The 72,089-nt window shown below is 45.6% G+C and overlaps 1 protein-coding gene across 1 annotated transcript; it reads right to left on the bottom strand.

Moving 5' to 3' along the window:
• Positions 1 to 43,456: 43,456 nt before the first annotated feature.
• Positions 43,457 to 68,846, bottom strand: LOC124719754 (poly [ADP-ribose] polymerase tankyrase-1-like). Its single transcript, XM_047244954.1, has 3 exons — positions 66,407 to 68,846; positions 59,251 to 59,355; positions 43,457 to 43,952 (listed from the first exon to the last, which is right to left on the bottom strand). The coding sequence occupies exons 1-3, from the start codon at positions 66,970 to 66,972 to the stop codon at positions 43,457 to 43,459; spliced, it is 1,167 nt and encodes a 388-aa protein (XP_047100910.1). The 5' UTR covers positions 66,973 to 68,846.
• Between the last annotated feature and the right edge of the window lie 3,243 nt (positions 68,847 to 72,089).

The following is a 72,089-nucleotide window of genomic DNA, read 5'->3' as shown; positions in this document are numbered from 1 at the left end:
AATACGCGTGTCCTGTCTGGGGATACGCGGCGAAGCAGCACCTGGACACCCTCCAGAGGCTGCAGAACCGCGCCCTCAGGAGGGCACTGCGTTTACCCCTCGGATTCCCCATTGACGATTTACATGCCGCTGCGGAAATCCCACTCCTGAGAGAGCGTTTCCAAGACCTGGCAAGGGCCTTCTATGAGGGTACCTCCAGGTCGCGAAACGCCCTCATCCACTCCCTAGGTCGGTATGACATGTCCCGCGATAAACACAATCGCCCCATGACGATCTTCGACGACTAAGTCGAAGAGAAAAATTCCAATACCCATCCCCAAATCCTACTCCTACCCAAAATACTACAATTATCTCGCCAAACCTCAGGCAAGTACCAGACACACACAGAACAAACATCACATGTCACAGACATCAAAAACGTACAGAAATAATCACACACAAAAGTACACAGGGGAGTAAAAGCCGACAGGCTACAAACTCCCCCTCACACTTCCCCAAAGAGGGGAAAGTATTAGATGTGAGCAGCAGCAGTACCAGTCACTCGCTGAGTAGCAGTCGAGGGTTGAGCATCGCTACTCTCACTCGCGCACTGTCAGCCATAGGCCCCGCTTGCACGGGAGTAAAAACAGAAGTGTTCTCCGGCTCTGTTTTTATTAAAACATAGACGGGCACTTGCGTCTAGGTCTTAGCACGGACGGCACTGGGAAAAACATTTGCATGGCGTCGCTTGGCGTAGTTGTCGTGTCTTCTCGTCGTTGTGGTATGCCGAGCTTGGGTGGCGCCTTGGGGTCGCGGCGGTCTCTTTCAGCCGAGTCGCGCTTTCTTGTTGCCGCGGGCCGCGCGGCCGGCCGTCTCCAGCACCTCAGCTGCCGCAGAGTCAGTCTCTGCCCGCCCAAGAACAGGGAAAAAGTAGGCCAGGACCTGGAAGCGGGCCGCGGAACCACAGAAAGGTTTCCCGCCGCCCCCGTCCAGAATTCTGCGTGTGCCATCGTCATAGTAGGATCAAGTGCCGCCGGAAAACCCAACGATGACAACGAAAGTGGCAACTGACAATAACCTGGCAGCAAGCCCCCTTTCCGCTACCGACATGGCATAACTACACAAAACGCTGACAGACAAATCGTCAGGATTTGCGATCCCGCCCCTCCCTCCCCTCTCCTCAGCCCTCTCCTGCTTGCCCACGGCTGTAACCGCCTTGCCGACCACATCCGCCGCCTGAATGGCAAGCAGGAGTCCAGTCAACCGACTAAAATCCTTCCCAAACCCGCAACTGCCACCCAACCCCCTACCCGATCCCAGTTCCTTAAATCCCCCCCACTCAAGTCCACCACATCAAAGCAACGGCGTGTAAGGAAACACAGAAAGGAGAAGCTCTCCAAGGGGAAAAAGCACTTCACCACCCCCACCCCAACCACTTCCACACCCTCTGAGGAGCCAGCGCCCCCAACAGCACCTGTCGTCGCACTGGGAGGGGACCAGGAAACACCGGCACTGGAAGGGAACCGCGAAACCGGGCAGGATTCGGATGGTTTTGTGCTGGCGAGAAAAACGTTTCGCCAGCCGAAGCTTCCGCCAGCCCGGGGAGTGGAACCCACCCCGAACAAATTTCAGGCGGTTGCTGATGAGCCTGAGACAACAGAAAACACAACACAAACACAGAACCAAGTCGCCCACCACCTCCCCCCCGATTGTCGTAGAGTTTTCAGAAAGCTATGAAGAGGTCTTCAAACTGTTGAAAGCAGAAATCGGGGGAGGCAGTTTTCAGGCAAAACCTGCTGGTGGAGACAAGATTAAAATCACATTACACACACTTGAAAACTACTCCACAGTCAGAACACTTTTTAAAAACAAAAACATACCCCACTACACGTTCTCCAGAACTAAAACAAGGAACAGAAACACAGTGATAAGAGACCTCCCAAGACGAGTGTCCCCCAGGCGATCAAAACAGATTTGACTGCCCAGGGGTACGACGTCAAGGCGGTCCATCAGATGGGCAACATGAACAGCAAGTGGCCACTATACAAGGCCACACTCCCGGACATCCCCCAGAACAAAAGGGAGATAAAAATGGTTTTGGCTCTGCCTGTCACCACCGAACCGCTGCGCCATAAGAACAAAACGTTGCAGTGCTTCAGGTGTCAGGGCCTGAATCACATCGCCGCCTACTGCACCATGCCAGTAAGGTGCAGGAAGTGCGCCGAGGCCCACGACAGAAGAATATGTACACTAATACACACGGACCCACAAATAAGGTGCGCACTGTGTGGCAAAAACCACACGGCGGGTTACCAAGGTTGTGAGGTCCACGAACGACACACAACAGGCAAAGGGCGCAAAGGCCGCCCTCCCCCCCCCCCCACACAGAAACAAAACACCATAAACCCACCCAGACAGACAAGAAAACAAAACATGTCAACACATACGGACAAGGCCTGGGTAAAACCAAGGCCGGACACACCGAGGGCGACTTATGCGGAAGTGGTTTCTCCTCCGAGAAACCATGAAAACGTGGCCCAATCATCACAACACCAGACACTATCACGAGAACAACACCGGGAAACACACGGCAACAACGACCAGGTCCACCATGACAGAGGAAGCACTAGGGAACGCCACACACACTCCCCCCCCCCCCCATGGATCAGGTGATAGGCGTAGTGGTGCAGACCATGATCCTCGTCATGGAAATGAAGGAATTCAGGGAAGCCCAGAAGCAGAACACACAGATCCTTGTCGCCCTTCAGGCAACAGTCCAGCAGTCGCTCCCCTCTGCGACTTCCTCAGCAGTATCAAAACCCCATCATGTATAGACGACCGAATATTCAAGGCCTGACAATGTGCGTCTTTAACGCAGACGGCGTTGTTAATCAAGAGGTCGGGTTCAGAGAACTCATGAAGGAGTTCATCGACATATGCATGATGGGGGAAATCCACCTAAAACGGGGAATAAAAGCGACAGTCCCCAACTACGTTAGCTACCGTAAACACAGGCCAACCCAAGGCGGAGAAGTGGCTATATACATAAAAAGAGGGATCCCCACCACCAGGTATTCTTACCAGCTACCAACAAAATCGAAGCAGTGGCGGTGGAAGTAACCACTGCCACTGGACCCCTATCAATTGTTGCAGTCTGCCGACCCCCAAACGACCAGATAGATGAGGGAGATATAGCTGCTCTAGGGCAAATTGAAGGTAAACTCTTAATAGGGGGAGACTTCAATGCCAAACATCCTGATTCGAATTCTAGAGTAACCTCCAGAGCAGGCGCCAAAATGCAACAACTAGCGCGCACCCACCACTTCGAAACATGGGGTCCAGTCGAGCCCACACATTTTCCAAAAAATGGAGGCAGGCCCGACGTGTTAGACATAGCTCTCACTAGAAGGATCGCAGGGTTTGTGGCCGCAAGGACAATCAACAGAATGTCCTCCGACCACAACCCAGTGATTCTGGGGGTCGATGTGGGAGAATGGGTAGCACTCCCACGGTACCAGACGTCGTACAAACTTACAGACTGGGAGCGATACCAAAAAACTGCCGCCACCTACTGCCGAAACAGTTGAACAAGCGCTACAAGACGTAACAGGCACCATCTTGCAGGCAGCGGAAGAAGCCACCCCTCCACAAAGGGATGGCCCACCGCCGCAAATACAGCTCCCGGAACACTTGCTAGCTCAAATTCGACATAAAAACAGAGTGGCAAAAGAGTGGAAGATCACCAGAAATCAGGCCACCAGGAGGCTGCTCAATCGTCTACACAGAGAACTGAAGGTAGCACTCAATGAGCACAGAAACCAGCAATGGCAAAACCGCCTCACAGCTCTCAAAGTAGACGATCATACACTATGGCAAGCGACCAAACAATTTACAAAAAGACGCGCTAGGATGCCGCCACTGCACGGCGAGCAGGGATTGGTCTACAGCCATGCTGGAAAGGCCAACGGCCTCGCCGACTCCTTCGAGAAGCAGTTCCAAGCGGCAGAACCCCAGGATGAAGAGCATGAAAGAGTGGTCCGTCGTCAGCTGGCTGTCTTCCTCAATGCCGAGGAAGACCCATAGGACGAACCCATACATTTTGCCCCCGAGGACGTGGCAAAAGTAATCAGGTCCCTCCCTACAAAAAAGGCACCAGGGCACGATAGTGTCACTAATCAGTCAAAAAACTCCCACCCACAGCAATCACACACCTCGCGAACGTCCTCAATGAGATTACTCGATCCCGGGTTTTCCCAGCTTGCTGGAAACATGCGGAAGTGGCCGCGATACACAAACCGGGGAAAGACCCTCTATTTCCGCAGCACTACAGGCCGATTAGCCTCTTGCCAACTCTCAGCAAGATCTATGAGCGCCTCCTGGTAAGACCCATACGAGAACATATTACCAGAGAGCAAATTCTGCCAGATTTTCAATTTGGGTTCCGGCAGCACCACTCTGCCCCACAACAGGTCATGAGAATGGTTGAAGCAGCCACAGAGGGCTTCAACCAATGAGGCTACTGCGGGATAGTGCTACTAGATGTAGCCAAAGCCTTCGATTCGGTATGGAATACAGGGCTACTCTACTAGTTGTACACACAAGGGTTTCCCGGAAGCATAGTTCAGCTGATCAAGAGCTTTCTCACGAATAGGACTTTCTCCGTCAAAGTAGAAACTGCCACCTCCACCAGAAGGCGTATTCGTGCTGGGGTGCCACAGGGATCGGTCCTGGGGCCCGTATTGTACAGTTTGTACACTGTGGACACTCCAACAGCCCCCCTGGTGCACACTGCACAGTACGCTGGCGATACAGCCTTCTACACGAGAAACGCGAATAAGGACCTGGTCATCCGTAGGCTACAAAAGGTTTTAGATGACACAGAAACTTGAGCCCGTCGCTGGCGCATCACCATCAACTCTGAGAAGACGCAGGCAATGCTGATTACCCGCAGGCTCGGAAGGCGCGAACGTCCTCAACGCCCCCCGCCCCCCTCCACCTTTACCTAAACGGAAACCAACTCCCCTGGCGCAGAACCACCAAGTACCTTGGCGTAACCTTTGACTCTCCTCTTACGTGGAAACTCCAGAGGCTGCAGAACCGCGCCCTCAGAAGGGCACTACGTCTACCCCTTGGATTCCCCACAGACGACCTGCACGCCGCAGCCGAAATCCCACTCCTGAGAGAGCGTTTCCTGGATCTGGCAACGGCTTCTATGAGGGTTCTTCCAGATCCGGAAACGCACTCATCCACTCCCTAGGTCGGTATGACATGTCCCGCGATAAGCACTAGCGCCCTATGACGGTCTTCGACGATTAAGTCGAAGAGAAAATCCCAACACACAATCCCTAATCCTGTCCTTCCCCCATAACACCAATCTTCTCGCCTACCCCAGGCAAGTACCAGACACGCAACAATCATCACATTATCACAGACACCTTAAGAACTATAGAAAAATCACACACACGTCCACAGGGGAGTAAAAGCCGAAAGGCTACACACTCCCCCTCACACTTCACCAAAGAGGGGAAAGTAAAAGATGAGAGCAGCAGCAGTATCAGTCACTCGCTGAGTGGCAGTCAAGGGTTGAGCATCGCTCCTCTAACTAGCGCTCCGTCAGCCATAGGCCCGCACTTGTACAGGTGACACACCAGGAGTATCATCGGCTTTTCTTTTATAAAAAAGCATCGGCGGGAACTCAGTTGAGGTCTACAGTAAGGAATTACGGCGGGCAGGATATTGTTTGCGACGCCCCACACAAATCCACTTCCTCGAAACAGCGGCGTGCAAGGAAAGATCGGAAGGATAGGCACTCAAAGTCCAAGAGTAAGAAAACGTCCACCACCCCTACGCCAACCACTCCCACACCTTCTGAGGAGCCTGCGCCCCCGACAGCACCTGTTGTAGCCCTGGGAGGGGGAAACCATCGCCCTGGATGGGAACTGCGTAACCGGGCAGGACTCAGAGGGTTTCGTGCTGGCAAGGAAAACCTTTCGCCAGCGAAGACTTACAGCAGCCAGGGGAGCCAGGGGAGAACCCACCCCAAACAGATTTCAGGCGGTGGCTAATGAGACAGAAAATAGAAAGCAACACAACAGAATCACAATCACAAACAAGTCACCCACCACCTTCCCCCCCATCCCCCCCCCCCCCCCGATTGTCCCTGAGTTTTCTCAGAACTATGAAGAGCTCTTGGAGCTGCTGAAAGCAGAAATTGGGGGAGGCAGCTTCCAGGCAAAACCTGCCGGTGGAGACAAAATAATCACAGTACACACACTAGAAAACTACACCACAATCAAGACACTTTTCAATAACTAAAACATACCCCTCTATACTTTCCCCAAAACAAAAACACGCAACAAAAACATTGTAATAAGCGATCTCTCAAGACGAGTGTCCCTCTAGGCAATCAAAACAGACTTGACTGCCCAGGGGTACGTCGTCAAAGCGGTCCAGCAGATGGGCAACGTATACAGCAAGTGGCCACTGTATCAGGTCACACTCCCCGATATCTCCCAAAACAAAAGGGAGATAAAAACGTTCCTGGCTGTGCCTGTCACCACTGAACCACGGCACCGTAAAAACAGGATTGTGCAGTGCTTCAGGTGTCAGGGCCTAAATCACATCGCCGCCTACTGCACCATGCCAATCAGATGCAGAAAGTGCGCCGAAGCCCACGACACAAGGACATGCACACTACAATACACAGACCCAGAAGTGCGGTTGTGAGGTTGTGAGGTCCAACACACACACACACACACACACACACACACACACACACACACACGATCCCATCCAGTCACATAAGAAAACATGAAAAAAACACACAGACAAGGCCTGGGTAAAACCATGGCCAGACACCAAGGGCAACCTATGCGGAAGTGGTTTCTCCTCCGAGGAGCCATGAAAGCGTGGCCCAACCGCCACAACACCAGACACCATCACAGCAACATCGGGAAACACTCGCTGAGTAGCAGTCGAGGGTTGAGCATCGCTCCTCTCACTCGCTCCTCTCACTCGCCATAGGCCCCCACTTGCACGGGTGACAAAACAGGCGTTTATTCGGCTCTGCTTTTATTAAAGCATTGGCCGTAACTCGCGTACAGGTCTACACCAAGCAACGGCGGGTAGGATTCATTGCTTTGCGGCGCCCGACAGCAGAATTGTGTTTCTTTTCGTTCTGCGGGATGTCGAGTTCCACTGGTGCTTTGGGGTCGAAGCGGTCAACCGCTCTCGACAAAAAGCGCGTCTTCTTGTAGCCGCGGGCCGCGTCGCCGGCCGTCTCGAGCGCCCCCAGCTGCCGCAGAGCCAGGCTCTGCTCCCCCCGAGAGTAGGGAAATTGTAGGCCAGGACCTGAAAGCCGGCCGCGGAACCGCAGATATGGTTTCCGCCGCCGTCGTCCAGACCTCCGCGTCCACGAATACAGTAGGGCCAGCAATGCAGCCAGGAAACCTAACGGTATCAACGAAGGATGTAACTGGCACCCCCTGGCAGCGCCCCCCCTCACCACTCCGGACATGGCAAATAACACAGCAAATAATGCCATCCTACACTGAACATCAACAACCTCATACATCGTCAGTACTTGTAATCCCTCCCCTCCCTCCCCTCTCCTAAGTCCGCTCCTGCTTGATAACGCCACCAACAACCTTCCCACATACATTGCTTCCCTGAACAAAATCAAGCAGACGACCCTTCAGCCGATCGCAATCCTCCCCAAACCCACCACCTCGACCCAGCCCTCAACCAGATCCAAATACCTAAAATCCCCCCCACACAAGTCCACCTAATCGAAGCAGAGACGTTAAGGAGGGACCGCAAGGAGAGGCACACGAAGAGCAAGAAGCACTCCACCACCCCTGCTCCAACCACTCCCTCACCCTCTGAGGAACCTGCGCCCCCGACAGCACCTGTTGTCGCTCTGGGAAGGGACCAGGAACCAACTGACCTGGAAGGGAACCGCGTAACTGGACAGGACTGACTGTTTCGTGCTGGCGAAAAACACCTTTCGCCAGCCGAGGCTACCAGCGCCGAACAGATTTCAGGCGGTGGCTGATGAACCGGAGATAACACGCGACACAGACACACAAAAACACGCCATCCACCACCTCCCCCCGATTTTCGCAGAGTTTCCTCAAAACTACGAGGAGCTCTTCGAGTTGCTCAAGACAGAAATCGGGGGAGGCAGTCTCCAGGCAAAACCTGCCGGTGGAGACAAAATAAAAGTCACAGTACACACACTAACACTACAACACAGTCAAAACACTATTCAACACAAAAAACATACCTCACTACACATTCCCCACAACAAAGACACGAAACAGAAACATAGTTGTTAGAGACCTTTTAATATGACTGTCCCCCCAGGCAATCAAAACAGACTTGACTGCCCAGGGGTACGTCGTCAAGGTGTCCGTCGCTGGCGTATCACCATCAACTCTGAAAAGACGCAGGCTATGCTGATTACTTGCAGGCTCGGAAGGCGCAAACCTCAACACTCCGCTCTATCTACACCAAAATGGAACCCAACTCCCCTGGCGCAGAACCGTCAAGTAGCTTGGTGTAACCTTGGACTCTCGTCTTATGTGGAAACCCCACATAGACGAGGTCCACAGGAAGGTCTCCGTCAGAATATCCATCCTATACCCTATCCCGAACTCAACCAGCTCCCTTCCCTGCCCAGTAGCAGTAAATTTATACCACGCCCTGATACGGCCAGTAATGGAATATGCGTGCCCTGTCTGGGGGTACGCGGCAAAGCAGCACCTGGACGAACTTCAGAGGCTGCAGAACCGCGCCCTCAGGAGGGCATTGAATTTACCTCTCTGATTCCTGATAGATCTGCACGCCGCAGCTGAAATCCCACTCCTGAGGGAGCGTTCCCAAGACCTGGCAAAGGCCTTCTATGAGGGTTCTTCCAGATCAAGAAACGCCCTCATCCACTCCCTAGGTCAGTATGACATGTCCCACAACATGCACAAGTTCTCCTTGACGATCTTCGACGACTAAATCGAAGAGAAAATTCCAATACCCAATCCTAATCCTGCTCCTCCCCACGAAACATCAAACATCTCGCCGACCTTAGGCAAGTACCAGACACAAACAGAACAATCGTCACATTTCACAGACACCAAAAAAACTACAGAAATAATCACACACACAAGTACATAGGGGAGTAAAAGCTGAAAGGCTACAAGCTCCCCCTCACACTTCCCCAAAGAGGGGAAAGTAAAAGATGAGAGCAGCAGCAGTATCAGTCAGTCGCTGAGTGCCAGTCTTACTGTGCAATGATCGCGTGCAGAGCTGTGGGAGCACATACGATACTACACCCAGCCATAGGGACCTGGTTGCGGGTTGTGTCTCGAGGATGCGTTACGCTTTAAAACTTGCGCATACCAAGGACGCAGGAGCGACCAATACTCAGTACCATCTGAGGGCAAAGCAGCCTGAGAAAGCATTTAGAGTGGCATTGTCGTGTCTTTTCGCCGCTGCGGAATGTCTTGTGCAGGTGATGCCTTGGGGTCGAAGCGGTCTTCCGCTGTCGATAAAAGGCGCATCTTGTTGCCAGGGGCTGCATTTTCGGCCGTTTCGAGCGCTCCAGCTAAACAGAGCCAGGCTCAGCTCCCCCCCCCCCCCCAAGGTTAGGGAAAATGTGGGCCGGGACCTGGGAGCCGGCCTCGAAACGGTAGAGGAAGTTTCCGCCGCCGCCGTTCAGACCTCCGCATCTATCAGGAAAATAGAGCCAGCAATGTAACCAGGCCACCCAACGGTGTCAACGATGACTGTATAACTGGCACCCCCTTCGCAGCAGCCCCTCTTTCCACTCCCGACATGGCGAGAAACACACCGAATGTAGTAACACACAATACGCCTACAACAAAATACATCTTCAGTACTTGCGATCCCGCCCCTCCTACCCTCGTCCTAACTCCGCTCCTGCTTGCCGACGCCACCGACACACTTTCAGACTATATTGCATCTATATATGGCGGTAGTATCTGTTCCCGTAAGAACAGTTACCGTGGATGACCATACAGCTTTGCTAGAAATGAAATGATAATTAAATGGACACCCTAGCTGCAAACAGGCGTTGATGTACTTCATTGGGGACATGTTGAAAATGTGTGCCCCAACCGGGGCTCGAACCGGGGATCTCCTGCTTACATGGCATGTTCTTTCGGGACAGATACTACCGCCATATATAGTTAAAATATGGCTTCCCGGCCATTGACCTTGTGCGAACGCACACGCTATGTCCGAACTCGTACCGGACTTGGTAGATTAATCTGCCACGAGTAATGAGTATGATGGGCAAACATCTGCCCCCTGTGGCTGCTTAAACCACTCTCTTGATCGGTTGTGGGGCAGAGTGGTTCTGCTGGAATCCAAATTGGAAATCCGGCAGAAGTTCCTTACTGGTAATGTTTGTGTATGGGTATTAGGAGGTGCTCGTAGAAGTTACTGAGAGTTGGCAAGAGGCTCTTCGGCCTGTAGTGCTGTGGGAATAGAGGGTCTCTTTTTTTTAAATAAAATTCTTTATTCTTCAATATATATGATACATAACAACCCACCACCTTAAACAATTAGTGGGTCCTAATTGATACAATTAAAGTGTTAATACTATGGCTTACTCTGTTAGTTATTTTGCTATCACTATGGGCACTTGTTATGTTTCTACCTATGCTAATCTACTTCTACCTGCAGCGTTGCAGATGTGCCAGCATTGTATAACCTAATGTCAAAATTGGTGAGTGTCTGGATCGGTAATAAGGCGCACCCTCCCCCTAATCCCAGACGTGGCAGATTCCAGCCGTGAGGCGGCTGGCGAAGTCCACACCTCAGCGGAACGGGACAAGTGTATGGAGTAAAATCGGTTGCAATGAAGTCGTAATCGTTGTTCCTAAGAAAGTCCTTTATGTCTTTGTGATCTCGTTAGTTTTTTCAGGATTTAAAAATGGTCCTCATGCCTGAGAAGGTGGTACGTGTCGTGGTTGGGTAACTGGTGGCGTAATTGTGCCGCTACATCGTCGAAGAGGTGGCACTCATGCAGCAGGTGTTCTGGGGTGCCTGGTGTAGCCCCAAACTCACACGCTGGTGTAGCCCGTTTCCCGAACCGGCATTGTTGCCAGAGTTCTTCCCCCTCCCCCCCCCTCCGCGTTTGATTTCCATTTTGTTTCCCACGTGAATCCCATTAGATCAATTATCTTATCCCTGTTTCCCTTTTTAACCCAGTACCACGTCGCTTGTTCTCTGATCTTTATATCGAGCTGACAGAGCCCCATTAGTACTGTTAATGCTCCCCGTCGGCTTGTTCTGTATGCCCCTACTGATCTGAGAAGCATGTTTCGCTGCACTCTTCTCACAGCCATGGCAGGCATGACCCTCGTGAGACTCCTGATCCATATCCTACGATTGATGTCAGAATACTGTTATGATATAGTTTGATTAGTTATGGTGGCAGGTGGAATCGTTTATGTCCAATCGCTATTAGATTGTTGAGTGTTTCTAATGATCTCTGTAACAGTGTCAATGTGTGATGTATAAGTCCACCTTTCATAGACGACTACTCCCACGTATCGCGCCTCATGGCGTCGAAGAACTGGTGAGCCATCTATTCTTATGGTCGGATTCCTGACCAATTGTCCTTTCAGGAGTAAGTACGTAGACTTGGTTGGTGAGATCTTCATTTTGGCCGTGGGGCACCATGTATTCAGGATTGATATGGCCCTCTCAATTTTTGGCTCTGTCTTCCCAGCTACGGCCGCCAACCAGCAGGAGGTGGTCGTCCGCGTAGGCTATGCCCTCTAGCACATCATTGCTATTTTGTAGGTTGTCAAAGAGGGTTTCCATGTTAATATCCCAGAAGAGTGGCCCCAGGAAATATCCCTGTGGACACCCCTTGGTGATCTTTTTACTTATTCTCCCGCCAGGAGACGATAGCCAAACCTCCTTGTTCTCGCAATAGCTCCTGAGACAGCCTTATAGCGACCCTGGGCACTTCTCTCGCAAGTGGGAGAAGAGCGAGGGCCACCACAGGTTGTCAAAGGCGCCACTTATACCCACCATGATGCCGACAACGTATTTGTGCGGGGTTGAGGCACAGACCTCCGCAGCCAGGGCGGTAGCGTCAGACGCCGATCTCCCGGACCTGAAGCCGAACTGTCTGTCGCTCATCCCGCACAATACTCGGTGTGCTGCCAGTCTGTCTGCCAGCAACCTCTCAAAAAGTTTCCCCAGTGTGTCCAGTAAACAGATGGGCCTGTAAGACTTGGGTTCTTTGTCTGGGCCCTTCTTAATTATTACTAGTGTGGCCTTTTTCCATATTTGGGGAATTTCCCGAGCCGCAAGCACTCGTATAGCTTTGTGAGAGGTGCTACCAGCTGGGGGGCCAGAAATTGTACCACCTCTGCAGTGATGCCGTCTGGGCCAGGAGCCTTGCCCCTTTAAGGGCATTTATCTGCGTAGCTACTTCTTCGGAGATGCGATATACCATGTTGTTATTCCGGTATTCCTCTTGATCTTGTCTTCGGATCTGTTGCTGTGCCTCAGTCGTCATTCTCGCTATCGTCAGGCAGCAGGACATGGAGGAAGACCTCAGCAGTTTCCTGCCAGGTTTCCGTCAACCCGTCCCGATCCCTGACGGTAGACAGCACCATGGGTGACCTGATCTTTTCCTGTACTAACTTGTACGGTAAGCCCCATAGTCCGTAGCTAGTTGTTTGCACATACTTCTCCCAGGTCTGTAGCCTTACTGCCTTACGTTCCTGTTGGAAGTGCTCCTTCGCCTCTGTATCTTTGCAACCAGCGTTGCTTTTCCTCCCACACGACACTCCGCTGGTAGTACCTCCTCGCCCTCCTTCACTCCGTTACGCAAAGCTATTGCTAAATCTATGTCGAATGTATTTGTAAAATACTTTCTATTTCATGTAGGAGGGCATGTATTGAAAGTAATTTCCGACTATGGACCACAGTTTCGATCTGCAATATGGACACGTATGTTACGAGCTAGAAACATTTCTCCGATCTATACATCCAGGTACCACGCTATATCGAACCCTTCTCAACGACTGATGAAAGAAATTGGTAAACTATGTAGAATATACTGCCATAAAAGACATATTGATTGGGACACACACATACTCTCATTCCAGGATATAATTAACTCCATACCAAATGAATCTACTATGCTATCACCGACTGTTATATTGAAAAATGTTGAACCACCCAACAAAATTAAAGAATTAGTATCTTTTCCTACATCTCGTCCACTACGCCACCATGAAATAATTGACATTGCGCTCAACAACATCAAACGTGCCGCAGAAAACAGCAAAAACAGGTTGTACACGCCGTGAATTTCACATAGGACAGAAGATATTAGTACGCACACACTATTTATCTAACAGAGGAAAGAGTAAATGCAGTAAATTTGAGCTTCTATACACAGTTCCATATAGAATTCGCAGCATTCCTCACCCTAATGTAGTACGTGTCAAAACTTTGAAATCCAGAAAAACCAAGGGCAATCACCATATTTCCAATATTAAACCCTTTATTGAATAAACATACTTTATGATTTATCACACTGTAATTCCATTTGCAGATATTTATATGAACACTTATTTATGATGATCATATATCAAGTGCCCGGCAAGGTAAGTTTAGCAGGTGGCTTTTCTTGTCTTTATATACCAGACTGTGGACGTTATCCATTTTTTTTTGTGTATGTATGATTGTTTTCCTATCTAAAGTAGAATTTTTGTCTGTATGCACTATGAAATCTTTGAGATATAACAAACACCAGTTGTCTTTGGCATTTTGCCTTATGATATCTCAATACTTAAAATATTCTAGATTTTTTGCTACGACATTATGATATTGTGTGTACATTTTTTCACTTGAAAGTTATCAATGGTTTTGACCGAATATGTTTTCTGTCATGTTATGCTGTGTGCTTAGTTATATCACTAGAAACAAGTTTTCATATAATGGGTATATGAATTAAATGCAACTTATTAATCCATATTCATCATTTTCATAAAGTAATAACGTATAAAAGAAATAAATTAAACAAACTACTGTGGTTTACTATGAAATGGAACTTTCACCATCGGAATGAACGAAAGAAAATGCAATACCTTGTCATGAAGAGTAAATGAATCAGAATTAACAAGCATTAACAGGAATATACTATACACGCCTTATGATAGCAGTCTTGACTAATTATTTTTCTTTCAGAATACGAGGCGATTATTGCAGGCTGGGAGACAGAACTAAACATTTTAATTTTAGTGACGAAATATGCTAGAAGTAAGAAACTCTATAATATATGAAATAATGAATGATAATGAATAGTTATACGAGGAAAATGGTAATACACTCCAGGAAATTGAAATAAGAACACCGTGAATTCATTGTCCCAGGAAGGGGAAACTTTATTGACACATTCCTGGGGTCAGATACATCACATGATCACACTGACAGCACCACAGGCACATAGACACAGGCAACAGAGCATGCACAATGTCGGCACTAGTACAGTGTATATCCACCTTTCGCAGCAATGCAGGCTGCTATTCTCCCATGGAGACGATCGTAGAGATGCTGGATGTAGTCCTGTGGAACGGCTTGCCATGCCATTTCCACCTGGCGCCTCAGTTGGACCAGCGTTCGTGCTGGACGTGCAGACCGCGTGAGACGACGCTTCATCCAGTCCCAAACATGCTCAATGGGGGACAGATCCGGAGATCTTGCTGGCCAGGGTAGTTGACTTACACCTTCTAGAGCACGTTGGGTGGCACGGGATACATGCGGACGTGCATTGTCCCGTTGGAACAGCAAGTTCCCTTGCCGGTCTAGGAATGGTAGAACGATGGGTTCGATGACGGTTTGGATGTACCGTGCACTATTCAGTGTCCCCTCGACGATCACCAGTGGTGTACGGCCAGTGTAGGAGATCGCTCCCCACACCATGATGCCGGGTGTTGGCCCTGTGTGCCTTGGTCGTATGCAGTCCTGATTGTGGCGCTCACCTGCACGGCGCCAAACACGCATACGACCATCATTGGCACCAAGGCAGAAGCGACTCTCATCGCTGAAGACGACACGTCTCCATTCGTCCCTCCATTCACGCCTGTCGCGACACCACTGGAGGCGGGCTGCACGATGTTGGGGCGTGAGCGGAAGACGGCCTAACGGTGTGCGGGATCATAGCCCAGCTTCATGGAGACGGTTGCGAATGGTCCTCGCCGATACCCCAGGAGCAACAGTGTCCCTAATTTGCTGGGAAGTGGCGGTGCGGTCCCCTACGGCACTGCATAGGATCCTACGGTCTTGGCGTGCATCCGTGCGTCGCTGCGGTCCGGTCCCAGGTCGACGGGCACGTGCACCTTCCGCCGACCACTGGCGACAACATCGATTTATTGTGGAGACCTCACGCCCCACGTGTTGAGCAATTCGGCGGTACGTCCACCCGGCCTCCCGCATGCCCACTATACGCCCTCGCTCAAAGTCCGTCAACTGCACATACGGTTCACGTCCACGCTGTCGCGGCATGCTACCAGTGTTAAAGACTGCGATGGAGCTCCGTATGCCACGGCAAACTGGCTGACACTGACGGCGGCGGTGCACAAATGCTGCGCAGCTAGCGCCATTCGACGGCCAACACCGCGGTTCCTGGTGTGTCCGCTGTGCCGTGCGTGTGATCATTGCTTGTACAGCCCTCTCGCAGTGTCCGGAGCAAGTATGGTGGGTCTGACACACCGGTGTCAATGTGTTCTTTTTTCCATTTCCAGGAGTGTATGAATAATGAAGGGTCTATTTTTTGCAGATGATAATAAACGGTGATGAATAGTTTATGAAAAAAATGATTCAAATGGCTCTGAGCACTATGGGACTTAACATCAGAGGCCATCTGTCCCCTGCAACTTAGAACTACTTAAACCTAACCAACCTATGGACATCACACACATCCATGCCCGAGGCAGGTATCGAACCTGCGACCGTAGCGGTCGCGTGGTTCCAGACTGAAGCGCCTAGAACCCTCGGCCACACTGGCTGGCTAGTTGTATGAAGAATATAGTAATATGAATAACGAAGTTTTTCTTTGCAGATGATGATACTGATGAAGTTTGTATATTTCCTGTTAGTTAAGAAATGCTGTGTAGCCATTTAACTACTTGTTGTCGTTCTTTTTGACAGTATGTCATATGTCGCATAGTATAATGACTGAATGTTTCGGGAAAGACAGTTAGGGTACATACATATTAAGTACCGTTTCATTACCTGTTAATTCGAAGTTAACTACTTTTCAGCATAATACACATTTGTTCTTTCAGCTCAATAATCCACTTTCTATTTTTCCAGGAGAAGCTTTTCATGATATTAATGTGCTACAAGCACTTAGTTATTAAACATGTTCTAGTACTTGCATTTTTTTACCCAGTTGTGTGTGTCATTCATGAATGTGATCACATATACTCTACTTGTTTCATAACCTTGTTACAGCTGACTTATGATGAATGACATTATTAATCCTTATTCCAGCAATAAGTCAAAAGCAACTATTTTCATGCTCCAGCAATTGACTATTGATCCCAATGCAATGCATTGCTAGCACAAAAAGTTATTATTACTAGTCCCAACTACTACCAGTACACAACTAAATAATGCTACCAGTTTAAGATATATTTCTAGTCCTAAATATAATGCAAATTTTTCTGATGTATTGATTCCATTATGTCTATGTATTGTTGGACTAAACACCTTGAGTACTAGTTCCAATGTCTTACATTTTAAATAAGTCTTATGTCACTGGCATGATAACATATATAAACACTAGCAGCTTGGTGCTACACGCAGTAACTCCTGTTTTGAATGATGACTTCTGAATAATTCATAATAAGTGCTTTGTAACTGGCCAACGAGTGTCAATAGTTACTGTAATGAGATGACTTATGACGCCAATAATTACTGTAATGAGGTGACTTATGAATGATGTTTTGTAGTACTGCATGAATGCTATGCCAATAATTACTGTAATGAGATGACTTATGATTCCAATAATTACTGTAATGTGATGATTTATTATACCAATAATAACTGTAAAAACATGAGTTATGAATAATGTTTTGTAATACTCCATACTTACTACATAAATGCTTTTTAACTACCCAACAAGTGCCAATAATTACTGTAATAAGATGACTTATGAATGATGTTATATAATACTCCATAAATACTACATAAAAGCTTTGTAACCTGCCCATGAGTGCCAATAATTACTGCAATGATGTGAGTTCCTTATAATATTTTGTTATACTCTATAAATGAATGCCAAAAATTACTGCATTGACATATGTTCTTAATATTTTGTTATACTCTACAAATGAATGCCAATGATTACTGCAATGAAATGACTTATGAATGAAATTATGTAATACTCCATACTTACTACATAAATGCTTTGTAACAGGCCAACGAGTGCCAATAATTAATGTAATGAGATGACTTATGAATAATGTTTTGTAATACTCCATACATACTACATAAATGCTTTGTAACTGGCCAATGAGCTCCAATAATTATTCAAATCAGATGACACAGTACTGTAGTTCTGAATGATGACTAGCATAAGAGGTAATGTATCCTTCACCTTCTGACCTAATTACCACCAATTACTGTGATATCCGTATGTCCTGTCCATCCTCATGATTATGGAGCACTGTATTTGGTTTTTGCACCAATTCTACGTTTACGTAAGAGTATGGATTCTACCAGAGTGTGGTGTTGACATCAAGCTCTGACTGAAGGAGATGTAATTATGGTCCTACTGTTTGGTGTACCTAACGTACTACCAAAATGATAACATAGAATATTAACACAACATTTCAGTGTATTGGCTACACTGATAAATACTTCAGGGAAGAGAACTTCAGATTATCTCACTAGTTGTTGTGCTTCTGTAGAAAGATATGGACTTTTAGCGCAGCTGTGTGGAACCCACTGTGCTGCAAACAATGATGCTATCCTTCCCATTCCTTTGCTAGTTCTTGTAAAAATACTAAAGACTTTAACAGAGCTTGTGCACTACATTATGACCAGTTCTGTTAAAATGCTAAAGACTTATGCACTGTGTGTGCACTTTATTTCATTTCCCAGTGCACTCAGTTGTCTAAAAATGCTAAAGACTTTTACAGTGCGTGTACACTTTATTTCCTTTCTTAATATGTTTAATTCTTATAAAAATGCTAAAGACTTATACAGTGCATATGCACTTTATGTCATTTCTTAATATGTTCTGTACTTAGCGCTTGTGCACACTATTTCATTTCTTAATGTGTTCTGTACTTATAGTATTTATCAATAATTTATATATATAGATGTATATACTCTGTGACTGTAGACTTAGTAAACTAAATAGAGTATGGAAAAATTTGTTGCTCAAGGCAAGTTCAATTGACTCACCATCGCTGCCAAATTTTTGCTCCCACCCCCCTTCCCCCGTGGAGGGTTATGTAAGAGGTCCATGAAGAAGGAGTTTATTGTTAGCACACTCGAGTAGATGTAATTTCGATGGATTGCTCACGCGCTGCATGCAATATGTAAGCTATAAGAGAATCTCAGACCAAAGAGCAGTGTTGTATGCTGTAGGAACTGTGTGGCAGTAGGAGTAAGGAGTAGCGACCAGTCGTGTGTATCGAGTTGGTGAGACCGGTCGTGGGGAGCGATGGCGGTGCCTGAGCGATGTAGTATAAGGTAAAAGCCGCCACGTGCATATATAGTTTGTTACTACTAAGTTTGTACTATTGTTATATCAAGTCCCATGTAAATCTTTTAATAATAATCTTTCTTATAAAATTAACTTTTGACAATCATTCATCTGAATTTAAAGAATTTACTAATTTTTCCAAACCATGGTCATCCCGATTATCGTAAAGAAAAATCAGTTGTTTCTTTTTGTACATGACAAATCTAGCGGCCAGCATTGCACTGGGCTGTGCCAGAAAAATTTCTTATAGGAGCAGATATATATGCGTTCTCCGGCGACTTCGTTGAGGTAAGAATTTTCAATTTATTCAGAATGATTTTTCAGGGTCATCACGCTGCATTGCTGACGTCCAGATTTACCAGTTTATATTCACAGTCAGTTAATTAATGACAGGTATATAAGAGTCATAATTATATTGAGAGGTTAGTCATCTTTATTATTGGTAGGTTATGGAATTTATGTATGGGGAGGGTACACTGAAATGTGAATGTTATAACTATATTTTAACTGTTGGGAGGTTACAGAGGTAATATCTAATCGAGTTCTCTAATGGACAACATTAGTGGAGTTTTTATAGGTCATAGTTTTTCTCTGTTGGATGGTACATAATAATGAAGTGGAAGAGAATGTGTGGGTGACAGACATGAATGAACCGTGAAAGATTATTTATTTATTTATTGCCAAATTATAGACCTGTTACCTGATGTTTAAAACAGGTCGTACATCTTACAATTTTCGTTCTTCATCTTTTTACAGTTTTCACTCCTTTTTGTTTTATCTACAACATTTACAAAGAATGATACTTTTCAAAATAACAATAATTTAAGGTTGAAATATAAATAAAATATTGTTGTTTTTTAAGAAGAATATGAAAAGGAGATAGGGTAGATGAGAGATTTGGTAGTACCATCACCGAATATGACTGACGGTGAATACCTCGGAGTGGTTTCTTTGAGCCGCTGACCGCCAGTCACACACACACACACACACACACACATACACACACACAAATGGTTATCAGTAGAGAAATAATGTTGCTTATTGTTTTTTATTACTAATCCTATGTCTTAACTACTTTAGGTGCCCAGCCATGTACGTCATTTGGTGTTTTCTTGGCTAGATTGCCAGCGCTTTTGCTTGTTAACTGTCACATCTCACCTTCCTCCTCCTGTTCCTCCTCATTGTCACTATTTTAGTTGTCACTGTGGGTATCGCCGTCCATCCTCAGGAGATTGATGTTACGCTGCACATAGGCATGTCTGTAATGTTGTGTCCGCATATACTCTTCATGTGTAGTTTTTGAAATACTGTTTGTCAGTGCGTTTAATTGTGCCCATTGTTCTTCATCTCTTATTGCTGTGTATATATCTATGTCTGTACCTGTGTAATCTAAGTGTAGTGTATGTCTGTTGTTCGCGTATTGACCACAGAAAAAGACAGTGTGTTCTGGGGAACCTTCTTCCCCGCATGTGCATGTAGGTGTCTGCCTCAGACTCACGTGGTTTAAGTGCGTGGGATAAGGTCCATGTCCGGTTAACAAATGTACCATACCGCGGCTGGGATCGATATGTCTCATTCTCAACTGCTCCCTTATGTCAGGGAGAAAGTCGTGCAGTCTACGTCCCTTATCACTTACAACCCACTCACCTTGCCATGTACCCAAACGGCAACTTTTAAGGTGACGTATCGTCTCTATGGGCACACCAGTTATTGTGTGTACCTTATCTAGTCTCCCCACCTATAACCAGTACCTTGCAGCTCTGTATTTGATCTATGGGGCATATTCTGAGCACCACGCACAGTGAATACGCTGAGGTGGTACCGAAAGGCTGCAGATAGCCTAAGTAGGACACTTCTCTGCCCTCATCTGACGGATGCTTTGTTGGTGACCACGATCAGTCTATGTGCCCACGTGCTAGCTGCAAAGCTGAGTACTGATTCGAAGAGCGCACCGTGGTATGTACGTATGACTGGTAGAGGTAGTCTGTACTGTTTTGAATTTAGCCTCACCAGTTTGTGTAGTATTTTTTCTGCTTTGTCTGTTGTTAGCCTTATGTGTTCGCGCAAATTCAATTTTTCATCTACGTATACCCCAAGATAGCGCGTAATGCGTGCTCATTTGATGTTTGTGTCCCCAATTTTAACCGAAGGATTCCTTTGGAGTGATCCTTTCAGTAAAGAGTATGTTGTTTTGCTTTCGGCTATCCTGAGTTTGTTGTTGTGACACCACTGAGTAATTGTTTGTAGTATTCCACTGGCTTTCTCTTCTAACTGGGCTCTGTTGTTTGCAGTGACTGCAACTAATACGTCATGTGCATAGGCGACAATTCTGTCTGACCTGTCATCCCCATCCAGGAGTTGTAGGAGGGGTTCGATTGTTATGTCCCAGAAGATGGGGCCGCAGATCCACCCTTGAGGAGAGCCTTCGGAAATTCTTTTAATTACTTTCCGGCTGTCGATCTGCCATTCGACTACTCGGTCTTTACAGTAGTCTAGAAAACTGTTGTACGGTGATAGCGGTACCTCCAGATGTCTTAGCCTCTGAAACAGTGCGGGTCACCAAAGATTATCAAATGCTCCGGCAATGTCAATCATTATTGCCATGGCGTATTTCTGTTTTGTGGTGTTAACTATGTGCAGCGCCTGGTTGATTGCATCACCTACTGATCTGCCAGATCTGAAGCCGAACTGGTGTTGGCTCATACCCCTGGGAGCTCTGTGTTTGCAGGCGCTTACACAGTACCTTCTCCTGAATCTCTGCTAGGGTGTTTATTAGGCATATTGGCCTGTGAGTCTTTGGATCTGAAGGATCCCTGTCCGCTGATTACTTAATAATGATTGCTTTGGAGGTTTTCCATACTATAGGCACCCTGCCCAGCCGTAAGGCACCGTTCAGTAACGTTGTTAGGTACGTGGTGATCTGCGGTGCTAGTTTTTTCAGTGTTTCCGAGTGGACACCATTTGGTCCAGGTGCTTTTTTGGTCTTGAGCTCTGAGATTGCTAGCGCAAGCTCTTCTTCCGCAAAATGACAGTTGACAGTTGCAGCAATAGTATGGTGTGTGTAGGTTTTCTCTTAGTGTTGCATGGTATTGTGTGTCTGTATCGATAACGTCGTCAGGGAGCAGTTTATACAGCAGAAACTCCGCTGTATTTCTCCATCCCCTCGTCATCGTGCCGTCATCCTGCCTTAGCGTTCCCAGAACTAGTGGCGTTTTTATCTTCTCTGTCAGTATTTTGTATGGTTCCCCCCATATATTTTGCTCTGTTTGTGTTGTTACAAATAGCTCCCATTGTTGTCAACGCGTGTCGTATGGGGTCAGTTTCCATTATCAACTTTAGCCCATATAAACAAGTACTCGTCAGCATTCAATTTCTTCTTCCTTCTAGTAGTCAACACAAATGGCATACTGGGAACAAGTGTACCATATGGAACTTTAGCTAAGAGTCCTGTTGTCTCAGCTATACTCCATGTTTTCCAGGCTAATATATTAGCATCTGGAAACGCTTCAAGGCCACCATAATCACAGTGATTGCCCCACACTACAGCAAGTGTAAGCCACGTACTACCTCCAAACAGAGCTTGTACATCACATGTGAAGTTCAGGCGTAGTCCTCGAAACACATTCGGACCTCCAATCAGTTGTTGCTTATTGAACTGTCCAGACAAGTCAATATCAATTGCCTTCAATGCACGATACACAGGAACGCTGTGCCGCAAGCGACGTCGCCATGCACGTCGCCGAGGCATTGCTGTGGCTCGTTAATACAAGTGAACGTAGCAAGCCAACGCCCAGCGAGACCCAGAGCTATGCGTCCGCGCTCCTCGACGTTCGCAGAGCGAATGACGCTCCGCACTGCGGCGCAGCTGCAGCCGGCGCGCAGGCGCCGGAAGTCGCGATAAGGCGCGCCGGCTTATCAGTTATGGCGCAACCGACCGGAAGGGAGTTTTCAAGCAACACGCTCCTAGTAATACTGGGAAGCGTGTTGCGCGGATTTGAATGCCCGCCACGATTCGTACTGCGCGCCACAGGCTACCCAGCCAATCAGAAGCCGCGAGGCAGCCGGCGCAGCTTCAAGTCATGCCTATATGCTTCAAGTCTTATTCGTCTGTCCCTATCTGCTATCGCCCTTTGATATAATTTTCGTTTGCGTCTTGCGTCTTGTTTGAGTCTCGTGACTTCGTTGGTCCATGGTACTGGTGAGCAATTTGTGTTCTTTGCTGTCGGTATTGAAGTGTTTTGTGCATGTTGTATTACCTGTGTCAACTTGTGTGCTCTATAATCGATACTTCCATTGATGTTTTCTAGATCTTGTCGTTGGATAATTTCCGTTAATTTGTTCCAGTCTGCTTTGTGCAACAGCAATTGTCTGGTGTGTGATTTTGTCATTGTGTTCTGAGTGTGAGTTAGTGTGTATGTTATGACATTATGATCACTACTGGTTATGTTGTCGTGTGCAGTCCAGTTTGTTACGTATGCCATTGCTGCATTATTTGCCAGCGTGAAGTCGATATTACTGCTCGTACCATCGAACCCTGAGAGATGTACATCTCCTGCAGATTGCAGTATCTGTATGTAGTTTGGAGACATACCTCAATGCACTGACAAAATCCTTGTCCTTCTTCCACGCCCTGTATGATGTGGAGTCTTCCTAATTTTCCCACCATGGAGCACCATGGAGCAGCATGGAGTAAAGAGTGGCTTGAGAAACGAAAATCGTGTTCTCATACAAATTTACCGGTTGAATTGAAGATGTATCCTAGTGATTGGCGTAATCACCTCAGGATGAATGAGGAAACATATCTGAATCGTTTGTTCCTCGCCTTTGATTAAGATGCAGGACACAGTCATGAGGGAGGCTATAACACCACACGAAAGGCTAACAGCAACATTACGATTTCTCGCGACAGGAAGGAGTTATGAAGACCTCAAATACATGTCTGTAATTTCACCACAGGCACCAAGTGTGATAGTGCCTGAAACCTGCCATGCCATCCATGAGGTGCTCAAAAGTAATTTCTTAAGGTAAGTGAAACACTCTTTTCTCATTATGAAGTTTTTCTCTGACCACTGAATGTATTTTTGATTTATGTACTTAAACTTCTTGGAGGCAATACCTTATTGAGCCCATAGCGTTTACAGTCCCCACTCCATAAATATTGTAATACTTATTCACGGCATATTACTGCACAGTTTTTGGACTTGAAATGAAAACATTTCATATGCTAGCAAACTGTTTTTCATCAGTACATTCGTGGCAACAATCTATCAGTTAGCTATCTCCATACCTCTTGCTTTTGTTTCGAATGGTTGTTGCCGTACCATACAGCATAGTTTTATTTTATGGGCGTTCGACGACAGTGCAGCTGTCTCTGTACCTCTTGCTTCACTTTGAAATGGTTGTTGTAGTAGCGAACTGCATTACTTCATTTGGTAGGCCTTTGATGATAGTGAATTCAACTGGAAGGTTGCAGGTCATTCACTGCAAATATCTTGGCATTTCAAAGCGAAACTCGAATACTGAAATAATACTGTACGTCTTTGCTTATTACTAACGTTCGTTTTTCTTTTGGCACTGCCTGCAGTTACGAAAATCATTACATATAGGAAAAATAATGTTTTAAGGCTGGGTTATAGCTAATCAGACGGACAACGTAATTTTCTAAAATTGTTAAAATTTACATTTTACTCTAAAAGCACAGATGAACTCGAATTCAATGAATGGTATTTTATTTTAATTTTTTCTAGTACAAAATGAATAACTTTACATATTACATGTCACCGGCATTACTGACAAATGATGCAAGTGACTCTGAACCGCTTCCGCCCACTGTCGCACAGTAATCGCTGCACGGCAGAAAGTAGAGTCTGCGCTCACCACGCAGGCTGGGCGGCCGGGCTTCAACTGGCCCATTTCAGCCACGAACAGCGAACCATTTGTAATTTGTTTTCTGCCACCAGTCTTTGTTTGTGGTCCAATACGTCCCTCACTTTAGCAGCAACCGATTTCTCAAGAACTTCATCGCACTCCTCATCTTTCTTTTGTTTTTGTCTTTGGAAATGTTCGCTAATAACTCCCAGAACAGGGTACCCCTTGTTTTACTATTTGGTCTACTCTGTTTACTTTTTGAAAGAAAAACTTCTGGTGACCCTCCAGTACTAGTAGATGGGACTGTGGAAATTTCATGTCGCTGTGAGTGAGGTAGAGGCTCTACTTGCACTTCCAACTCTTCCTCCATGTGCTGTCATATGGGGAGTCGTACTGTTGTAATTTCATTCTGCAAATAATACTGAACATTCATGAACATTGAAAATGGAAAGAAGTAGCTACATTACACAAATAATCTTTTCTATAAAACAGTAAGGAACAATGCATGCAGTGTTGGAAATCAAACGAGATTACAATTATAATGTAAATATAGTAATAGGGGCAAATATTACCTTCATGTATACAAATATGTTTCATGCGAGGGTAGGTGAGGGTGGGGGAGAGGTCATGCAGATATCTTTATGGTCCCAAAAAAATTTAACAGATGTAACAATACTATACAGTATTTTTCATAATAATGTAATTTTAAGCTAACATGTTTAAAATTGGGGTTTTACATTTTTCTGGTTCCTGAAAGAGTGGATCAACGGGCCAGTATTGCAAAGGATTTTGAAAGGAGGTGGAATTTTCCACATTGTCTTGGAAGTGTAGATGGAAAGCGTGTAGAGATTGTATCTCTAGCAGGAAGTGGATCATTTTATTTCATTTACAAACATACACACAGTATGATCCTACTTGCAATAGCTGATGCAAATTAGAGATTTATTCCATTCGATTTTGGCACAAATGGCTGAATATCTGATGGCGGTGTTCTTCGAAATACTGAATTTTTTAGGAGACTACAAACTAACACTCTCAAGATTCCAAAAGAGAAAAAAAGTAGCAAACAGTTCACGAAAACTACCATATGTATTTGTAGGGGATGATGCATTTCCTTTCAGGCTCATATGCTGAAACCATTCCAGCAGAGTGACTTGAACTGCACGGAAAAGAAAATTTACAACTACAGATTATGCAAAGCTCGGCCCATTGTTGAGAATGTATTTGGGATCTTGGCAGCACGCTTTAGGATTTTCCACACAGCTATTAATTTGGAAGTCGGGCGTGTCGATAAGGTGGTAATAGCAACTGTTGCTTTACATAATTATTTAATGACTACTGTGATTCACACTTATGTCCCATGTGATTCTCTTGATTTGGAGGATTATATTAGGTTAGATTAGATTAGTACTTGTTCCATAGATCATGAATACGACACTTTGTAATGATGTGGAACATGTCAGGTTAATAAAAGGTGTCTATACAAGATATTACATTAGACAAAATATTACATGACACTCAATATTTTTAATTTTTTTGTGGGGGTTGGGGAAATTACCCACTTACTATATCCAAAAACTCATCTAATGAGTATAAGGATTTACCATTAATAAATTCTTTTAATTTCCTTTTAAATGCTATATGGCTATCTGTCAGACTTTTGATGCTATTAGGTAAGTGGCCAAAGACTTTTGTGGCAGCATAATTTACCCCCTTCTGAGCCAAAGTTAGATTTAACCTTGAGCAGTGAAGATCATCCTATCTCCTAGTGTTGTAGCCATGTACACTGTTATTACTTATGAATTTGTTCAGATTGTTAACAACAAATTTCATTTTGAGGCTACAGTGAAGATCTGTAGCTCTTTAAATAAGTGTCTGCAGGATGATCTAGGATGATCTCCAGCAATTATTCTGATTGCACGCTTTTGTGAAATGAACACTCTTTTACTCAATGATGAGTTACCCCAGAATATGATGCCATACAACAGCAGAGAATGAAAATAGGCGTGGTAAGCCAATTTACTCAGATGTATATCTCCAAAATTTGCAATGACCCTAACAGCATAAGTAGCTGCACTCAAACGTTGCAGCAGATCGTCAGTGTGTTTTTTCCAGTTCAACCCCTCATCAGTACATACACCTAGAAATTTTGAATATTGTACCTTAGCTACCGATTTCTGATCGAAGTACATTTATTAATGGGGTCATTCCATGTAGTGTGTGGAACTGTATATACTGTGTTTTGTCAAAGTTAAATGAGAGCCCATTTGCAGAGAACCACTTAATGATTTTCTGAAAAACGTCGTTTACAATTTCACCAGTTAATTCTTGTCTGTTGGGTTTGATAGCTATACTTGTATCATCGGCAAAAAGTACCAGCTTTGCATTTTCGTGAATATAGAATGGCAAGTCATTAATATATATTAGGAACAGCAGAGGACCCAAGACCGAACCTTGCGGCACCCCATTCTCGATTGTTCCCCAGTTTAAGAAATCACCAGTTTTTTTAATATTATGTGAACTGTTTATTTCAACTTTCTACACTCTTCCAGTTAGGTATGATTTAAACGATTTGAGCACTGTCCCATTCATAACACAGTACTTGAGCTTATCTAGAAGTATTCCATGATTTACACAATCAAAAGCCTTTGATAGATCACAAAAAATCCCAACGAGTGACTTCCAGTAAATCAGAGCATTTAATATTTCATTAGTGGAAGTATATATAGCATTTTCCATTGAAAAACCAAACTGACATTTTGTTAAAACTTTATTTTTACAAAGGTGTGAAGCTACTCTACAAGAATTTTGGATAAGGCAGTCAGAAGAGAGATTGGGCAGTATTTGTTGACATCAGACGGATCCCCTTTCTTTGCAGTGGTTTAACAATGGCACACTACAGTCCATCTGGGAAAATACCCTGCTTCAGAGAGCTATAAGATATGTGGCTAAGAATCCCACTTATTTCTTGGGAACAAGCTTTTATTATCCTGCTGGAAATGTCATCAATTCCACGTGAGCTTTTATTCTTGAGAGAGTTTATCATCTTCCTAATTTCAGAAGGAGAGGTGGGTGGAATTTCAATTGTATCAGATGGTGTGGGTAAGGCCTCTTCCATTAACTGCCTTGCTTCTTCTAATGAACATTTTGATCCTATTTTCTCTACAACATTTAAAAACGCTCATAACGTTCATAACGTTTTCGACTCCCAGCTTGTTGTTTATCATGTTTCCATTGCCTTTGATGGTGATGCTGTCATACTGTACTCTAGGTTGCCCTGTCCCCCTTGTAATAATATTCCAAATTGTTTTGATTTTGTTATCAGAGGTATTAATCTCAGACATGATGCACATGCTTCTGGACTTTTTAATAACCTTTCTTAATGTAGCACAGTAGTTTTTATAATATTTGGTAGTTTCTGGGTCATTACTCTTTCTTGTTGTTAGATACAGTTCACTTTTGTGGTTACAAGATATTTTTATTCCTTTAGTAAGCCAAGGTGTTTTGCATGGTTTCTTATTATTAGATTTAACCACTTTCTTGGGGGAAAAGTTTTCAAATTCTCTTACAAGTGTATCATGAAATTAGCATCAGGTTCCTTGTACACCTCAGGACATAGAACATGGCTTGTTCCATAATGGCTTGAGATGAGAGGAATCCATTATGCTACCGTTGCAAAGGTCTACTGCGGGAAACATTCCACTTGATGCGAAATATGTAAGAGAGAAATTTATGAACTACTTTGTGAATGAGGGACAAGTTTCTTGGCAACATAATTTTGTGCATTAGCAGTAAAGAAAAATGTAAAAGAAAACAATGAGTATTGCAGTACAGTGCAAAGAAATAAAAGCATAGGCATATATCTTAATTGTAACAGCGCTACCGTAACTAAATACCACTACCAACATGAGGCGTGCGTGGCTCGTGTTCGCGCCGTATCTCACTTGACGTCCTGTTTTTACTGTACTGCCACCTCGTTATGTTAATTTCAGTTACCGGCGTGACTGAGTTGCCGCCTTGTCTGCCCGTGAGCGGCAGCAGCGGCGCTTACCGACACAAGCCGTGGCGTATTACCTCGGCTGGCCGCCATTGCTTGCCGGGGCTAGTTGGGGTCTGCCGGCGAGTTGGGAGGCGCCGGCAGCGCAGTCGGGAGCTGGCAGTCTGCGACTCGGGAGCTGGGTGGGGGCGCGCCAGCAGGCAGGTGCGGCCAGCCGTGACCCCGTGACCCGAGTGCGGACCGCCCGGGCCGGCCGTCGGTCGGTCGGTCGCCTCGTCGGACGACGTGTCCGACGGCCGGCGGCGGGTTGGCTGTGTGTGCAGACCCGTGATTGGTCCTCGTCTTTGCACTGCCACCGCTGGTAGCACTGTCTAGTTCTTTGGCTTCTAGCCGATTTTTAAATTAACGTTGTTGGCACATAACACCTTCGGCATTTTGAAAGTTTTAATGCTGTCGAATGTTAGGTGTTGGGCCTTCAGCCGATTTTGAGTTGTTTTGCTTTTGAGGCATTCAGCCTAGTTCAAAAATCTATTTCACGTAAGGCCTCGGTAAAAAAGAAATTTTTTTAAAAGTTTTATCGAATTTTAAGTGTTGGGCCTCCAGCCATTTGAATTTAACTTGTTTGGTCTTGAAGTCTCTTGATTCTTTGGGCTGTCAGCCTAACTAAAGAACCTTTACAATAAGTCTTGCCTTTTAAATTTCTCTTTCAGTTGAGTTGCCTAATTTAGATATTAAAAAAACAATTCCTTAGCCTCAAGTGTTGGGCTTTCAGCCGATTTGAATTCAAATTGTTTCATCTGAAAATCTCAAATTACTCGGGCCTTCAGCCTGAATGAACTATTGTAAGGTGAGGCTTGCCTTTTCAATTTATGATCGTGTTAGCGTTTTAAGTTAATGGTCTTCAGCCGTTTTTGAAAATAAAGCGGCTTTCAACCGGTACTTGAGTCCCAAAATTTAAAGCTGTGTGTGTTAAGAAAATTTTTTTGTTCTGCTCTTGTAATATTTGATCAAACAACAATAAAGTTGCGTGTTCGAGTGTAGCTGACAGCCGCTTAATTTGGCCCCTTTCCACAACTTGTGCTACCTGTCCTGTGCTGTGGGTTAAGCAGGGCGTTCCACAGCCTATCTCACTCACCTCTGTTCCTCGTAAATTACTCGAAGGGCATCTCGGTGTCTCCTGTTCATTTAAGGAGCTGGAAAGATCAAAGTACCACAGGACAGGCCTGTAGACTTGATCTGCTGCAGCCCCTGATTTGTAACTGCTGCCACGTTTCCTTTCTTCTCGTCTGTAATTCGTTCGTAATGCATTAATCTTCTTAATAACAGTATCTTCAGTTGCTGATGGCTCTGTTTCTTTGTACTTTGTGAGAAGCACCTCGTATGTCGCGTCTATCTTCGTTTTATCGTGATGTTCTTTACTTTTTATATTCCATAAACATGAGTGTCTTTCGCGGCACCTAATAAATTCCTCCGTCATTTCCCGCACTGACATCAGAATGAAGAAGGAAACGACGCAAAATCTAAGTAAACGCGCGCTCTCCACAGCCTGGGTCCGAATGACAGACGCGTGCTCGCCCAAGCCCCCCTACTCTCGGCACACACGAGCAACTACGGACACGCTTGCAAGCTCGCACAAGCACGCGTAATCGAAATTCGGTCAAGCGTCAAGCTGCTTGTGCAAGGCCGACGCTTGCGCTAATTTCCCTTGCACACGGCCAAGCAAGCTTGCCCGAGTGTGGTTGTCAAGCATGCAGTAGCGTGCGTGGGGGGCCTCTACAGAGACGCTCGACACACACCTTGCCAAATGAGCACACCGAGAAAATGCGAGGAGTTAAGAGCCAATACTACTGACCATCATTATTCCATCGACCCTTCTGTAATTTTGTAATCATACAGTGAACGATCTTCCTGTATATGTATTCGCAATACGTTACACTTTTTTGTGTGGAGGGTCTGCTGCGACTCCCTGCACCAAACTCTGGATCCTGTGCAGGCCCTCCTGGATTCCGCTGCGGTTTTCTACTGTCGCCACAACAGCAAAAGCCTGACGGAACTTCTGACGTCATCTACTACGTCATACATATACAGGGTGGTCCATTGACAGTGACTGGGCCAAATATCTCACGAAATAAGCATCAAACGAAAAAACTACAAAGAACGAAACTCATCTGTCTTGAAGGGCGAAACGAGATGGCGCTATGGTTGGCCCGCTAGATGGCGCTGCCATGGGTCAAACAGGTATCAACTGCGTTTTTTTTTAAACAGGAACCCCCATTTTATTATATATTCCTGTAGTATGTAAACAAATCTGAATGTTTAAGTTGGACCACTTTCTTCGCTTTGTGGCGCTGTAATAGTCACAAACATATGGCTCACAATTATAGACGAACAGTTGGTAAAAGGTAGGTTTTTTGAATTAAAATACAGAAAGTAGGAACGTTTGAACATATTATCCCGATCGTTGCAATGTGATACATGTACCTTTGTGAACTTACCATTTCTGAGAACGCATGCTGTTATAGCGTGATTACCAGTAAATACCATATTAATGCAATAAATGCTCAAAATGGTGTCCATCAACCTCAATGCATTACGCAGTACGTGTAACGACATTCCTCTCAACAGCGAGTAGTTCGCTTTCCGCAATGTTCGCACATGCATTGACAATGCGCTGACGCATGTTGTCAGGCGTTGTCGGTGGATCACGATAGCAAATATCCTTCAACTTTCCCCACAAAAAGAAATGCGGGGACGTCAGATCCGGTGAACGTGCGGGCCACGGTATGGTGCTTCGACGACCAATCCATCTGTCATGAAATATATATCCTATTCAATACCGCTTCAACCACACGCGAGGTATGGAATGCCTTTCGTAAGACAACGAAAAATTTTGGATGAAAAGTAGATGCTTTTGTCCCATAGTGGGCAATGATTTTGGAAGAAGGCTTAGAGATGCGAATCGCGCCGATTTCTGGAACAACTTTATGATGTCCAGTAGTTAAATAAGGCGGATGGGTCAGTTTAGAAGAGGAGATAAGGATTACAATTTTTTATTCGTTTCACATAGTGATCAAGAAAACTAACAAGGGAATGTTCCCATAAGACAAGTCGAAACCTAGCCCTCACATTTTTTACACAGGAAGAAGGCAACGAAAGAAATGCACTTTCAAAATATTAGCTGCTAAGAGGCACTGCCAATATTTAGAAAAATCGTTGAAAATTGCCAAATGCGTTGCGCGCCAGGCAGCGGTAGAAATGTAGACCCCTACTGATGCTGTAGCAGTTGCGCATGCGCAACACAGCCGGCCTCGGCGGTACATTTATAAACAGGAAACACGACACAACCCGACGGTAATTTGTAAAGGACATCTCAGGTAACCTTTCCTTGATAGTTTCTCGGACACTATAGTACACTGTTACTATTCTCTGAAATTAGCCAGTCAAGAAACATGTATTACAAATTATCACTTCCATTTTGCAGTATTGGGAGCTACTGACAATACAGATAAAGCTGATTTAATATTTAGTGCCTTTTCGTAAGGCATGCCTACTAGCAGAACGTTTATTTCTTCCTGTTTCACAATAATGTGAATTCGAATTAACGTTCTCAATTTAGCAATGATGAAATATGAACAACGTGGGTTCCATCCGAAATCACCTACTTCTCCTGAGGATGTGCATATTTGTGATTTGTTAGTTGATTCCCTTGACATTCATTCGAATGAGGTCGACATTTCGTTTGAAACTGTGCATACGTCAGAATAAAATACGAAATACCGGTGACGATTCCGTGAACTGTGGTTGGGACGACGTCTGCAGTGCCAGTAACAGTTGTGAAGGAGAATATCTCCCAAGTCTGAAAACAACACACGTACTGTAACAGATTTCAACGACAAAGAGAAGGCAGCAAAGTATCGGTTAGACGAAGGACGGAATAACGCTCGAAGTTACGCAGTGTGCGAAGGCGTTTCCGTTTCGTACAGTCGGAGCGTGAACGGTAGAAGTGGAAGAATGAATTACATGAAGTAAGGAATGTGCGCCAAACGGAGGCCCGAAACCAGCTGTGTGGAAAAACTGTCGGGAAGATGGAGGACTGGCCGTGGGAGGCTGTGCGCCGTCAGCGGCGGAGGTGTGCGGGGCTGGCTGGGCCCCCCGAGCTGCAGCCGGCTCTGGGCCTCTGTCCGGCCGGCTGCGCAGCCTCCAGAAGTCGCACACAGCAGGAGGCCGCAGAGCCACCGAGTTTACGTCACGTGACCGTGTGGAGCAGCTGCCAGTGGCGGGCAGTGCTGCACGGGAATTCGCGGCCGACTTGGAGGCGAAACCTGCCGCCGTCGCCGCAACTGGCGTTTACAGCGCTGATCAGTCGTGTTTGGTGAGAGAACTGCGTGCGCCCCGCTCTTTATCGTGTCGGGGTGGAGAAGAGGCGGAGTCGGCTGCCCACTCAGTGAATGCAGTGACACATTCTTGTGCGATAATGCCGGTAGCAAGTGCGGGCGGTTTACTGTTTCCGCAGCCGTACATCTGTCTGCGAGAACCGCAACAGAAAGAAGGGACCAAAAATAAAGAATGGACTAACTGCAAAGATCTTGTGATCAATGTATCAAAATCTGTAAAAATGGGAAAGAATTATCTCCAACATTTCGTTCGAGAAGTATTCCTACCAGCTGCAGAACTCAATTCATTGCTTTTGCTGGATTCATGGTCTGGACATAACGACGCCTCTGTTTTTGTGGAGGGCGACGAAAAATGTGTGGATGTAATGTGGATTCCGCCTGGAAGTAGTAGTGCGATTGAAGCTCTCGATAAAGGATGTTTTCGACAGTGGAAAGCATTTTATCAGGAAATTACCAGACAACATCATTTCCGATACCTCTCTCTCGTTTCAGTTTATCAGCGGAAGAGTATTCTTAAGGTACCGCCATTTGTCCATCGCCAGTTGTCTTGGCCACACTTTACGAATTAGATCAGTCACGCCTGGAATGAAGCACAATACGCAGAACAATGCCCGGGACCACTTGTGACTCCATCCCAGTTCTGTCTAAATAATACTAGTGGTCGCTGCATCAATGTTTCCTTTGTCCAGTTTGTTTTTGACATTCAAGTGACACTTTGCATTTTTGTGACGACTACAGAGAATAAACAAACAACTGCTTCCCTGATAGTCAAATCTACAACATTCGATCATGATTGCGAAGAATGGCCTACAGGAAATGGTATAAAATGTGGTACTGCAAGACACATACCTACGTTGAGTAATAGTAATTGTGTTTTGCAATGAAACTCACTCGTACGAGTTGCTTGACTGTTTGTCTAGCGAACCGAGTCTGTAGACACAACGTAAGCCAGGCTTCAGGTGCTCAGAATTGCTGTCTGTTAACTCCGGACAATCCCGCTGCGCGGCGCTGCGTGTCTGATTCTGCGAGTTGTGCCCTAGGCGGGCAGGGTTGTACAAACCACTGTCGTAAGCCGCTCTCGAAACGGCAAAAATGTGTGCACCGTAACTCCAACATTTCTTTACAAAATACTTCCAGTGCTTCTTAGCAGCTAAAAGTTTGGAAATCCATTTCTTTCGTTGTTTTCTTCCTCTGTAAAAACTTTCAGAGTAGATTTCGACATGACTTACTGGACTATTCCGTTGTATGTGACAGTTTTAATATACGCCCTGAACAAGGAGCAGACTGCAGCATAATTTCGAGACGGAAGACGTTACAGCAGTGTTGACCTGCAGCCAGCACAGGTCACGTGACCGGCTTGTCGAGGCAGAAATAAAGCGGGAAAAAAAGTACATGTTTGGCGCTTCTAACCCGGAGCGTAAGAAACGGTCTGAGAGATGTCCATCAATTGTGAGTCTTCAAGGTGTAGCACAACTATATTACAGCAAAAGGTAGACACAATACAATCTAAAAGTCTTTCTCTCGGCATAAACGGGTCAATCTTTTAGGGTACTAAATGTAACATATAGGTGAGAAGAACAGCAGGACAAGCTCACTAGGGTATACGTCACGCTGCGGAATCACTGGAGATAAATGCTTCGCGGCTGTCTGTGTTGTGATGCCACCAAAGTCTGTCGTGGAGAGAGCACTTCCGCTATCCGTACTTACTGGTACAACAACGCAGAAAAACCTGCAGAAATACTCAGTAAGTCTTTAAAAAGATTTTTCTCTACGGGGTGCACGGCAGCAAAACATTTTCGTATTGCGATCGGAAAGACGATGACTGAAATTTCGGATAACATCATGTCGCACGGAAAAGCGCCATTGTTTTAATCTCTGCCATCCCATCTGCGGTATCGTATCCGTGACACTCCCCCCACTATTTCGCGATAGTGAAGAAGAACTCTGAAAATGACCAGTTGTTGCTCGATACAATCTGCAGTTCGTTATTACAACGTTTACAATCTCCCTGCCGCACGGTTACACAAGAATATGTCAGTAGGATCGGAAAAGATGGAGGCAAACTACACAGTGATCTAAAACGGCGTGTCAAGATTCCAGAAGCACTACGGCTGGTCCGGTGTAGCGAAATGACGACGAGAAAAAGGCATCAGAACCGCATAACGCACAAGGCGGGGCCCTCAAACAAAACTTATTTTCTGATCTGAGGGGAAAATGAAAAATTTCCGCAACAGGTATTGCGAGCTACGTAAATGGACAAGGAGGTTGGAATGCACACTAGCACACAACCAAACCGACAGCGGAAACTGGTGTAATGAAACGAAGCGTTAAAAGTTCACCGCCTCAGGCCTAGCTGTTTTGTGCATAAAAAGCTACACTGATGAGGTATCTGACTGCCAAGTAGCAAATTTAAGGCATTTGGAGAAGACTGCAGGAAGGCGAATGAGGTGTGAAAAAGTTGCATTGGTGAGGTATTTGATTTTTTAAAACGGGTTCCTTCAAACCACGCACTTAGTGTAGGACATTTCCTGAAGAGAAAGTACTAGGAAGACAAGGAACGCGTGAAACATTTTATCTTTTCAGAGCCTAAGCTGTTTTGCGCATAAAAGGATGCGTCGGTGTGATATTTAGCCGGCCGTTGTGCCGAGCGGTTCTAGGCGCTCCAGTTCGGAACCGCGCGACTGCTACGGTCGCAGGTTCGAATCCTGCCTCGGCCATGGATGTTTGTGATGTCCTTAGGTTAGTTACGTTTGAGTAGTTCTAAGTTCTAGGGGACTAATGACCTCAGAAGTTGAATCCCATAGTGCTCAGAGCCATTTTTTTAAACTTAATGCAAACATGTGTCACGTCACACTCGTCGGCAGCAGTTTATTGTTATAAGGTATTCGAGAGTTCGTCCTAAAGCCTCTGACACATTTTGCCGTTTATCAGTTCTTACCAGTCATAATTACGAAAGTTTGACTGCAGACTAAAACAATGAAAATTTCGCGGCATTTTAAATATTCCACGTTTTTCCTAGTTTTCTACCGGATGAAAAAATTCCCGGGTTTTCGCGGATTTCCCAGTTGTCCCTGATCGGATACACCGTGAAGACGCAATCGATACCTCCACTGCGCGATAACAATGGTGATCTTTTTGATGACAGCGCCACGAAGGCAGAGTTACCAAACCGTTTTCCGCATTTCTTTCACAGGACAGGGCGAAGTAAACATTCCAGGACTCGAATCGAGGACAACTGCCAATATGAGTAATTCAGAAGCAGAAATTCTTGTTGCAGCAAAACAGCTTAAACCACAAGGAAGGCAGAGCCTGCGGTCCAGTCTGTTACTCCCACAGTATGCTGATACAACAGCTCCACACTTAGCAACCACATACAACCGCTCGCTGGCAGAAAGCTCTCCGTACCCAGCAGAATGCAAAGTTGCGCAAGTCAGACCAATAGCCAAGGAGCTGGATAAGAGTAATCCACTGAATAACAGACCCACATCGCTAACCTCGGTTTGCAGTAGTGTTTTGGAACATATACTGCCCTCGAACACCATGAACCGCCTCGAAGACCAAGATTTATTGATAAATAGCCAGCACGGAATCAGAAAACAACGCTCTTGTGAAACAAAACTAGCTCTTTATTCCACCTCGAACTAATGTGTGTTATTGACAAGGGACGTCAATTTTATTGCGTAGTTTTTAGGTTTCCATATCGCTTCTGACACCGTCCCTTCCAGTTAAATTGCGCACCTGTGGAGTTGTGTGACTGGATTCGTGATTTCACGTTAGAAAAGTCACAGTTGTAGTAACCGACGGATGGTCATCGAATAAAACAAAAGTAATGCCTGGCGTTCCCCAAAGTATGTGTTTAAGAGGCCCTCTGCCGTTGCTGGTCTCCGTACACCACTTATGACACAATCTGAGCAGTGCTCTTAGACAGTGTCTAGCTGGTGCAGCCACTTACCGTTATGCAATATCATCAGATGACCAAAACGAATTGCAAAATGATTTACACAAGATATCAGAATAGTGCAACAAGTGGCAATCGACTATAAATCACGGAAAGTGTGAAGTCGTCCACATGAGGACGACAAAGAAACCACTAAGACGATAAATCACAAACATCTGAAGGATATAAATTCAGCTAAATACTTAGGGATTAGAGTTATTAATACCTTAAATTGCAACGATGACACGGATAATGTTCCGCATAAAGCAATCGATTTACTGACAGAAGAAATAGAGGACCTGACAGGTATACTATAGAGACCGCCTACACTACACTTGTACGCCCTCTTCTCGAGTACTGTTGTGGAGTGTGGGACCCGCCTCAGACAGGATTCACGGAAGCAATCGAAGAAGTTCAAAGAAGGTAAGGTCGTCTTGTATTACCGCGAAATGGGCGAGACAGCACTACGGATATGATACAGCAATTAACATGGCAGTCGTCAAAGCGAAGCCGTTTCTTGCTACGGCAAGACCTTCCCATGCAATTTCAATCGCCAAGTTTCTCCTCAGAGTACGATAATATTTTTTTGGCGCCCACCTACACAGGTAGAAATGATCTTCATAATGAAACAAGACAAGTCAGAGCTCGCACGGGGAGATGTAAGTGTTTGTTTCTCCCGCAACTGTTCGAGAGGGGAACGGTAGGGGAGTAGCTTAAAGGTGGTTCGATGAACCCTCCGCCAGGCACCTAAGTGTGAATTTCAGAGTAATCATGTAGATGCAGATTTCGAATGAGCGGATCAGGATCTGCACGGCCCCCCTTACACTGGAAATGAGCCACACTCTCAGAAAGAATGTTACCACGCGCTTGTTGCTACTTCCGAGGCATCGTGCAACACGCCCTTCAGCTGCCACCTTTCTGTTTAGGAGCGCGCAGTCTGTTTTCCGACTAATCGTCCAGTCACCTGCGTTTATAGTTTACGTTATTCGCAGTCTGCTCCTAAGTATTTAACGGGTTCGTCTGCAGGCATCTGAGCACAGTTATCGAAATGAAAGATATCGCATCCTCCAGCCACGCCACAGCACCCTCTAATGTAACAAATACGAGTCGCAGACCGGGGACATCGAGTACATCAATTACCACGTTACGTGTTTTACGGCGAAGCCTTCCAACCTTTGGAGTCTTCTGCAAGTAGCGGAAACCGGTAAATTCACCTGTTGGACATGAATAATAGTGGTAAATGAAATGAATGGTACTTATTCTCGGTAATTCCTGTCGTTCCCATCGCTAGTGCAACCAACACGACAATATCAGTCAGCTTTTAGAGTAATTTACCCGAGATTTTGGGGGCAGAGCGTGCCCAAGCCAGGTTCCTGATACTGAGAATAATTTTTACCCGATGGCTTACGTTGTGGGAAAGTGTATTTGCTGCTTCTTAAAGGTCACGCATTTTCTTTGGCCTCCAGGATTCTCATCTGTTTTTCGGTTGATTCCTTTACTGGTAATTCAGGGTGTAAAAATATGCTTTTCTCCGGGTGAAAATACACTTTTTCCGTGCTAAGTGACGGTAGGTTTCCCGTAGATTTTCCCTCAGAACTGTAAAACTTATCAATCCTTTGAATGGTTTACAGTTTATACACTGGCGTGGAACTTCCTGGAAAAAATGGGACGGGGAGAGAAGTTTTTGAACGGCCTTTCAGTTGCAGCAACATATAGGCATACGCTGCATATTTTCTTATTACGAAACTACAAATTCGAATTGCACCAAACAAGGCACCCTAGTTTCCGGAGCTTTGAAATCGAGATTGTGATGTCATGGCACGTGACTTGGCCAGCCGATGACAGCAGACATTCAGAGCATAGCACACCTTATGTGGTAAGCCAATAGCAATCATTTACGTAGGAAATAGGAAAAGTTTGGGATTTGCATTAATATACGTAGTGTAGCAACAAGAAAAGCCAAGCTTTCACATCTAATATTGATCTTTATTGCGTGTATTATACTAAGGTACTTCACACAGATGTGGCAGTAAATTTAAAATACTGACGTAAATGTCTGGTCTTCAGGGCTCGAAATTCTTCTACGTGGTTGGTCCAGAAAGTGTTCAGTTTCAAACGAGAGTCAAACGCTCTGTGATTTAAGGAAATCATCCCACTTTCTCACACGTAACATAATTCATCCTGCGTAGAAGCATATTTACTTTGAAAGTAACACTTTTCAAACCACCATTGGCAAAACTATCCCGAGACTGTCACAAACATCTTCGGCTTAGCAGTTGCCAGAGAGCGCCAGAAAACAGGCATTACTGCGCGTGCGCAGCTGCAGTGACGTAGGAAGGCCGCATGTTTGTGTGTATAAAGCACAAAGAGGTGTTACATTACGCCATAAAAGAAACAGGACGTCAGAGGATACTCCGAGTGCATCGGAATTTTGTAAACTATACTAACGTGAATACTTCGGTCTGAAGTGCACATTGTCCAGATTCGCCATTAAGTAGGTCCCACCTGACATTAAGCTTTTCGGTGTGGTTTTTGGGACGTAAGTTTTCTTTGAGTAGCAGTACTGTAGCATATCATGTTTTTTTCTCTTCATTACGACATAATGCCATACACGGCAGAATATGAAAACGTGCACTTTACATTCAACAAACAGCTGTGGAATGAAACACTTTGTTTCAAATAAATTGACCGCCTCAGCGAGAATGGTAACGCCAAATTTCTTTAGCAAACTGACAACAATAACTTCACAGTTCTGCAAAGTGATTAATACTTGACTGCTTAAAACTTTGAAATAAAACAAAATCTAGAAAACTGAAACTAATAATATATTTCTGCCGTCAATAAATATGTTAATGTATTTTAATACGCTTGATAGCTCCTGGCCACAGAAATACGTTGTGTGTTCATTTGACGTGGGAACTGTACATGAAGAGGAAGCAGCGAAATCACTGAACGCAAACACGGGTCACGTGGACACTACCCCCCCCCCCCCTTTCTCAACAACTCAGTTAACTCAGCGCATGCGCGAAAGCGGCAGCCAGGGCGCGCGACACAGCTAACGGCACGAGCAGTGCGAGCAGCGGGGGGCGGGGGAAGGTACTGCTCGCAGGCGAGTCAACTGCGCATGCGCAACAGCCCGCTGGCGACTGCCCAGATGAACCTGACGTAAGCAGCTGTGATGTCACTCACAGAAAGGAGTTTATTGTTACGAAGTATTATATCGTCTTCGCCCTCAGGCCTTTGACATATTTTTAGCTGTGTTTTCTTGTTGTAAATGGCGCATTTCCTTTGCAACTGCAGATTTATTTTTTTCCCTCCCGTTTATGTTTCATAGCTGCAGTATTACTCTCCAATAGCGGGATAAAGTAGCATTCTTTGCCAGAGAATCAGTTCCTACCAGCCAAAATTACAAAAATTTATCTGAAAACTAAAACGATGAAAATATTCCCGGGTTCTTCCCAGATTTCCGGTTGTCCTGGGTCGTAATTTTTCAACACCCGATCCTTGTACAAATATTTACTCCTTACTTTTCTTCCGAACGCTTTTTTACGCGCAAGACCCCCATTTGGTACCAAATCTCCGTACATGTTTCTGAATGTAGCCACGACTCCGGAGAAAGCAATAAACACGCCGTAACTTCCCACCCGAGACTGCTACACTTAACTATTTCCTGTACGGTGTTAGTGAGCCGACGCACCGCAATCCCTCCTGCTTGTTCTCCGTACATCTCTCGCTGATATGGCCACTTGGGCAGTTCTTGCAGCAGAACGGACAGCTGTTTAGATGCAGGCAGGCGATCTGCGTGTCTAATTTGGTGGTGAGAGTAGTTAACACATTTGAAGTAAATTCCAAGACGCTATCAGAGTAAATTTATTAAAGAATGCAGTAAAACAGTCAGCATTTAAACAGTTGAAACGGTTCACCACATGAAGTTACAAAAATCGGGACGTGTGTGTGTGTGTCGGAGGACTTTAAAGTCTGACATGTGCCGAGATTAAATCTTTTTCAGTGCCCAAAGGCGACACTGCAATTGTCAAAATAACTTTTACAGTAAACGGCGAATATATACATATATTATTGAAAACGGGTTCCTTTTATGCTGAAACACTAATTTTTCTTGTTACCTAAACATGTTTCGGCACCTCTGTGCCATCCAGAGTGAGATCTGGTTATTGTAAGCTGTAGAAAGTGAACGTATTTTATGTTTTACTTTATCTAACAAAGTGAGGCGTGAAGAAAGTTTTTGTTCGTTTTTCTCCTTACCGAAATTTTCACATTACACAGTTCTGCACGGCTATCTGTATGGTGTCTTGCAATGATTGCTTGTCATCTGCAAACCAAACGCTGGAAATGTGAAATTTATCAGCAAGTTAACACATCTGTTGATTATTAAACGTCATGATTTTGGCGTGTCAAAATATTTTGCTTACATATTTGTTATTAGTCAGGTTTTGTTGTGACATTCTCCTTTTGCGTTCTGAGGGCACTACAGACACACACACACACATACACACACACACACATTGTTGTATTTGCTAACGCCGTTGGCGTTCATTTGTTGTCGAGAGTATTTGGCGACCAATTTGAATTTTCTTCTCTCTCTCTCTCTCTCTCTCTCTCTGTCCGTCCCTGTGCGCGAGTGCGTCTGAGTGTTCCTTTTCTCTCCACTAATTTGTTTATTTAATTTCTCCATCATATGAGACTTGCCACTATTTTCCTCTGGTATATGTTTTATTGTGTGTAGCTGCTTTGTGTAATGGTGTTTGCTTGCGGATGTTCTGTTCAAATTGTGGAGTCCGAATCCGAAGTTCGTGCGCCACCGGCTGATTCGGCAGTTTGTGAACGGCGATGCTTCGTGGCTGTCGGTTTCCCGAATATTGTGAAGCCATGGTGTGGTGTTTCTCTTTCGAACGGCGAGATTCAGAAAATTTAGTGTGTTTTATGTTTCCGATCGTAACCTGGTGTGAATGTGTGGGTGTAAGTTGTTTGTTTCGTCGTGTATCGGTTACACACGTGACCGCCTGCTTCGCCACAGGTGGGCCCTGGCGGCCGACGCTGGCTGAGGTGAAGCTGCAGGTCCGCCTCGCAGCCGAGTGCTGGAGGCTGGCGGGCGCGAGTCTCTCTGGCGGCCCCACGGCTGGCTCGCGAGCCTCACCCCAGCCACTCACCGTCACGCCGCGCGGCGAATCCGCTGCCGGCGCATGCGCGGGTAACGCCTTCTCGCTCGCCGCCGCCGCTGCTGCTGTATTCTGCACTGTTCCCTTAGCTGCAGCGTCACATTGAAACCTAAAATCTGGAAAATAAGTTGCTGTCGATAGGGAAAGGAACCTCCCACACGCTCAATCCGGCCAGTTCACTTTCGACGTCAACATTTTATGAGTCTTTCACATCGCTTGACACTTTATAAGAACCTCTTCTGTGCACACTGGACATGTATCTCTTCCTTCTGTGTAACCACCAGGTATTCGCTTCAGTGTAGCACTGTTGTCAGAGGAACCGTCTTTTGAAACTTAGTTGTCGTAGTGCGTTTCGTTTTTGACATCCCTGCTGCTCGTTCCGTCATTTTTATTAAACGTCGTAGACTCAGGTGAGGAAAGTTACGAAATGACACGCACATATACAGATGGCGACAGTATGGCAAACTGTGTAATTTACATCGACAGTCACATCTACATTTGAATTAACGTAACAGCAAGTCGCTCATTAGAATCTCACCAACAGTTGGAAGCACTTCCTCGATTCGTGGGCCAAAGTAGACAAGTTTATTTATTTTACTTTTTTACGAATCAGCCTGATGTGTGACTCGTTCCGTGTGCAGTGTTGTCCAGTATGTGGTGTAACTCTTGCTAGCAATGTGAGGCTGCAATTACAGGCGGCAAGTATTTGCGTACTGCAGATACATAAGAATACTCGGCGTGAGAAAGCAACTGAAGACACATTCTGACTGAACGACTTGTGTGCCAGTAATCTGAGTATGGTGGAGTACATGCTGGTGTAACATGGCACCACACATGCTAGCAGCATATAGTTTCCAGTAATCAGGTAATGTAGTGGACTGGTTCGAAAAACGAACGTTAATGCAGCTGCATGATGTGGTAGACAACCAACAATATTGCGCCATTCGTGTCTTTAAAGAGTTTGATTGGTGACGTTTTCAAGTGCAGGCGGTCGTGATAGATATCGGCTGTGTTCTTGTAAGTTTCTTGCCTATGTTGTACACCGTGAGGGAGACAATCTTGAGAGAGACAAGTGGTATTTAGTAATAGTGGAGTGTTTTTCAGTTGTTACTCAGCTTTTGCAAAAACTGATCGTGAAGTATTTTACAGACTGAAGGGCTCCTCACATTAGTTTACAGGTATCTCTCGTCGTTGCAGTTGTCACGGTGTTATCGGAGTTATCATATGCAGCACTAAATTATATGTACAAATAAATGAACAAAGGATTGATTTTTGTATTCTTTATTTGAAAGACCAACAGATATGATGTAACTGATTGTGCTTCCTGAATGCCGCATGTCAGCGTTGTCTCAGCATATCCACCAGCTGCTGCTTTCCGTACTTCCTGGCGAGGTCCAGGGGGGTCCTGCCTTCCTCATCCCGGGCCCCCCTGTCCGCCCCCGCCAGGAGGAGCTCAGCCGCCGCCTCTGCCCGGCCCCTCTCTGCCGCCCTGTGCAGCGGCGTCTGTCCCCGCCGATCCCTGGCGTTGAGGTCAGCAGAGGCGTCGACCAGCAGCCGCACCACACCAGCGCGGCCACTGTCTGCAGCCCAGTGCAGGGGCGTCTGCTGCCCCCTGCTGGTCCTGGCGTCGACCTCCGCGCCGGCGCCGACGAGACAGCTGGCTGCCGCCACGTGACCCCTGCCTGCTGCCAGGTGCAGGGCGGTCCACCTGCCCCCCCACTCCTCCCTCGCCCCCACGTCCGCCCCCGCCGCCAGCAACTCGCGCAGCTGCTCCGCCGCGCCCTGCCTGGCCGCCTCTATCAGCCTCCTCCCTCTCTCCCGTTGAGAGAGGCTCCTGCACAAAACATCGACACTCTCTCACTCCACTACACACACACACACACACACACACACACACACACACACATTTTGTCCGCCACTCGTGGTCTCACGGTAGCGTTCTCGCTTCCCGAGCACGGGGTCCCGGGTTCGATTCCCGGCGGGGTCAGGGATTTTCACCTGCCTCGAGATGACTGGGTGTTTGTGTTGTCCTCATCACTTCATCATCATCCAGGAAAGTGGCGAAATTGGACTGAGCAAAGGTTGGGAAATTGTACAGGCGCTGATCACCACGCAGTTGAGCGCCCCACAAACCAAACATCATCATCATCACACACACACACACACACACACACACCGAATGAAAGAAACCGTCACAGACGCCACACTGCGAGCAGCCCTCAATACACTTCTGCCCAGCGACGAGTTACAAATCTAGAAATCTTCCCTCTAGGATACAGATCAACCAGCGTATGACAGACACATACCATTATCCCATTATCGAAATCTGCAGCCGCTTCCCGTTAAAAATTGGTGCACTGCATCTCATTACCGGCTGTTTCAACTTTTTCTCCTCATTCACGCCGAGGAGTCACCTCCTGTGACCTCTGCACCCTGTTGGTAAACGATCTTTGAGCTTTAGAGAAACACACCTCTAACGGTTACTTGTGTGTGGAGCAATCCCTTCCGACACTCGGGAAGAAAACACATGCAACTAGTCAGATCTGTAAGTACAGATATACAACTTCCTCGTCTGTTAACAAAACGTAGGTCACCACACGGACAATATTAGTGAAAGCGAGAGCGGTGAATAATGGATAGATTGCTGGGTTTATGTATTACTCTATATCAACATTGTCTTCATCAAAATATTTTCCACTGTGTGATAATACATTCATTCCAGTGTTTGTTCCGCTGTGTCAAACAATTCTACAAGTTTTGTTGTGATACCCTGTAGTTCTCTCAGCGGTGCATTTCAAATCTCATCTGTGTACGAAAAAGACAGCCATTTACGGTTCGTCGTAATTTTTAGGAACAAAATTTCACATCGGGTGATGGTGCAGCCAAGGGCGTCACCACAGTATGGTTTGCAGCGAAACATGCAAGAACACGCAACAAATTCTAAGCAGATGCGTCATCGCAGTGCAGAAATCATCAACTGTTCCGCCACACATTTGGAGGTTTTTTTTCGGATTGCGTCATGCCGCTGGCGTTGAGTTATAAGGTTTTACTGCTTGCTGACCGTTTCACCTTGTGACAGAAATTCGTGGTGCACCAAACTGTTGAAATCGAAAAATATTTACATCAGTCGTAAACACTTCCCGTACTGATAGTAGATTCGACAAAAGCAAAATCTAATGTCTCTAAAATCTTTATGACTTTCACTCCGTTCTCATAGCCAAATTTAATACAAACGCGATAGTCCGCTTTTATATTAAACAAATAATCGCCACTTCTACTAACACACCAATAACCTTTCCAAGATGTGACATCAGACAAAATATCATATTTACCTGGTGGAGACATACTTTTCAGACACGTTTACCTACATAACGACAAAAAAGTCTTGCGAATCTCAGTTATAAAAAACGCAAAATGGCGAATTCTCTGTTACTTTTTAGCACTACTCGTGTCGCAAGAGTTGTGTTTCAGAGCACCCCATCAAAGGAAAGGCTTAAATTCTCCAGTACAGCTGCACTGTGTTTTGTTTAAAAACTGCATCGGACGGAATGTATGCGCCAATTGTGGATGAAGTTGTACAGGAACACGCATTCACACGAACAGGCATCCGCTTTGATATATCTAACAGATACGGGAATGCTGACATATGATTCCTGTTAATTTACTCCGTAATGTCGTGTTTTTCTGGACAGGGCAGTCGCTGAGCTGGGAGTGAGCGCCGCCAGGCTGTGTGGCCAGACTGGGTCGCCGGGACAGCACTGTGCAGCGGAGAGGGCGCACGACTTGACGGACACACTGTACCGCGTCCAGGGCAGAGGGCGGCCAGGGCAGGCTGCGCCGTCTGCAGGCGGCCCTCGCAAGCGACGCCCCCTACCGCCTGCCAGCGACTGTCGAACACATTTCAGTATGTGCTCAAAGTATTTGAATAAAGTGTATTCCGTCTACGTACAATTACGAGTAGTTTCTAATTTCGACCTGAGACCATGTGTTTCACCATGAAGAAGCAACCGCGTGCCTTCAGGCAGAGACCAGGTCGAATGTTAGACGTGCGACAGCCGTGTCTGCACACGCAAGCGGCTGCAGCGTGGCACACGCGAGCTGCAGGAAGGGCCGAGCGTCGGCCGGCCTGCCCCCTGTACTCGGCTGACTCGCCGGCAAGGGCTGCCGCCGTCTTCTCCGATGGCCGCACGGCCGCAATTGACACACTTCGGCTGCGGAACGGCAGTCGGCGCTACATCAGGGTATTTTTGAAAATATCGGTATTTACTAAAATGTGGATACCGACTCTCGACATCTTGAAAAAACTGTGCATCGGCGGACAAAATATCGCGATGCGTCTACGTGGACAAGGAAAAAATATCCCGCATTTTTCCTCGACTTCTCGGTTAGAAATAGATTTTCTCCCGGGTCAAAACACACTTTTTCCGTGTCAAGTGACACTATAATCTTCCTTCCCACTGTAAAACTCATCAATCCTTTGACTGCTATACCGACGTAGTATTTCCCGGCCCTTTAGAAAAAGAAACTCAGCGGGAAAAAAATGTTCTGCAAGACCTTTGATGTCGTGCATATGTTTTTATTATGGAGGTATGAATTCGGATTCCACTAAACACCGCACGTTACTTTCCGATGCATTGAAAACGAGATTGCAAAAAGCTTTTTTAAGCCAGTCATACCTCATATCACGTGATCTCGCCAGCAGATGACAGCACACGACAAGTGATGTAGTCAGCCAATAGCAACATCACTCTTAGGTAAGGCCAACACACAAATAAAAAAACTTGATAGTTTAAATGAACATACAAAGGCAAAATACCCTCAGACTTCAAGAAGAATATAATAATTCCAATCCCAGAGAAAGCAGGTGTCGACAGATGTGAAAACTACCGAACAATCAGTTTAATAAGCCACAGCTGCAAAATACTAACGCGAATTATTTACAGACGAATGGAAAAACTAGTAGAAGCCGACCTCAGGGAAGATCAGTTTGGAACACGTGAGGCAATACTGACCCTACGACTTATCTTAGAAGAAAGATTAAGGAAAGGCAAACCTACGTTTCTAGCATTTGTAGACTTCGAGAAAGCTTTTGACAATGTTGACTGGAATACTCTCTTTCAAATTCTAAAGGTGGCAGGGGTAAAATACAGGGAGCGAAAGGCTATTTACAATTTGTACAGAAACCAGATGGCAGTTATAAGAGTCGAGGGACATGAAAGGGAAGCAGTGGTTGGAAAGGGAGTAAGACAGGGTTGTAGCCTCTCCCCAATGTTATTCAATCTGTATATTGAGCAAGCAGTAAAGGAAACAAAAGAAAAATTTGGTGTAGGGATTAAAATCCATGGAGCAAAAATGAAAACTTTGAGGTTTGCTGATGACATTGTAATTTTGTCAGAGACAGCAAAGGACCTGGAAGAGCAGTTGAATGGAATGGACAGTGTCTTGGAAGGACAGTATAAGATGAACATCAACAAAAGCAAAACGAGGATAATGAAATGTAGTCGAATGAAATCAGGTGATGCTGAGGGAATTAGATTAGGAAATGAGACACTTAAAGTAGTAAAGGAGTTTTGCTATCTGGGGAGCAAAATAACTGATGATGGTCGAAGTAGAGAGGATATAAAATGTAGACTGGCAATGGCAAGGAAAGCGTTTCTGAAGAAGAGAAATTCGTTAACATCGAGAATATATGGGTCAGGAAGTCTGTTCTGGAAGTATTTGTACGGAGTTTAGCCATGTATGGAAGTGAAACTGATGATAAATAGTTTAGACAAGAAAAGAACAAAAGCTTTCGATATGTAGTGCTACAGAAGAATGGTGAAGAACAGATGGGTAGATCACATAACTAATGAGGAAGTATTGAATAGGATTGGGGAGAAGAGAAGTTTGTGGCACAACTTGACCAGAAGAAGGGATCGGTTGGTAGGACATGTTCTGAGGCATCAAGGGATCACCAATTTAGTATTGGAGGGCAGCGTGGAGGGTAAATATCGTAGGGGGAGACCAAGAGATGAATACACTAAGCAGATTCAGAAAGATGTAGGTTGCAGTAGGTACTGGGAGATGAAGAAGCTTGCACAGGATAGAGTAGCATGGAGAGCTGCATCAAACCAGTCTCAGGACTGAAGACCACAACAATAACAAAGCGTTCAATATAATATTGGTCTCAAAGATTAGTAAGCTGCAAGAGAAGCTAAGACTACACATATAATGTTGATGATCTGTGCGCGTGTTACACTTTGACATGTCACACTAACCTGCCAGTAAATTTTTAGTGGCGATCCAGATGTCTCATCTTCTGGGCTCGAAATTCCTCTAAATGGCTCGTCACCAAAGAGTTCATTTTTAAATTAGAGTCAAACGCTCTATAATGTAATAAATTCATCATACATCAGTTCATCATGCGTAAAAGGGAATTTGCTTTGAATGTAACGCTTTTCAAACCACCATTCGCAGTATTTTCCCGCGACCTGTTAGAAATATGAGGTTCGTTTCAGCAGTTGACAGAGAGCGCCAGGTGGAAGGAGTCACCGCGCTTGCGCAGCTACGATGACGTAGGAGGCCCTCATGTTCGTACGTGTAAAACACTGAAAGATCTTACATCATGTCACTAAAGAAACAAGACATCACAGGATTACTTCAACAGCATCGGAATTTCGTGCACCACACTAAAATGCACAATTCGCCTTAAAGCGTGCATTCCTAAGTCGACATTCCGATGTTAATTTTCTTGCAGCACCAGTACTGCATTACATCATGTTTGGTTCTTTATTACGGTATAACACCATAAGTGCACTCGATGCGCAGCGAACAGTTGAAACTAGGCAATAGTGTGAAATTAAACACTTTGTTTCAAATGAACTGGATGCCTCAGCGGGAAAGATTAATAAAAGCCAAATCTCTTTAGCAAAACTTGAAAAATAACTTCATTCTTCTGCAAAGGGATTACTGCTTGACTGTCATATAGGTGGAAATTAAATATGAAACTAGTAACATACTTTATTCCTCTGTAATTGTGCGAACGTATTTTAATTCATTTGACAGCTCCCAGTCACAAAAATCCGTTTTGTTTTAATTTAACCCGAGAGCAATAAACGAAGAGGAAACAGTAAAACCGCTGAACGTATACACAGGCCACGTGGAGGCGACCCACCTGCCCACCACAGCTCGGGCTGCTCTGTGCACCAGCCCCGGATCCACCGCATTTCCCAAGGGCGGCGACGTCAGATGGCGGCTCCCAGCCACACTTCTGTAACCACAACAGGGAGGAGGGACTGCTCACACGCCGCTCAACTGCGCATGTGCGAGAGGCAGCTCGCAACTGTTCAGACGAATCCAATTCAAACAGTTGTCACGTCAGACTCATCGGAAGCAATTTGTTGTAATCGATCACTGCATAGTCTTCCCAAAGCCTTCGACATACTTTGCTGTTGGCAGACGCTTGTATGAGCACTGTGTTTTGTTGTTGTATGTGGCGCATTTCCTTCGCAACTAAAGTTTTATTTTCTTTTCTTTGCTGTCATTCATGTTTTGTTGCTACAGTATTATTCTGCAGTCGCAGGGTACAGTATTATCCTTTCTTAGAATATTGGTTCTCACCAATCAAAGTCACAAAAATTTAAATGGCTCTGAGCACTATGGGACTCAACATCTTATGTCATAAGTCCACTAGAACTTAGAACTACTTAAACCTAACTAACCTAAGGACATCACACACACCCATGCCCGAGGCAGGAATCGAACCTGCGACCGTAGCAGCCCCGCGGTTCCGGACTGTATCGCCAGAACTGCTAGACCAACCGCGGCCAGCCACAAAAATTTAACTCAAAATTAAAACGGTGAAAAGTTGCCGCAATTCTAAATAATTCCCGGGTTTTTCCCGGATCTCCCGGTTGTCCCGGGTCGTATACACCCTGAGCTAGCAGCCTGTCTATCCCCTTTACAGCGAGAGTTCAAAGTAAAACGTTGGACGTTCAGGCATACCGATAAACACTCTGCTAAAAACGGTACCTGCACGCCGGTGGCACAGTGAACGGCGCCTGATGGGTCCATCGTGGTGTTTCGTCACCACAGCGGGTTTATCCGAAACACTTCACTTCATGCCCGCTTCCCTGTTTTTCCATTTCTGCAAAGGACAGGCACCTACCAGCTACAGCGTCGAAATTTATGGACATAAGTGAGAGATCTGTTAGTGCACAAAATCCTGCACCGGCTACACTTTCGCAGTTATGGAGCGCTGCAGGGGCAGCAAGGGTCAGTATCTGTGCAGGCGACCTACGACGACTTGCTGGGCCAGCGCCGTGTCCAGCTGCTACGCTACGTCGAGCAAAGGGATGCCCGCCACGTTACCAGGGGATATCCCCCGCCGTTTGTCACGTCAGTGTGTTGGCAGTGACGATATTGCCTCGCCTGTGCTTTTAAGACGAACGACGCAACGTTCCTTCTGACATGTGTGCACGTCCGAGGAAGAAGGCACTGTAGTGGCCGCAGCCGTTGTGAAGAGCTTGAAATGTACTCACAGACGCGAATACGGGCAACCGTCAGCTGTGTGAGGAACGGAAGGCAATGAAGATTTGTGCCGGAGCAGGACTCGGCCCCGGATTTCTCTCTCTGCGCGAGCGCTTGCCTTAACCACTTCGGCTATCCGTGCACGACTCACAGCCAGGCTCGAACTCCCAAATGTCATTGTTACTCCATCGCAGTCTGTACTCGTGTACACACATGTGGTGTGCGTACTGTAAGACCTTCGGTACACACACCGTCAAATTATTTGACTTGTCGCTCTAACGAAGTAGGCGAGTGTCAGCAATATGCCTCGTGGTCTTATCGTGGCGTGTTTATCTTCTGCCGTTAGGTCGGACGATAAAAATGCCAGTTGCACGCTTTCAGTAGCAGATTGATGGTGACCAACTTTAAACAGAACTTGATTAATTTTCACACACATTTATTAAAATAATAAAAAGCATAGACATTACGTAACTTGATTCTGGATGCTGTTTACAATTGACAATCTGAATTTCCTTTGGTCTTGGTACGTTAATCTTATTCTCACATATCTCTGATGCTTAACAAAGTGTGTATTCATTTATCTTCAGGGCTATGTACAGGAATATGATAATCTTATTAGGTGCAGACTGAAACTTGACTATAGACTAATGCAGACTGACTAATCGGAGGTCTGTACACTCGTTATAATACCTCGCGCGCTAAAGGTATCACTGCGCGAGTGTGATCCGCAAGGAGAAAAGGTTCTGTGTTAGCAGCAATCTCATTGGCTGCGTTACACATTAATACGCGGATCGGCGGAAGCAGAATTTGGTTCGTCTCTAAGACAGCGCCATCTCGTGGTGCGGAGACGGACGAGCGCTGCGCCTGCGCTGTTGTGCTTAGCGGGGTGCGCTCTAGTGGGAAAGTTGTGTACGCGCTGACTACGTGGAACTATGTACACAGCAACACATCAATCACCGTGCAGGGGAGGATACTCTGATTGCCAGATGCTGGAGGATGAAGACTATAATTCCTTGCCTGTGTTGTTTATTGTATCTTCTTAACAGCTGTTGCTGTCACTGTGCCTCTTCCTTCGGACATGTGTTTGTGTGCAAAGGACCTCTACATCATTTTTCTTGAGAGGTAGGGATACTGCAGCCACAAGAACGACAGAAATCGGCTCTCGGCATATATGCTGTCCAGGGAGCAGTCCGATCCGTGAAGGTGTCGGCGTCGGTTGCACCATCACTTTCTCCCAGTGGGGCAGGGAGCTAACTCCAGAGACTTACTGGAACGTCAAACAACAGCGCCCAGCAGCAGTGTACCACATTGCTTCAGAACTGTGGTGTCAGTTAATGGGGAATACAGTGTTTGAAGTTTCTCACTGGATTTGCTGTCTTATTTCACTGATGCACAAAATATTCTCAACTCCAAACCTGAACACTTTGTCATTGAAACTTGCCCGCAGCACCAGTGAGGGGCAGGCAGGACATGGCCTGACGTCGCCACACTGACAGCTGCACCCACCAGCCTACAAAATGCAAGTGGCCGCTCACGCCGCGTTAAACCTTGGCCATGTCCTGCCACTGGGATGACACAGTTTCCGATGGAGCCCCTAATTACTCTCATTAATTTTAGCCTCACCGTTCACAGTAGTGTAAAATCCAGTAGCAGCTGTGAGTAGCTTTCACTGTTAGTGTGTACGCTGGGCTTCACTCCTATGGGGTGAGGGTTGTCATACTGGCGTTGCTATTTTCCCAGTTGCCCACGGTGATACTGTGTAGAGCGTGAAGAGGCTGTTTCCTGTCTAAGAAGTTATTGTATCTGAAGTTTGCATATTTTTGGAGCTATGCAGGTGGGCGTGGCATACAGTCAGGCTGCGTTTCCGTCGAAGACGGCTGAGAATCGTGATGTGCGTGACGAACGCGCCAACGTACGAAAGTGAACAGACGTTTCAATACACTGAACTACGAGAAAAGACCCAAATCAATAAGTGAGTCTGATAGGGTTCTGGGCGGTGGAACACCGAGACTAACACAGTCAGTTTCAGGGGACAGAATAACGAAACTGGATTGTAACAATAGGAAGCCATGCGACCCATCACAGATAGATCCACACATTCCACACGTGTGCGGCTGACCACCACGGGTAATTGAGCAATGAAGCCCTTGAATCTCTGTATAGGGAGGAGTAATGTGTTTTCTAAAATCAGTTCATACATATCATGTCCCGTGAAAGGTACAACCTATGTTTCCCACCCACTTTCCCAGTTGAAACTTAGGACACACCTCTCTGTATAGCATCTTGCTGCATTCTGCTCCAATCAGTTTCAAGCTGAATAGTCGCACTGTTGCTAGTCTGAGGCCTCAGCAAGTACTATTCTAGGACATTACACAAAGTCAAGGCAGTCTCAATGAAGCCATCTCGTAAACCTTTCAATTCAGTGTCAGATATAAATTTTTGTTTTCATAAAGCAAACTGCTTATTGCATATCAGCGACCGATGGTAGCTGACATGGACAAACTAAGTATTAGAAAGGTATTGAGAAGAAACTGCTCCACGGTGAAAGAAAAACCAACACTGAAGAGACGTGCCGAATCCCACCAGCTGCAGGGCGTGGTTTAACACGCCTCCAGCCTGCCACACCCACAACGGAACTGACCTCATTTCCCGCTTATTGTGAACGAGCACCACAGCTGAGTGTGCCTTCACACCTGAATTCAACTTTTATTATGGCTGTTGTTTTCACTCTGACCTTTATACACCATTTCCAGAGCTTCTCATATACACCTTTGTATTAAGGATTTCAACGGTTGCTACAAATGAAAGTGTCAATAAATCCCAATTAAAGGAAATTCAAAGAACACTCAGACAGACTAAACAAGCCGTATTCACATTCCTGCAGTTAGTTTGCCGTGGTACTTCTAATTCTACTTTCTCTTCTTTCATACCCCCCCCCCCCCCCGACAAGGAACCACTTGCGTGCGAGGTCACAAAAGGCCAATGACCTTTACGACATTTGGTTCCCCACAATATGGCCTGTTAATGGTAACGGTGGTCGCCACTGGAAGTAGCCAATGGTGAGCACAGCGTGTGGCTGTGGACCATAGTTTAACTGATCAGTTGACAAGCAATTCACAACAGTGCTACACTACTAGTGCTGTTGATACGAGGCCGAGTGTTGACAACGATAAACAAAGCAGACATTGCATTATCTCTACAACAGTTATCGAAGTTGACATTTCGTTAGAAAGTAAACCGTGGGATTCCGTGGTCTAGGGGTAGCGTCTTTGATTCATAATCAAAATGTCTTCGGTCCCGTGTTCGATCCCCGCCACTGCCTAAATTTTGATAAGTAATCAGCAGTGGCGGCCGAAGACTTCCGGCATAAGAAGTCAGCCTCATTCTGCCAACGGCCTTGTCAAAGACGGCGGAGGAGCGGATAGAGGTTTAGGGCACTCTCTTGTCCTAGGGGTGGGAAACTGCCCCTAAAGGCGGAAGAATCAGCAATGATCAACGACATGAGGATGCAGAAGGCAATGGAAACCACTGCATTAAAGACACGTAACGTGTATCCACAGGACATGTGGCCTGTAATTGAAGAAGAGTCACGATGATCTCTCCATTGCCAAAAGATTCCGGAATAGTACCCCATTCGGATCTCTGGGAGGGGACGGCCAAGGGGGAGGTTACGATGAGGAAAAGATTGAATAATCAACGAAAGGATAACGTTCTATGAGTCGGGGTGTGGAATGTCAGAAGCTTGAACATGGTAAGGAAACTAGAAAATCTGAAAAGGGAAATACAAAGGCTCAATCTAGATATAGTAGAGGTCAGTGAAGTGAAGTGGAAGAAAGACAAGGATTTCTGGTAAGATGAGTATCTGGTAATATCAACAGCAGCAGAAAATGGTATAACAAGTGTAGGATTCGTTATGAATAGGAAGGTAGGGCAGAGGGTGTGTTACTGTGAACAGTTCAGTGACCGGGTTGTTCTAATCAGAATCAACAGCAGACCAACACAGACAACGATAGTTCAGGTATACATGCCGATGTCGCAAGCTGAAGATGAACAGATAGAGAAAGTGTATTAGGGTATTGAAAGGGTAATGCAGTATGTAAAGGGGGACGAAAATCTAATAGTCATGGGCGACTGGAATGCAGTTGTAGGGAAGGAGCAGAAGAAAAGGTTACAGGAGAATATGTTCTTGGGACGAGGAATGAAAGAGGAGAAAGACTAACTGAGTTCTGTAACAAGTTTCAGCTAGTAATAGTGAATACCCAGTTCAAGAATCACAAGAGGAGGAGGTATACTTGGAAAAGGCCGGGAGATACGGGAAGATTTCAATTAGATTACATCATGGTCAGACAGAGATTCCGAAATCAAATACTGGATTGTAAGGCGTACCCAGGAGCAGACTTTGGTGTCACCGCCAGACACCACACTTGCTAGGTGGTAGCTTTAAATCGGCCATGGTCCATTAGTACATATCGGACCTGCGTGTCGCCACTGTCAGTAATTGCAGACCGAGCGCCACCACACGGCAGGTCTAGAGAGACGTACTAGCACTCGCCCCAGTTGTACGACGACTTTGCTAGCGACTACACTGACGAATCCTTTCTCTCATTTGCCGAGAGACAGTTAGAATAGCCTTCAGCTAAGTCCATGGCTACGACCTAGCAAGGCGCCTTTAGCCTTACAGTGCTTGTATTTAAGGAGTCCCATTTGTATCGTCAAGAGCGATGTACCACAATGATGGATTAAAGTTAAGTATTACAGCAGCTACGTACTTTTCTTTATAGCATTCATTACGTATCCTGTTTCAGACCTCACGCCAGCCGGCGTGTGTAACGCGTGCATTTCGGCTACTTCCGAGTGGCGTGGCTGTCTTGCTACGCCACAACACAGATATAGACCCAGATCACAATATAGTAGTGATGAAGAGTAGGCTGAAGTTCAAGACATTAGTCAGGAAGAATCAATACGCAAAGAAGTGGAATACGGATGTGCTAAGGAATGATGAGATACGTTTGAAGTTCTCTAACACTATAGATATAGCAATAAGGAATAGCACAGTAGGCAATACAGTTAAAGAGGAATGGACATCTCTAAAAAGGGCCATCACAGAAGTTGGGAAAGAAAACATAGGTACAAAGAAGGTAGCTGCGAAGAAACCATGGGTAACAGAAGAAATACTTCAGTTGATTGATGAAAGGAGGAAGTACAAACATGTTCCGGGAAAATCAGGAATACAGAAATACAAGTCGCTGAGGAATGAAATAAATAGGAAGTGCAGGGAAGCTAAGACGAAATGGCTGCAGGAAAAATGTGAAGAAATCGAAAAAGATATGATTGTCGGAAGGACAGACTCAGCATACAGGAAAATCAAAACAACCTTTGGTGACATTAAAAGCAACGGTGGTAACATTAAGAGTGCAACGGGAATTCCACTGTTAAATGCAGAGGAGAGAGCAGATAGGTGGAAAGAATACATTGAAACCCTCTATGAGGGTGAAGATTTGTCTGATGTGACAGAAGAAGAAACAGGAGTCGATTTAGAAGAGACAGGGGATCCAGTATTAGAATCGGAATTTAAAAGAGCTTTGGAGAACTTACGGTCAAATAAGGCAGAAGGGATAGATAACATTCCATCAGAATTTCTAAAATCATTGGGGGAAGTGGCAACAAAACGACTATTCACGTTGGTGTGTAGAATATATGAGTCTGGCGATATACCATCTTACTTTCGGAAAAGCATCATCCACACAATGCCGATCTGGCAAGTGCGAGAATTATCGCACAATCAGCTTAACAGCAAATGCATCGAAGCTGCTTACAAGAATAATATACAGAAGAATGGAAAAGAAAATTGAGAATGCGCTACGTGACGATCAGTTTGGCTTTAGGAAAAGTAAAGGGACGAGAGAGGCAATTCTGACGTTACGGCTAATAATGGAAGCAAGCCTGAAGAAAAATCAAGACGCTTTCATAGGATTTGTCAACCTGGAAAAAGCGTTCGACAATATAAAATGGTGCAAGCTGTTCGAGATTCTGAAAAAAGTTGGGGTAAGCTATAGGGAGAGACGGGTCATATACAATATGTACAACAACCAAGAGGGAATAATAAGAGTGGACGATCAAGAACGAAGTACTCCAATTAAGAAGGGTGTAAGACAAGGGTGTAGCCTTTCGCCCCTACTCTTCAATCTGTACATCGAGGAAGCAATGATGGAAATAAAAGAAAGGTTCAGTAGTGGAATTAAAATACAAGGTGAAAGGATATCACTGATACGATTCGCTGATGACATTGCTATCCTGAGTGAAAATGAAGAAGAATTAAATGATCTGCTGAACGGAATGAACAGTCTAATGAGTACACAGTATGGTTTGAGAGTAAATCGGAGAAAGACGAAGGTAATGAGAAGTAGTAGAAATGAGAACAGCGAGAAACTCAATATCAGGATTGATGGTCACGAAGTCAATGAAGTTAAGGAATTCTGCTACCTAGGCAGTAAAATAACCAATGACGGACGGAGCAAGGAGGACATCAAAAGCAAACTTGCTATGGCAAAAAAGGCATTTCTGGCCAAGAGAAGTCTACTAATATCAAATACCGGCCTTAATTTGAGGAAGAAATTTCTGAGGATGTACGTCTGGAGTACAGCATTGTATGGTAGTGAAATGTGGACTGTGGGAAAACCGGAACAGAAGAGAATCGAAGCATTTGAGATGTGGTGCTATAGACGAATGTTGAAAAAACCTCTGAGATGAAGAGGTTAGCACAGGAAAGGAATTCATGGCGGGCCGCATCAAACCAGTCAGTAGGCTGATGACAAAAAAAAGAAAAAAAAAAGAAGAAGAAGAAAGGAATGGCAGATGAAATATTGGTGTTTCTAGAGGGTGAATAAGCAGAATGTACAGTCTCATGTGTTTGACAGTGCAGACAATGTACATGAGGAACGCAATGATGGCGATACGTGTTTAACGAGTGGAAGTGATACTGAAACAGTTGTCGAGCCACGTAGTTCATCGTTCTTGTCAGACAGGGATCCACAAATCCCGCCTCCACTGAAACGAAGTGAAGGACTATCTCTGGCCAAGAAGCACAGCAATATGACCGTGTCGTCCGTCCTCGAGGGAGGACGAGACACACTCGTTACAAAAAGTGGTGTTTGTGCATTTCGAGAATGCCCGACAGTTTACAGGGTTGCACGATAGTGACCTACTACGTTATGCACATCAAACTGCGTGTGACATAGGTTACAGTCATTTGTGGGGAAGCAGTGGATGGGCATAGCTTCGGAAAGTGCTACAAAATTGAAAAAACAGGTAACGAAATTCCAAATAAGGCCTGAAGTCGACAATGCACAGCAAACTGCAGGAGCCACTTGAACATTTGTAGATGAGATAAACTTGTCGCATCATTCAGTACAGAACTTTTTTTGAACTTTGCTATTCGGGACCTCAAGAGAAAATGCACGTAACAGGGGACTAGAGGTACCGCAAAAGTTCTGTCAAGATGAACTAATATCAATGCCTTAATGCAGCCATATACAACTGAGCCGACCGTTAATCTGGATGGTAGAGTGGCTGCAAAGTTAGTTATTGTGCTGGCACAAGTTGGGGGTGCTGCGCCCCCTACGATTCTTTGTCGTGTGTGATCTTGCAAGGGCAGTAGGGAGTAGTTACGCCAAACCGAGCAAGAACAGGGAAAGGGGCGTAAGAGGACGTACGGTACGAGCACCACTTTTGATCGATAGCTGGTTAAAATAACTTACTTTCGCTCCATTCCTGGTCTGCGTATAAAAACCATGCCTATAAAACGTACTATCGCACAAACTGCACGTACGCCTTGAAGGAGAGCCAGTTTCACGACGAACACCACGACAGACGGTTTCGCATTCGTTTGCCGTGCGGCATCACATTCCAGCAGTTGCACTCACGCCATCACGTGTATGCGTCATCTAAAAGAGTGGATGGTTAGCCGAACGTTCTGAACAGTTTGTAGCTCCCAAGGTCTTTGCTTCGATCTCGAGGGTGCGCACCGTTGCGACCACTGTGACTCACGGTTTTGCATTTGGTGCTCGCGGTTCAAGTTGATGATCTGTCCTGAACATTTCTGAAATGTGGACGACGTCTATTTTGTTAAGTGTGTTACGTGTATCCCACAGGAGGTGGGTCTCAGTACCTTCCCGACACTCATTTTCTGTCGCCCTCCTCATCGAGATGGTAAGTCATTAGCAGCTGATATTTATATTTTCCCCGTTAGAAGCGTTAACACTTTCAAATGAGCAAAAGACTGAATTTGTTATCTCCCACTCAAAGAGGTTCCTCGTGAGTACTTCCGAACAGTTCTACCTTCATTGCCGTGACATGTAGGTTTCGTCGAATGACAGTGCACCGGCAGTCTGGCTTTATACCCACTTCCTTCAGAACTAATTTCTAATATTCGCAAGGAACATCTAGAGCAGCAGTTACATTGAACACACCAATTAAATGTAGATATAATTTTTCCTGATAGCTGTAAGCTCAGCTTTATCGAAAATTTCAGAAAAATTCAAATTAGATCTTTTTAGCGTTGACGGGCAAGGCGCTGAGCATTACTGTGGGTGAGCAAGTCGTGCGTGTGCAGCGGCAGCACTCACCGCAGGCGAGAGACGGCCGCGTCGTCAGGAGGCGGCGGAGTGTGGCGGGCAGCCGCGCCGCTGGGAGGCTGAGTGGCGGCGCTGGGGCCGGGACTGGCGGGCGTGCTGAAAACAAGAAGCGCTGCAAACAAGAGGCGCTGCAAACAAGAGGTGCTTGGATGGATAGAAGGGTTGTTGAACAGGACATTGCAAATAAACCACTAGCTCATTTATCAGGGACTTGACTGTAACAGACACAGGAAACAAACATTAAGAAACCAGATTAATAACTTTTCAGGGAAGGTACCTCAGAGAAGGCAGCAGTGCAGAAAGACTGCAAGACATGAGACAATGGAGCTAGGCCAGTGGAAACTTTTACAGTGATTGAAAATATCATAACATCTAAATGTTGTCCACTAAATAGGGTCGACACACACGAGTTAATGACACACTCGACTCAGATAGGCCCATGCTAAACACGATCCAACGACAAAGCCGAATTGATGTACATAATGACAACGTAGATATGTTACTGCCTGACATATGGTAAGAGGCTGCCACTGTATCAGAATTAAAAGATTGAATTTATGATTGTGTTCACTTTAAATAGAATCTAAGAAAATCGATTTCTGTGACGGCTCGAGGAATAACGATTGCACGGTGGAAGTAAAATTAGTAAACAACGGCCTCAAGTGCACGTTTATTTATTGAAGATACGAATGGTTTCTGCCTGTGGTGTTCGATAACTTTCACATAATGCTGTGAAGAGGTAAACACTAAAAATTCTCATTTGCACAGGGAAGTCAGCTAACATTAAGTAGTGTGTGCGTTGAAATCACGTGTCGTTAACCACGGGGCTGGCAGGGAGGACGCTCGCGTCAGCTGCGCATCAGACAGCATGGAACAGGGCGCGTCACACCAGTGTCAGCCACCGGGAAGCGATTTACGTATCGTATATCAAGATCTGAATGTCCATTTTTACAAATGTACAAAAATTACACCGTAAACACAAAAAAAAGGTATTTCAATACCCTACGGATATCGTGTATGTTAAAAAGTTTATAAAACAATAACAAGCCAACGTGATGGTTTAAACAGTAATTTTTGTGCATTCAGTGTGAGCACCATGTGTTACACGAAAAGTGCCAAACCACTGGCTCATTTCCTGCCACACACAAAGCAGCTGGTGTCTCGTTACAGAATTCGCAGCTTCAACAGCGCGGTGTCGCAGACTCTGAAGTGTGTCAGGCACAGGAGGGGTACGAGCGCCACGTTTCACGTAACCGCACAGACACGAGGGTCAAAGTTTCAGGCCTGAGGTGCTGGTTTGGGAGGGGGGATGAACTTCATCGCCGGTGGCCCCCTGAGTCTCCAGGCCGCTGTGCTATTACGAATATGTGAGATAAGTTATTTGCTACGGGAAAGGCGTCTTCGCATTCCTAACGATAGCCTAAAAATGGGGTTCTGGGTTACAGTTCCACCTATCACGTTTGCTATTTGTTTTACAAAACTGTTTTTCAGATACACGATATGCGTAGGGTATAGGAAGCCCTGTTTTGGGTTAAACTTTTGTTCATTTTTAAAAACAGTTTCAGGTCTGTAAACGTGAATCGCTTGCCACTGACTTAACACTGGTGTGACGCGCCCTCTTGCACGCTGCCTGATGCGCGGCTGTAGTTCCTCAGCTGAGGCGAGCACAGCTGTTGCCTGCCCCGTGGTTAACGATACGTGGTTTGAATGCACACTCTGCTCCATGTTCGCCGACTTCCCTGTGCAAATGAGAATTTGTAGTACTTACCTCTACACAGCATTATGTGGAAATGGCCTACTTCTAGAGTTGGAAAATGGTCATATCTTTAATATACAAGTGAGTAATCGACACTGTTTTTTACAAATTTTCTTAACTGAAATATTGCTGATTTCCAAAAATGTTACCTAAAATAATCAAGGAACTAGTTTTAACATCAGCTGGCTGTGACTTTTGGCTGTGAGGAGTTTGGGAAGCTAATTGCTGAACGGCAATCAGAACTATATTTACATGTACTGAATATCAGAGCAACAAGATTTGTTGCTGCTTGGGGGTAATAAAATACGTTGGCTACAGAAACTGCTGGCATAATGGATACAAGTGCCAAGGAAATTAAAGCAAATTACACAAAGTACTGGGTGATCAAAATGTCAGTATAAATTTGAGAACTGAATAAATCACAGAATAATGTAGACAGAGAGGTACAAATTGACACACATGCTTGGAATGACATGGGGTTTTATCAGAACCAAAAAGATACAAACGTTCAAAAAATGTCCGACAGATGGCGCTTCATCTGATCCGAATAGCAATAATTAGCATAACAAAGTAAGACAGAGCAAAGATGATGTTCTATAAAGGAAATGCTCAATATGTTCACCATAATTCCTCAACAATAGCTGTAGTCGAGGAATAATGTTGTGAACGGCACTGTAAAGCATGTCCGTATGGTGAGGCATTGGCGTCGGATGTTGTCTTTCAGCATCCCTACAGATGTTGGTCAATCACAATACATTTGCGACTTCAGGTAACCCCAAAGCCAATAATCGCACGGACTGAGGTCTGAGGACCTGGGAGGCCAAGCATGACGAAAGTGGCGGCTGAGCACACGATCACCACCAAATGGCGCGCACAAGAGATCTTTCACGCCTCTAGGAATATGGGGTCTGTGTTTTTTTCTCTTTCTTTTGGTTCTAATAAAACCCCATGTCAATCCAAGCACGTGTGTCAATTTTTACCTCTCTATCTACATTATTCCGTGGTTTCTTAAGTTTTCAAATTTATACTGACTTTTTGATCACCCGGTACTGTCTGCAGTGCGGCAGAAGCATTCGGTGGTAAGAGCGTACGGAACGCCAGCTGGTCTTTACACTCACTGACGTATCACACTTCTGAGCGAGCGACTTGTGCTTGTAGGACACTGTGTTTCAGTTGGTCCGTGCACCACACTGCAAGGTACCGTTATACTGCGCCCTCAAATGCAGTTTTCCAGGGGGGTCACAAACTGCGTTCTGCTGGTGGCAGAAACAAGGCATCTAGTATCTTGGACTGCCCTTAGCCTGAAGACCATATGTACACCTGTCGCGAGAGATGCCATACTGTAGCTATCCTTCAGTACACGGTCAAAGCTTGAACACCTCACACTTCCTACAGCCCAGGTAAACTGATCAAATCAGCTGGTTCTTTCATGTAAGGTGTGACCAACGCAGCACCTTAGGCTGCTTACAAAAGCACTATTTGTTCATGGGCAGTTCCTGTGAAAGCCAAGGACAAAGACGATTTTTAGGTAGGCCAAGTGTGGATGGTCATTTCTAGTCATGACATTGTCTTTGCCATGTGTTCTTAAGACTACATTCTTGCGTAACTCTGAACTTTTTTTTTCCCGATATCATTATCAGTTATGATAGCCGAAAGTTCACATTTGGCATATACAGGGTGTAACTTTTTAGTTGGCAAACCAGAATAACTCAAAAAATAAGCTTCAGATTCTACATAATAACTATGTACATTTTTCTTGAACATTTGTTTTGATTCTTATTAGTTGTCGCAGTAAATCAAGAAATTCCATATTCTCATTTTTGCATGGAACATGGTTACGGATAAATAAAAAACACTTATTTACTTCATAAATTTTTATTCACTGAAACTAAAACTCTCCCTCTCTCCCCATAGGGTGGGGTTTGAGAGAGGAAATGTTGACCCAAATACTGTATTAATTTCTTCTGCAGATTCTGGTAAGTTTTGTTTGTTTCGCAGTCATGAGGCCACACAACTTTTAATTATCAAACAAATCATCTGACTAACTAACTAACTAACAAAACATCCTACTTTTTATTTATCCGTAACCATTTTCCATGCAAACATGAGAACATGGATTTTCTTGAATTGCAGTGCCCACTACCAAGAATCAAAACACATGTTTAAGACAAAATGTACGTAGTTTTTTTTTTGTAGAATCTGGTTCTGCAGTAAAAAATGGTTCCCATTTGAAATTTTAAAGTTGCCTTACGCCCCACCCGTGGGGAGCTGGGGTGGCGGGCTAATTTTAGCACCATCAGATATCCCCCTCAAAAATAATCAACTTTGCATTTTACACATTATTTCATGTGAAGCTTATGTTTAGAGTTATGCTGCTTTATCAACTTAAAATTTACACCCTGTATATGCAGGCAAAGTATTAATATATTTTTAACTGATGTAATGAAAACATGCCAAGGGTTTTAGGGCCATTGCATAGGTTCTGGAATCATCAAACGTCACTTTTAGCCAGCATTTTTCCATGAATAAAACCTTATGAGGCGCTACCTTTGTATAAGAGGCACTTCACGTCTATACAGATACAAGCGAAGTGGTACTACAGAGGCAAAAATGGCCTCGGGAGGGTTTTCATGTGTTGAAAAGAACGTAAAATGACTTTAAAACTTTTACCTGGAAAACTGCAGATTCTGTAAATTATTTCTAACAACATTTTTGTGTGTCGAAGTATACAAGTGAACTGTCAAAATGTTGACGACTTGCAGAATTCTACTGATAACGGGTGTCCCACCTACAACTTTTCACCGTCAAAATCTCTGGAACCACCAACAGATACTGACTCACAGCTTTCACGGGTACGAATGTACGGCAGGGTCTCACGGAAGCCAGTACTGCGAGACATTCTGAACCGTGTGCAAATACTGGTTTCAGCACGATCTTAAGTTTTTTCAAAATGGACACACCATATTATTCAATACACAGTAACATGAGAAATCATAATACTCGTAGTAATGGGACTGATTGCATCGCAATATGTCAGTTACATCCCGAGAAATTCGTACACGAATTTGGCACGTGAAATGGGTGGAACACTACATTATTGTACTTTTTGCGATACAAGACTGACCTGCACGCTGCTCGAAATTGCAATGTGATTGACATACTACGATACAACGAACGCTGTATTTATGTACTGCTGTGTACACTGTTAGTACGCGGCCTGGGAAACATCCAGATGTCCAGTCACCCGCAATGTAAACAGGGACACGGTTTATTCGTATGTGCTTCATTGAGCTTTTGACAGTACTACAGTGCACGTAACGGCGTCGAAATGCCGATGACCACCGGCCAGAGTAAACAAAATTAATGGCTGTCAAAGGGCCGCACAGAGAGATGTATGCTGTTTGTACGTAGTTGTACATCAATCACACAACAGTACATGCCATGTGCAGGATGTGTCACTGAACATCTTTAATGACTGCAACCCAAGTGAACCATTGCAGATGGCACAAGCCTTGCATAAACATAAAGTAGTACCAACAAAACAAATTTTGGCTTCTTAGTAATACCATAAATGTACGACAAGTGTGGAGTCAGTCACATGTCTCACAGCAACACAGCTAATACATAAATTACTTTCCGAATCCCAAAATGTACTAGAATAAATAAAATGTCTGCAAAACGCCGCATTGTAGAATGTACTTGCAGTGAGGCAGTCGCAATTCCTGAAGTCAGGGTGTATAAACAGACAAGGAAAAGATTCCCGGAATTTTTCCCGATATCCCGCTTAAAAATGCACTCTTACCCAGGCGAAAATACACTTTTTTCTTGCTAAGTGACAGTTTTCCGTAGATTTTCCCTCCCAAGTGTAAAACTTATCAATGCTTTGAACAGTTAAGTTTTGTACACTGGCGCAGAAGTTCGCGGAAAAAAAGGGAACAAGGGAGAGAAGTTTTGGAAAGACCTTTGATGTCAGCAACATATACGCTGCATATTTTCGTATTACGAAAGTGTAAATTCGAATTGCACCGAACACACACAGCACCTCAGTTTCCGGAGCTTCGAAATCGAGATTGCGATGCCCTTTTGTCAGCCAATCTTATCTCGTGTCATGTGATCTTGCCAGCCGATGGCAGCAGATATTCAGAGCATAGGACACGTGATGTGGTAAACCAATAGCAACATTACTTACATAGCACACGGACACAAAGAGGAAAAGTTAATGGTTTACATTAACATGCATAGCATCGCAACAAAAAAAAAGCTAACCTTTCACATATAATATTGGTCTCTGAGATTGATAACATACAAGGGAAGCTAAGCTTCACATCTAATATTGATCTTTTTTGCGTGTGTTACACTTAAAGTACTTCACACAAATGTGCCAGTAAATTTAAAATATTGACGTGAATGTCTCGTTTTCTGGGCTAGAAATTATTCTATGTGGCTGGTCCTGAATGTGTTCACTTTTAAACGAGAGTCAAACACTCTGTTATTTAAGAAATTCAACCCACTTTCTCACACGTACCAATTCATCTTGCGTAGAAGCAAATTTACTTTGAAAGTAACACTTTTTAAACCACCATTCGCAGTACTACCCCGAGACTGTCAGAAATATCTTCGGCTTAGCAGTAGCCAGAGCGCTAGAAAACAGGCATTACTGTGCGTGCACAGCTGCAGTGATGTAGGAAGGCCACATGTTTGTGTGTATACAGCATAAAGAGAGCTTAGATTACGGCATAAAAGAAACAGGACACGAGAGGATACTCCGTGAGCATAGGAATTTCGTAAACTATACTAAAATGCATAATTCGGCCTGAAGTGCACATTGGTTTGTGCAGATTTACAATGAAGTATGTCCCACCTGACATTAAGCTTTTCAGTACGGTTTTTGGGGCGTAAATTTTCCTGGAGTATCAGTACTGTACTGTACTATCTCATGTCTGGTTCTTCATTATCACATAATCTCACACATGGCATAAGATGAGAACATGCACTTTACATTCAACGAACAACTGTGGAATGAAACACTTTGTTTCAAATAAATTGACTGCCTCAGTGGGAAAGATTAATGAAGCCAAATATCTTTAGCAAACTGACAACAATAAATTCATTGTTCTGCAAAGTAAACTATTTCATCTTCTTCAAATTATAATAAAGTAATACCTGTACACACACACACACACACACACACACACACACACACACACACACACGAGTTTCCAGAATGAGATTTTCACTCTGCAGCAGAGTGTGCGCTGATACGAAACTTCCTGGCAGATTACAACTGCATTCCGGACCGACACTCGATTTCGAGTCTCAGTCCGGCACACAGTTTTAATCTGCCAGGAAGTTTCACACACAGTCGATCAACAATGATCACATCGTGATCACCTGGATTCCGGTGGCGTCTCCGCCAGCATCTTGCCGAGTTCGACGACGTCTTCTGGCTGGGTGCGCACTGCGTCAGCCCAGCCCTGCGTCGCCATCACTCGGTGTGTGTGGCCCTTTATGTAGGAGACGGCCGTCTGCCGGAGGCCGGGGCAGCAGTGTCGCACCGCGAGAACAGCTGTGGCCGCCGCGTTGTCCACCGTCAGCCCAGCGGCCAGCTGCTGCTCACACTGCGCCTTCAGGCTCGCCACGCCGTACTTGTCGGCGGCGACGAGCAGACGCGGGGCCAGGCTCGCCAGCTGCGGGGCACGGAGGGTGTACAGGTACGTCAGCAGCTCCCTCAGCACCGGCCCGTCCACGTCTGCGACGTCGACGAGGCCGCCGCGCGACTCCGCCGTGTCGTGGCGAAACATTGCTGCGAAGACGGGGCTCCCGGCCACGAGGACCGCCCTGTGCACCACCAGCCGCGTCTCCCCCGCCACCAGTGTGACGGTGGCGCCCTCCCCGTCATCCAGCAGGGCGCCCAGGTACACCGGTGTGCTGTGCTGAGCTTCATTGCCGGCCGCCATCGTAGTCGATTCTGAAACACGGCGTTACGGGGCAGCTCTTTATCGTTACGCAGCACCGTCGACGAGTGTACCTGCATCGGTCGACAGTTCGCGAAACATGTCCGTGCGTGTCAATTACGACACCGAGATACCTGCCACTGGTGAACAGCTCCGAGTCTTTGGTATCACAATTTTCGAAGTTTTCTGTATTCTTTCAGCGTCTTCATTTCCTGCAAGATGTCCTCGGAAACGGAGGAGACCCAATTTATTTAATTTGTAGCTACAGTGCAGAAATTGTCGAGTCTTTCAGAATGGAGGAGCTTAGTGTTTTAACGTACCGTCAGCAGCGAGGTCATTAGAGTTTGGTCTCAATCTCAGATCAGCGAAGGACGGGGAAGGAAACTGGCCGTCCTCTTTCAATGGAACATCCCGGACTTTGCCTGAAGCTATTAACAGAAATGGCGGAAAAACTGCACCACGATGGCCCGGACGTGGGTTTGAACTGTCCTCATCCCGAATGCGAGTCCAGTGTGCCAATCACTGCATCACCTCACTCAGTCCTTCAAAGTGGAAATCTAATGTAGCTCTAGTAAGGTCAGCACAACTTACAGTGTCACTAAACCCTTCTAATTTCTCCGGATAATTGGAAGATCACATTTTACGAGTGAAAACTGCATTACTGTTATATTTATTTTATTATTTTTATTTGCACATCAAGGTCCGTAGGACCAAATTAGGGAGCGAATCTGCAATGTTATGGAACGTGTCAGTACATGAAATTACAACATAAAAGTACTAACAGAAAAAAAAATTTATGAACCCGAAGAAAGTCAACAATACAGCGAGAATCGGTTTAATTTTTCAGGGAAGTCTGCAACAGAATATAAGGACTGAACCGTGAGGAAACTCTTCAGTTTCCATTTGAAAGCGCGTCGATTACTGCTAAGATTTTTGAATTCGAGCAGTAGCTTATTGAAAATGGACGCAGCAGTATACTGTACACCTTTCTGCACAAGACTTACGGAAGACCGATCCAAATGCAGGTTTGATTTCTGCCTAGTATTAACTCAGTGAAAGCTACTCACTCTTGGGAATAAGCTAATGTCGGTAACAAGAATACGGACACAATTACCACAATCGTTGCCGAGTAGATGAGCACCGGCCTCACACAGTACGTTGCCAGGACGCCTCGAAGATGTAGCCAGCTGTCGCTGCTTGTTCCTCGGTATGCATAATCTGAGTAGCACCAAATCGCTGGAGAATCCCGTTCCCAAACATTATGTGACTTGCTGTACATCGTGTGTGAACGAATACGTGGATCAACTAAAATCATACTGTGGCAGAGTGCTTTCGTCACTTACTCCCAGAAAGCCTGATAATGAAGCACTGTTACACTTATTTTTGATGGCTGATATTAAAAGGCTTTTCAAATAATTAGTTGGCTTACAGCTGATTCGAGACGGGTAATTTTTCACTAAAATTGTTTTAGTAAATGTAAGTCAATTACATCGGCAAGGAAACACTGACTGCTTCCCAAATGCACCGACTTTACAAAATCCGATTCCTTATTTGTACTCTGTCATATCAGTCTGCTATCAGTAGGATTAACATTTCAATGAATTTTTATGTTGCTAAATACTTTTTACCTCTCGTATTTTAACCTTTCTGAGCTCATGTCAGCCCAATTGTTTCGATCTATTATACACGTTATCTGCACAGGAACAGAACAGAACAGAACAAAACAGAAAAGGCAATCATATCCACACTGTTGGAAAAAGAATTGGCACACCTTGAAAGACGTCATCGATTTTGATCTGATGACGGGATACGCCACCTGAGAGACTGTAGATGTACTGATAACGGTTTCAACGTAGTCTGACAACAGACAGCCTAGTGGCACTGCTACGAGAGCGCCATCTGAATGTTCGCAGTCAGAAGGCCGAGTGCGGTGGAAACATGTGAAGCGAGCAGACCACCACGCAAAACACACACACACACACACACACACACACACACACACATAGCCGTGCTTCCTGCAGCCAAACGAGTAAGTTCGAAAGGGGTCAAACTCGGGCCCTCCGAGTGCCAGGTTGGTCTTTTCAGAGTATTGCAACACGAGTTTGTAGTGCTGCACCAACCGTGCAATGAAGCTGCTACGAGTGGTCACGCGAGCCTCCTCACACCGATAAACGAGCCCGACACCCACGCAACAGAACATCCCGCCAAGATCGTCGTCCTGTGAGGGCGGCACTGGCAGATCGTACAGCTGCCGCGGCGCAGATAGGGAGGGCTTGTGAACCGAGACCCAGACGCGGCGACACCGACTGCGGCCACCCGGTCGTCAGCCCTCGGGCCTTCCACTGACGCCACAGCATCGTCGTGCGCGGCTCGGCTGCTGGCGTCGGAGGACCACCTGCGAGACAGAACGGCGCGGCGTGCTCTTCAGACTCTGCCCGCACCCCAGTGACGGCCACCTGCTCGTACGTTTCAGACCTGCTGAGCGCTGCCTCGTGCAGTGGATTCGTCCGAGACACACTGGCCGCGTCCCGGGGTGCGGTACGCTACACCTCTCTTCCACCTTTCGTGTTTCTGGAGGGAACGCTAGCCATCGCTCGGTAAGTGTATAATGGCGTTAGACTCTTTCTTTTGTCGTTCTTGCGCCAGCAAGTTGTGTGTCGTTTGAAACAGGATACTGCTCGCCCACGCACTGCCCCTGAAACATGACTTATTCAGTCGGCAACGTGGCAGCAACTTCACTGACCAGCAGGACCTCCAGACTTGTCTCCAGTCTAGCACGTGTAGGATACACGATGGGACGAGGTGTGTCTCGTGCAATTCGCTAACTGACAACTCTTACTGAACTACACGACCAGGTGGAGCCGGTGTGGAATAACGTATGCCTGGACAGTATTCGTCACATTTACCGTCAACTGGACGCCGGAGACCGTGCCTGCATCGCCTCCTGTGGAGAGTACGCCACGTACTGACACGGGTGTTTCAGCACGGGTCAGTACCCGGTACCTCGGAACCGCATGTACCATTGGTCTGTGAACGTAACTGTTTTATGTACTGCTTAAGGCCTTTTTTCGAGAGTAAATACTCAGTAAAATGGAAACCTCTAAAAGGGTGTACAAATTTTTCCAGCAGTGTACTTTGATGCGCTGACCCATGCAGATAATTTACCTCCAGCTTTAATCGACAACAGAAGAAACACACACTGGAGTACGAGACACTCCACTGAGAGAGAGCCATAATAGGTCGACACCCCACTGGTGACGTCACGAGGTACCACATACGGAGAAGCTGACTCGGCTGAGTGGGGGCATTTCGCGGCGGCAGCGCCAGTGTGAGGCTGGAACCGAATGTGAGACACGGCGACTCGACTGACTGAAGGGGTAAATCGTGAGCGAGTGGTTTTCCTGCATATAATACTGTAAGGCAATGTAACTACATTTCAACCGACTAATTTATTTATTAATACGTGATGTGAACCTCGAATTTTAAACCATAATCTGTGTCACCTAACCAGCATTACTCATGACTTAAATTAAGCATTGCTTACAAAATACAGGTTTCCCGAACCTCTGTGGCAGACCAACTGTGCACCTGTCATCCCGCATTCGTGTCGCACTCTCGCACACAGTTTTCATCTTCCACGAGCTTAAAATCGGTGCACACTCCATTTCAGTACGGAAATCCGTGCCGTAAAGGAGTCCCTCCATTGTCAGATTTTGAAACTAAAAATTTCAGACAGCTACCTGCATAAGCCGCACCTTCACCGAGGCTGAGCACGTGGCCAGCGTGGTCTCGCCGCTGCAGGTGAGAGCAGAGGTGACCCCCGCCCTCGGATTTCACCGCCACTCGAATCACCGGCGAGCAGAACTCAGAGCCACCGACTTGCGCACGCTGCTCCCGAGCTCGTTACAAGGAACTGTGGTGCGTTGACCGAGTTCACACGTCTACGTAGAAGCAAACTCCGCGACACACACCGTAGTTCTGTGGCCCACAGTGAACAGTCAGTGAACTGACACAGCGAGAGCTCCTCCAACACTGCCACCTGTGCCGGACTGGGGGCCGGATCAGCACTGCGGCATTCGGCAGGGAGTCAGGGCGAGCGCACTGGCCTACCCGACTGGGTCGGACATCGGAACACGCTTGGAGGGAACGTAAATCTGAAGGGCGTATAATAATTGGGTGTTATCTATGATTCTGTGTAAGTATTATTTATGGCTATTCAAAGGAGAGATCCGGCAGAAATATACGTGAGGACTTCTTACAGGTTGAGTGAACACTTGCCAGACAGGCCAACGGGGCCAGACAGATCCAGGAACTGTCGACACACTCGACTCACGTGAGTGACGCGTCTGGCGATGCAGAGGAGGGCGACAGGGGAAGCCGCGACCACACCAGCAGAGGCGGGACGGGGGAAGCCGGCATGTGTGTCGACATCGGTCACCTTTCTGCCCGACGTCAGAGGCGCAGACCGACGACCGAAGACTCACTCGCCGCCTTGGAAATTTCGCGAGGCTGGCGACACGGCCGAACTAATACCACAGAGTAACATATACAGAGAGGAAGCCCCCCCTAAACCACTGTCCCGGGGGTGTGCTCGTAGTTCCGTTAGACGACAGTAGATGTCAGGCGTGTCGCCTGCTTAGTTTCGTGAGATCACGCTAGAGGCGCTTCGGCAACGGCCTCCCTGACGTCAAGGGTAGCAAGGTGGGGTGACAGAGGGGTGAGACCGAGAGAGCGTAGCCGCATCTGTGTAGGCAGCAACAAGCAATACTTATATAGAAAATTTGGGCCAACGCTTTCGGCAGCGAGCACTTCCGCGTGATGTCACCGTCGAGAAGAGACGATTTTTCACGTTCGCGCATGGCCGTATTGCGCTTAAGCCACCATTAATTTACTAAACTGAAGGGCGATGTAATAAGATATGAGTTCGATTGAAGCTTACCTACACAGGGACTTCCTGCTTCCCACGGCAATGAAATTATCATATTGTCTTTCAAGTAATGACAGATGTATAACTACTTATTGTGGATCACCATGACATATACATTCTATTGCTTAACATTTTCTATGAGATAAGTTATAACTTGGCATCCTTCAGTCGTTATTAAGTATTACACATTTTT

This window comes from Schistocerca piceifrons, chromosome 11, assembly GCF_021461385.2.
Source record: "Schistocerca piceifrons isolate TAMUIC-IGC-003096 chromosome 11, iqSchPice1.1, whole genome shotgun sequence".
In the NCBI taxonomy this organism is placed as follows: domain Eukaryota; kingdom Metazoa; phylum Arthropoda; class Insecta; order Orthoptera; family Acrididae; genus Schistocerca; species Schistocerca piceifrons.
Note: the sequence above shows the minus strand (reverse complement) of the source record. Positions and strands in the feature narration are given on the sequence as shown.

Bases quoted from the DNA above. Each gene is read 5' to 3' on its own strand.
- LOC124719754 (XM_047244954.1), bottom strand. From the start codon at position 66,972: ATGGCGGCCGGCAATGAAGCTCAGCACAGCACACCGGTGTACCTGGGC. The intron at 59,356-66,406 runs GTGATCACGATG...TCTTGTTTTCAG, and splicing joins GAGACGCCACCGGAATCCAG to CACGCCCGCCAGTCCCGGCC. The intron at 43,953-59,250 runs GTGAGTGCTGCC...TGTTTTGTGCAG, and splicing joins GCGGCCGTCTCTCGCCTGCG to GAGCCTCTCTCAACGGGAGA.